The following is a 72089-nucleotide window of genomic DNA, read 5'->3' as shown; positions in this document are numbered from 1 at the left end:
TGTGGGCTCTTACTGAGCTGTTAAGGTATCCTGTGATACCCTAGTAAACTGGTATTGTCTGCCTTCCCATGTGACTGCAGTCATGGGTTGGCTTTCCTCACCAATTAGAATAGCAAAGAACATGTCAGATAAATCTATCACCAGGTAATCAGTTCCAGATCCAGTGGTGATATTTATGATAGCATCTATATATGAGAGTGCTCCCTCGATTTGGGAAGAGTGTTTGTTTAAATTCCTATAATCTACTATAAATCTGTATGATATGTCTGGCTTTTTAATGGGCCATATTGGGTTAATATATGGCAAAAAAGTAGGCACAGTAATTTATTTATGAGTTCCTAAATGTTTACCTTGATTTTTGTATGTCCTATCATCCATTCCAAGAATGTTTTTTTAATTTATTTTTTAACTTACATCCAAGTTAGCATATAACAGTATAATGATTTCAAGAGTAGATTCCAGTGATTCATCCCCTATGTATAGGGCCCAGTGCTCATACCAACAAGTGTCCTCCCGTAAGCCCCTCACCCATTTAGCCCATCCCCCACCCACAATCCCTCAGCAACCCTCAGTTTGTTCTCTATATTTAAGAGTCTCTTATGTTTTGTCCCCCTCTGTTTTTATTTTTGCTTCCCTTCCCTTATGTTCATCTGGTTTGTATCTTAAATTCTCCATATGCGTGAAATCATGATATTTGTCTTTCTCTAATTTCGCTAAGCATGATACCCTCTAGTTCCATCCATGTAGTCGAAAATGGCAAGATTTCATCCAAGAATGTTTTCTAAACTGCAGCCTATACGGCATTTAGCTGTAATGAGGTGGCCTATATCTTCCATTGCTAGGAATGTAGATAGATACCCATGTCCCTGGGGTTAATTTTCCTCCTAATTCTTTAATAGTCCCTTTTTATTGTGAAAGAGTTTTCTAAATTAGTAGGATATCCTTGTACCAATGTTACTTGGGAAACTTTAAGAACATAATGGCATACTGTAGTTATTTTTATTTACAAAAGGCTTGACAATGGCCAGTGTAGCTTATGGGCAATTGCTTCTGGCTTAGGCCTAGAGACAGAGACTGCTGATAGGGTTTTGCTCTCTTTGGCAATCCCTGGCTTGCTTATTAATGGGATTAGGTTTCATAAAGGAGCTAGTGTTTACAATAAATAGGTTAGTGACTCCAAATGTGGGTTTATATTCTGTAAGTCTATTAAAGGTTTGGTTGTTTCCATTTCTCTAAGACTGTTTGTAGTTTTTGAGGTTTCTATTTGGATTTCTATTTGTATAACTTGTTCTAAAGGGTGGTGGTCTAAATGGTTTCAGAGGCTAATAGGACCTTATAACTGTAGATCTATATGGTCTATTTTGATTTGATATATTGTATCAGCCTGTTTTGTCTGTGTGTGTGTGTGTGTGTAAGCCATAGTCTTTATCTTGACTTAGTTCCTCAGTTGTTCCTATCAAGCCAATCAGTCCTGTGTTTCTGGCACCTGCAAAGACTGTGAATAATCCTGCTCTGTCCTGCAGGGTGCAGCTTTTAGACTGACCTTTTAAATTTGTTCTGTTGCTTCCATAAGTAATGGTGAGGGTATCTGCCCCCTATCATTAATCATAGTTAATAGCCATCATTTTATTATTAATAGTTTTCCCTGTTTTCCATAGAGATGTTTTAGGGAACGTATATTAGGTATAGGCCATTTTAATCTCTAGGTTGCTGCTCCCTAAGTTTCTTTGTAAATTAGTATTATTTTCTCCAAATGCTCTAAGGTGTTGTTTCAATTTAGCGTCAGTGGTAATGAGTCCAAGTTGCACAATCTCTGTTCCAATAAGGACCATGTTTTGTTTTTCTTTGGACCATAAATCTAATAGCTGCTGAGCTTGTGTCCATTTCAATTTGTTAGAATTCCATTCTAATGTTTGTCATTTCTTGTCTAAGCTCGCTCTTCAGTGTCTCTGATTGGTTCCATATTCTCATTTGTTGTAGTTTTGTCTGTTTTCACAGGCTTGGCTTTTTAGTTAAATTTATGAGGGTCAAAGGGGTTAAAATAATCCTTTTCCTGGGGTGTGGATTAGTGTCCTTAAGAGAAAAGGGACTAGTTTCTTCCTGCTCTGGGGATTACCTTCTATGCCAACACTTTCCTCTCTACATCTGTTACTCAATGCTCCTAATAAGAGCACTGGAATGTTTTCCTCAGTTCTTTTCAATATAGGCTAGAACTCGCTGAAATGGGTGATCAGGTCAACACCTGGAGTTTAAGTTTTATAGGTCTCCAGGGATCTTTGCAGTTAAATATCACTCAAATCATCTCGAGCAATTTTGTAGGGTGAATGAGTGAGGCATAGTTACCATTGTCTTTTTTGTTGCCTGATGGGGTCCCATGCTTCTCTAGGAACCAGGACCCCAAGGTGTCTCCAAATGGAGGATACCCTGTCATGTGCTTTTAGCTCCTCCCCTGCAAGTCAGTTGAAAAATCCACAGCTCTGTCTTTAAGCAGAATGTGCCACTGTGGATAATTAGGCCTTTATGCATTAGGGTTGATGTCTTATACCCCCCCCCATGACCCTCCTCCTATGACCTAGCCTCATCCAACATTGCCCTGTTTTATGTGTCTGGCTACCCTGACCTGTGCGGCCTGTGCCTGTACAACCCACACTCTGTCACCTGGCCTTCAGGCCCAGGGAGCTCTGAGTGGCCCCCAACCCCTTTAATGGCCTCAGAGTGCAGCAAGCCCACCCCTTGAACATTAAATGGTAGATTTAAACTGGCAACAGTCTGTCGCAATTTGGACTGGTTGTCTGATCGGGTCCTGGGCTTTTCCAACAATGAGGGCTCCCACAGAAGCCCCTGGTTTAAGCTGGAAGCTAAAAGGTTGGCTTTAAGAGATACCCGGGAGTCTTGATTACAGGTAAACCTGGGACCTGTTTATGGGGATTGAATGTTGCCAGTTTAAATTTGTCACCTCAGATTCATGAAGGGTGGTGGCATGGATTTATTTCTCCCTGGAGGCTATGCAGGTGGCTGTTGACAGGCCCCAGCTCCAACCACCTGGAGGGATCCTGGTGTCTCAGGCCAGCTGACGGAAATGAACTGCACATGACTGTGTTGCACAGTTTAGGGTAGCCGGGGACCTAAAACATAGCCATGGTCTTGACAGGCTGGGTCACAAGAGAATCTCTTGAAGAAAAGACATATGTATAAATGCAAACCTAACCTAATTCACTCCCTGAAGGCAGAGCTTGAATTAATGGCCTGCATTGGTGGGGCAGGTCTGGGAGTGCTGGCCATGGTATCATCTAATAAGAGGTTCCTTCAGTCTAAGGTTGCAGAAGTCCCAAACCTCTCAGACATCAAGCCCAAATGGGGACTGTTGCCAGTCACCGGCTGCTGCTTCCAGGTGATTTTCATGGTGGGCCCACAACATAGCAGAAACTGTGCCATTATTTGGGAAAGGTCCAAGCTCCATGGGTCTAAAGGAACTGAATCCCTCAAGGAATCTGAAGGGGATAAACTGCGAATACCCAGGCCACGCAGGTCAGGTAAGCTGGGAACCTGGAAATGGGCACGAACGGGAGAGGCTGTGGCACAGGAACAGGATCGTGGAGACCTAAGGCATCTGCTTCATTCCAAGCCCTAACCTACACAAACGTGCATATTCCCCCAGATGACATCACTGAAAGAAACCGGACTGCCTTGCCAGGGTGGGGCTGGGCAAACTAGATGAGGTACCCTTCAGTAAGAGACACCTGGGAGCCTTGATTGTTGGAGAGGCCCAGGATCCCATCAAGCAGCCAGTCAAATATGTACTGACTGTCACCAGTTTAAAGGTGTTGCCACAGAAGATTTTTGAGGGTGGGATCCCTTTGCCCTGGAGGTTATGTAGGTGGTTGGGAACTGGCCTGAGTTCCACAGGCCTGGAGGGCCACAGCTACCCTCAGTGGGCTAATGGGCTGCATACTAAGCAAACACCAGCTATGCAGGTCAGGGGACCCAGGGACCTGGAACTGGATAACGTTGGGAGAGTTCAGATCTCAAGAGTGGGCTTTTGAGGATCCATGGCATCTGCCTAATTCTAAGCCCTAACCTACACAAATGTGCATATTCCCCCTTAAAGGCATCGCTGGAAGAAACAAGACTGACTTTCCAGAACAAATCCAGTAATCAAGACTCCCAGATGTCTCTTGTTGGAGGATACGCCATCAGTCAGCCCGTCTACACCTTGGCAAGGCAGTTCAGTTTCCTCCAGCTCTGTCTTCAGGGGGGAATACGCACATTCATGTAGGTTAGTGTTTGCAATTAGGCAGATGCCTGGTACCCCCTACAGCCCATTCCTGTGACCCAGCCTCCTGACACTTGCCTTTTAACAGGTCCCTGGCTTCCCTGGCCTGTGCTTGTGCAGTTCCAGCCTTGGGCAGCCTAGAACCTTCAGGAATGTGTAGTACCGGTTGTCCCAAACTACCTACATGGCCTCCAGGGCAGAGGGAACCCTCCTCCTGAAAATTTTTCTGAGACAGCAGCATTAAACTGGCAAGTCTCCATTCGGTCTGGCTGCCTGATGAGGTCCCAGGTTTACCAGTGGAGGGGCCCAGAGAAGGCCACCCAAAAATTTCCACAGTGAGATATTATTTTGAATTAAAGTTACTTTAAAACTGGCCAGTGACCTTCCTTTGTCTCCTGAAAGCAATGAATACATCTCCTGTGTGAAAGGTACCCTCCCTGCACCAGAAGGAGGAGAGATATTCTTCTCATCAGAAAAAAGGTAATTCAAGGCTGAAAAACCCTCTATAAACAAACTGTGTCACTTTTACTAATTTATTACCTCAGCCCAAATCTTGTTTAGAATTCTTTACTAATTGAAGCTCTTGAACATAAGTTTTGTTTGTCCTGTCCATTCCTCACAGATTTATATTTCTTTGTCTAAAACATGTAAAACCTACATGCCTTCGTCATTGATTTCTTAGGGCCTCTATGCACACATAATTTGACTTTTTTTTCTTTTTTTCTCATGTGAATCTTCTCATGTCAACTAAAGGTAGAGAAAAAATTGTCTACCCCATCAGTTGGCGTAGGGGCGGGATAAATTTCCCAGACTGGATACTGTTTGCTTTGAGGCTGCTGCAGCTGAGAGATGCCAACACACTGATCAACAGCTGGCAGAAGGTAAGAATCTTTACCACAATAGCTTTCTGGTTCTCTGCCTTCAGTGTCCGACAGAGCAAGAGTGGGGAGAGGCCTTTTTCTCTAAATTTAGATTAGCAGAAGAAAATATTTGTGTAACCAGTTCCTTGGGCTTAGCAACTCTTGTAAATTCGATGGACTACTCTTGGTTTGAATAATTCAACTCCTCCTAGAGATGGAATTGCTTTTTTGCTTCATAAAAAAGAATTACTATAGGGAAAGAATGCAGGTATAGGTCCTTACAGGTATAGGTCCTGCTGTCTGAACCAGCATCTGTTCAGACAAACTTTGCTGTGGGTCCTCTATGGAAAAAAAAAAAAATCCACAAGGCTTTTCCTTTTGTCCGTCTTGATATACTTGAGAGCTTGGCTTTGTGACTGGCGAGAATATTCCCTCTGGTCTCCATCATCCAGAGGATGCACTATCTGAGTGCACCTTGGTGGCCAAATAGGCTGTTTAAAGGTACGCAGTTGTAAGCAACATTCTTTTTCTGGCCATTCCAGCTCTCAGGGGAGTTTCTCATAAGGGGTCCCAGCCCCTAAAACACATTTTTCATCTCAGCCTTTGTTGCTTGTTATGTTAGTGCTGGAATGTACCATTCCAGTAGTGCCTGTTCAGTGTCATGGACTAGCATGTCTGTGACTGGAGAGGTGTCATATTTTCACAGGAGACCAGAGAAACTATCTTGATTACACCATTCTTACTTCCGGTACAATGAAGGCCTTTGTTTTCTTATACTATTTTCGGGCAAAAACTTTTCAATAATGAGGGCCAAGGGCACCTCTGTGTCCATAATCTCAGACTGGAAAGTTGCCTCAGGGTCTTTCCATTAAAAAAATGTTTATTGGTCTGGGTCATCATTAAGATTAAGAAGATCCTATTCATCAATGGCCAGATGATGGATCCTTTAAAGAAAGAAAAAAAGCTTTATAGAATGGCTGGTCTTACGGACTCCTTTAATAAGTCTAATTTCTGATTTTTCATTTTAATATCTACATTCAACGTAAAGTTTCCTTCTCAAAATCTCTGGCCTCCAACTGCTTCTTCCTCCAGGATTTACAGAGAGCACTCTGGCCTAATCTTTAGGCCAAATTATACAGGTTACTCATGTAAATCCTGAAAACCAGAAAGTAAATTTAGCAGAAGGTGGTCCTTGTAATTCCTTCTACTTTTTAGGGCTCTGCAATCAGGCTCTCCTGGCTTCAGGCATTCTCATGCATTGTCCTTTGCACATATATCCTAAACTCCCCACTAAAAAGAAATTCGTGTCCCCTGGACAGCAAATCTTTTAGAAGATCCTACCAAATTTAGAGAAAAATTAGAAAGATTCATGACGATTCACAGCACCCCATCACAGAGAAAACAGATGATGAAAATTTCTCCTAGGCCCTCCTACAAATCATCAGCTAAAGGCCAATATTCAAAGCCAAGGAAGAACTGTGTATTCAAAATGCTGTACACAGACTTTACAGAGGCATAAATCTTTTCAATCTCCCTGACAGAAAGAAGTCAGAAAGGTGGTGGTCAGAAAGGTCCCTTGATATTCAGGTTGTAATTACAGTTCTTGCCTTGCAAATCCCTACAAAACCAGAACTGCAAATCTAGAAAAAAGGTCAAAACCCAACTATTTTACCAATCCCCAAAGTGACCTATTCCTCTCAAAATGCTTGGAGATATTATAAAAGATCAGGACATTGGAACAAAATTGAGCTGTCCTTAAAGCACTCACAAACTTAGATTTCTTCTCTGTCCCTTAAAGTTATAGATTTCATTGTGTCTTTGAAGTGTAAACACAGCCCACAATCTCTTGAAAATGAAAAAGAAAAAAATGGAAGGAAAGAGGCCTTGTTAAAAATAGAAAGTGCAATTAGTACTCTTGCCCAAACTATAGATCACAGCTTCTAGAAGATTACTTCCAGGGACAAATACCAGTCCTAAAAGACCTCTCCAAAAATAGCAAATTAGTTGAATCATCTGAGTAAATTAATATTCCCCCTACGATTCAAAAACTGGTAAGTTTTATATTGTTTTAAAACAAAGCTCTGAGATGTATTTGTCTATATGCGTATGTGTGTATGTCATTTAGAGGTAGGATATTTTTTTGTTCCTGGATGTTACTACCAAAATTTGTAAAACATCTCTATTTAACAAGCATTTGTATAAATTTAGTATTCATAAACTCTCCAAAATAAGATACAAACTTAATCCAAATAAATTTCAGGTTCATATGACCTGGTAAATATTTGGCATTACAAATAATTTAAGGTTTTTGAGTTAATTAAAATAGACCTGTAAGTGAAAACGTCTACTCTGCTCAGTTACTAAAAGTTAAATAATTTCATATTATATAGGCTGCAAAATTTTTCAACAACAAAATAGCTTGGGAGAATGGTTAATTTTGTCTGAAATCTCATGAAGTTTTTGTGGATGATTAAACATAACTGTTAAAAATAAGTAAATTGAATACCTGTAAAGTTAAAAAGCTTTTAGGTAAACTTTTCAATGGTTGCCCAATGTTTTTGATAACCTGAAACTTTAAAATTTTGTTACAGGATGAGTTAAGTTAAATTCATTGAATATCTAGATCATTTCCAAATAAGATAAAATTAAATATTAATTACTGAATATAGGTTTACTTAGTTTTGGCTTCCTTAATACAGAGAAACTAAAGATATATTTGGATCGGTTACTAAATATTTTTGTGCTTCATTGAAAGATTGTATTATAAAGAAGCACATGTTTCTAGAAATGTATTCATAAATTTACCAATCTAAAAAATGCTGGCGTAACAGATTCACACTACCTAGATTTTACTAGAAATTACATTTCTAAGAGTTAAGTCTAATACACATGAGTATATATAAAAAATAAGGGAAACATCTCTAGTAAAATGTGTGCTTTTAGTAGAAGAAGGTATGAGGAATGGAAATGCATTTTTGGTTGGAGAAAGAAAGTAATCTCATCCTAACATGAGGCTGGTTATTTAAAAAGGAAAAACTTAGGACAAAAATCTGAATATAAAAGAGGAAAGTTATAAAAGGTTTGTGAAAAGGGAATCTTTAAAAGAATTGTAGATTAAGATTAAAATGAATTTATTTAGGGGCACCTGGGTGTCTCAGTCAGTTAAGCGTCCAACTTTGGTTCAGGTCATGATCTCAAGGTTCATGGGTTTGAGCCCTGTGTTGGCTTTGTGCTGACAGCTCAGAGCCTGGAGCCTGCTTCACATTCTGTGTCTCTCCTTTTCTCTCTCCCTGCTCTTCCCCTACTTGTGCTTGCTCACTCTCTAAAAAATAAACATTAAAAAAATTTTTTTAGTGAATTTACAGGCTCTGGTTTAAGATTGTGATGTAAGATCCTGAACTCACCTCCTCCGCAGACACACCAAATATACACCTATTTCTAGAGTAATTCCCTCTGAAGAACTGAGGGCTGAGAAGCTCCTGCACAAAGACTGAGAGAAGGGCAGGAAAGATGGAGACACTGGAAGAAAGGAATTTTAATTTTGATGCTATAGATTGCAGCAAGGAGGAATAGTACCCAAGGGATTATGAACATATCTGTTTGCCTGGGGCACAGAAAAAACAAAAACAAACAAACAAACAAAAAAACCTACAGTTCCAAAGATCAACTAGAATATAAAGGAACTAGCCCTAGAAACCTGCCCTGTGGTGAGGGGTGTTCTGGAACTCTGTGGGTCCAACAGGCTGCTGAGCACCTTGGTTTACATTCCCCAGCCACCCTGATAACGCAGATGGAAGCAGCGTCCAGAGCCATAGCTGTCCTTCTGTGTCCTCAGTGAACCCTGGGCCCCTACCACACACCAGCCCCAGGTCCCCTGGGTACTGACAGAAAGCTGTGGTTTCAAGAGCAGCTAGAATATAGAAGATCCAGCCCTAGAACTCTGCCAGATGGAAAGAGAGTGGTTGGAACTCTGGGTCAGAGGGGCTGGCGAGTACCACCATTTATGTTCCTTCTCCACCTTGGTAGAAAGGATGGAAGCAGCGTCCAGGTGTCTCGGCTGGCCTACCACCTCTTGGGCCTGGAGCCCCTAGCCCACACCTGTCCCAGTCATCTCAGTAAAGTGTCCCTAGTGCAGTGCACACCAGCCTAGCCCTGGGCAGTGTTTACTACAGCTCCAGCCATGTCACCAAGGTGACAGAGAGGTAAAGCATGCCAGAACACTCCAGAACCATACCACTTTGGCTCCAGATGACTTGTAGGGCACCTCTGGTGCAGAGCACTCTGGGACCTCCCAGCTTAGGCCTGCCTCTGCTTCCGCTGCCCCACCAGGGCCCCCCTTTTGCTGAGCACCCCAGGACACCCCAGCTTGCACCCATTTCAACTTTATCCATCCTTCCAGGGCACCCTCTGCACAGAGAACCCTAGGACCACCAATCTCATGCCCACATCAGCTGTGGCCATCCCACCAGGACAGGCCCAGGATGGTATACCCCAGGACCCCTATACCAGCCACAGTTCCAGCCAACCAGCCAAAGTCACCAGGCACACATAATCTACATAGGGGTTGACCATACACAAGACCACTTTCTCAAGTTTAAGAGAAGTAGCTGTTCCATCTAATTCAAAGAAGCAAACACAGAAAGTCCAGCAAAATGAAGGGATAGAAGAATGTGCTCCAAATGAAAGAACAAGACAAAGCCTCAGAAATAAAACTAAATGAAATGGAGATAAGCAACATGCCCGAGAAGACATTTAAAGTAATGATTATAAAGATGCTCACTGGACTGGAGAAAAGAATGGAAGAACTGAGTAAGAGCTTCAACAAAAAGATGGAAAACATAAAGGAACTAATCAGAGTTGAAGACCACGATAACGGAAATAAAAGTACTCTAGAGGGAATCAACAGTACATTAGCAGATGCAGAATAATGGACCAGTGATCTGAAGTCAGAGTAATGAAAACTCCTAAGCTGAACAGTAAAAAGGAAAAAAAAAATTTTTTAATGAGGATAAAGGATCTCTTGGACAACATCAAGTAAACAAACATTTGCATTATAGGGGTCCCAGACAGAGAAAAAGAGGCAGAAAGTGTATTTGAAGAAATAATAGCTGAAAACTTCCCAAATTTGAGGAAGAAAACACATCCAGATTCAGGAAGAACAGAGTTCTAAACGAGATGAATTCAAGAGCCTCCACACCAACATACATAATAATTAAAATGTCAAAAGTTAGGCCATCTTGTGTCCCTGTGTGTACCTGATGCCAACTGGTCCACCCAAGACCCCTGAGTGCCAACCCCGGGTCCTATTTCCACTCCAGCAAGATGAAAGAAACTATCATGAACCAGGAGAAAGTTGCCAAACTGCAAGCAAAGTGTGCATTGGTGGAAAGGGAGCTGCTCACTGAAAGAAGAAGGTGGTTCATAGAATGGCTACAGCAGATGATACAAAAAAAAACAAAAAACAAAAAAAAAACTTCAGTTTTCCTTAAAGAAGTTAGGGGTAAACAATATCTCTGGAATTGAATGTGTTCACAAACCAAGGAGCAGTGATCTACTTTAACAACCCAAAGTTCAGGCAACCCTGGCACTTTCACAATTACAGGCCACGCTGAGACAGAGCAGCTGACCGAAATGCTACCCAGTATCTTAAACCAACTTGGCGTGGACAGTCTGACTAGTCTAAGAAGACTGGCTGAAGTGCTGTGCAAACAATGTGTAGCTAGAAAAGGGCCACTTGCTACAGGAGAGGATGATGATGATGAAGTTCCAGATCTTATGGAGAATTTTGATGAATCTTCCAAGAATGAAGCAAACTGAATTGAGTCAACTTCTAAAGAAGATAAAACTTGGAGTGACTGGGAGCTGCTATTTTGTATTGTGACTGCTTTTTAAAATTTTGTTTATGGCTCTGATAAAATTAATATAGATAGCTAATATTTTTAAACCCAAGCCCCTTGGACATTGCAGCTCTGTTCGGTTTTGACTTACACACAATTCATTCTTTGCAGCTAATTAAGCTGAAGAAGCCTGGAAATAAAGTTTGAAACAAGGTTAATAAAGTTCTTTGCCCAATTAAAAAAAAAAAAGGTCAAAGGTTAAAGATAGAGAATTTTAAAAGCAGTGAGAAGCAAAAAGTTATGTTCAAGGGAAACCCAATAAGGCTGTCCAGCTGATTGTTTTCAGAAGAAACTTTGCAGGCCAGAAGGGGGTGGCATGATATATTCAAAGAGCTGGAAAAACAAATCTACAACCAAGAACACCCACCGAAGTTACCATTCAGAAGTGAAGGAGAGGTAGAGTTTCCCAGACAAGCAAAAGCCAAAAGAGTTCTTTAAGGAAAAAAGAAAAGGCCATAATTAGAAGAAAATGAGTAAAATTATGTAAAATATGACAACAGACACATAAAACATGGAAGGGTAGTAAAAATGTTCTTTTAGAATGTGTTCAAACTTAAGTGACCATCAATTTAATATAGACTGCTATAAAGTTAGAATGTTATATATAAATCTCACAGTAACCACAAACTCCAAACTTCTAATGGATACACAAAAAAATGAGAAAGAAAACCAAACAGGACACTACAGAAATTAATCAATCACAAGGAAAGAGCAATAAAAGAAAGGAATACAGATCTACACACACACACACACACACACACACAAAAGAAGCCAGAAAACAACACGATAGCAGTAAGTACATATCTATCAATAATGACTTTAAATGTTAATAGTCTAAATGCTCAAATCAAAAGACATAGGGTGATGGAAGGGGGAGTAACAATCAAGTCTCACCTATCTGATGCCTACAAGAGACTCCATCAGACCTAAGACACCTACACAGTGAAACTAAAAGGATGCAAAAAGATATTTCATGCAAATGAAAGGGAAAAAAAAACAAAAAACCAAGGTAGCAATACTTATACCAGACAAAATACACTTTAAAACAAAGACTGAAACAAGAGACAAAGAAGGGCATTACATAATAAGTGATCAATCCAACAAGAAAATATAATAATTGTAAATATGCACTCAACATTGGAGTACCTAAATAGAGTAAATATTAAGAGACATAAAGGGAGAAATTGGTAGTAATACAAAATACTAGGGGATGTTATCATCCCAATTACATCAATGGATATACTGTCCAGGCAGAAATCAATGAGAAACAGTGTCTTTGAGTGACACATTAGACCAGATTGACTTTAAGAGATAGACAAAACATTTTATCCTAAAGCAGTAGAATACACATTATTTTCCAGTACACATGGAACATCCTCCAGGAGAGATCACATATTAGACCACAAAACAAATCTCAATACATTTAAGAAGATTGAAATTATATCACGCATCTTTTCTGACCACAAGAGTATGAAACTTGAAATCAATCACAAGGAAAAAAAATGGAAAAAACACAAATATGTGGAAACAATATGCTACTAAATGACCAAGGGGTCAATGAAAACATTAAAAGAGGAAATAAATACATGGAAATAAATGAAAATGAAAACAACAGTTCAAAATCTTTGGAACACTGCAAAAGCAATTTTAAGAGCAAAGTATACTTATAAAAGGATACAGTCCCACCTCAAGAAACAAGAAAAATCCCAAATAAACCATGTAACCTTATACCTAAAGGAACTAGAAAAAGAACAAATCCTAAGGTTAGTAGAAGGAAGGAGATAATACAGATCAGAGCAAAATAAATGAAATAGACTAGAAAAACAATTTTTAAAAGATCAATGAAAACAGCTGATTCTTTGAAAAGATAGAATTAATAAACCTTTAGCCAGACTCATCAAAAAAAAAGGTGAAAAAAATAAAATCAGAAATGAAGTAGTAATAACCAACACCACAGAAATACAAAGGATTATAAGAGATTGCTATAAAAATTACATGCCAACAAATTGGACAACATAGAAGAACTGAATATTCCTGGAAACATACAATCTACTAAAATTGAATCAGAAAGAAACAAAAAATCTGAATAGATCAATTACTAGTAATGAAATTGAATCAGTAATTGAAAAACTATCACCAAAGTCCATTACCAGGTGGCTTCAAGTGAATTCTACCAAACACTTAAAGAAGATTTAATAACTATTCTTCTCAAAGTATTCAAAAACACATAAAAGGAAAGAAAATCTTCCAAATTCATTCTATAAGACCAGCATTACCCTGATACCAAAACCAGACAAAGACACTACAAAAAAAGAAAACTACAGACCAATATCCCTGATGAACAGACACAAAAATACTCAACAAAATATTAACAAACCACATTCAACAATACATTAAAAGGATCATTAAATACAAACATTTTTTTCACAGAACTAGAATAATCCTAAAATTTGTATGAAGCCACAAAAAACCTTGAATAGCCAAAATAATATTGAAAAAGAAGAAAAAAATGGATATCACAATCCCAGATGTCAAGACCTACTACAAAGCTGTAGTAGTCAAAACAGTATGTTACTGGCACAAAAATAGACACATATATCAATGAAACAGAACAGAGAGCCAAGAAATAAACCCACATTTATATGGTCAATTTATGACAAAGGAGATAAGAATATAAAATGGGGAAAAAACAGTCTCTTCAATAAATGGTGCTGGAAAACAGGACAGCAACATGCAAAATAATTAAACTGGACTGCTTTCTTACACCATGCCTAAAAATAAACTGAAAATGAATTAAAGACCTAACTGTGAGACCTGAAACCATAAAATCCTAGAAATGAACACAGGCACTAATCTGTTTGACATCAGTCTTGGCAACATTTTTGTAGATATGTCTTCTCAGGTAAGGGAAACAAAAGCAAAAAAAAAAAAAAAAAAAAAAAAAAGAAAGAAAAAAAAAACAACAAATTATTGGGACTACACAAAAATGAAAAGCTTTTTCACAGTGAAAGAAACCATCAACAAATGAAAAGGCAATATACTAAATAGGAGAAGACATTTGCACGTTATATATCCAATAAAGGGTTAATATCAAAAATATATAAAGAATTCATACAACTCAACACTAAAAAAAAATCTGATTTAAAAATGGGCAGAGGACCTGAATAGACATTTTTGCCAAAAAAGACATACAGATGGCCAACAGATACATGAAAAATGCTAAACGTGTCTAATCATCAGTAAAATGCAAATCAAAACCACAATGAGATATCACCTTATACCTATCAGAATGGTAGAATCAAAAAGAAATGTTAGGATGTGGAGAAAAAGGAACTCTCATGCACTGTTGGTGGGAACAAAATTGGTGCAGCCACTGTGGGAACCATATGGAGATTCCTTAAAATATTAAAGATAAAAAGACCATATGATCCAGTATTTACCCAAAGAGAATAAAAACACTAATTGGAAAAGATATATGCACTCCTATATTTAATGCAGCATTTTTTACACTAGTCAAGATACGGAAGAAACCCAAGTGTCTGTTGGTAGATGCATGAATAAAGAACATGTAGTATATTATTACTCAGCCATAAAAAAAGAATGAAATCTTGCTATTTGTGACAACATGGATGGACCCAGAAGATGTTATACTAAGTGAAATAAGTCAGAGAAATACAAATACCGTATGATTTCACTTATATGTGGAATGTAGAAAGAAAACACATGACTAAGTGAACAAAAAGCAGAAACAGAAGCATAAATGCAGCATACAAAATGATGGTTGCCAGAAAGGGCGGTGGGGAATGGGCAAAAAGAGGAAAGGGGAGTGGGAGACCCAGGCTTCCAGTTATGGAATAAATAAGTCATGGGGATAAAAGGCACAGCATAGGAAGTACAGTCAGTGGCATTGTAATAGCACTGTATGATGACAGATGGTGGCCACACGTGTGGGGAGCATAGCACGACATAGTTGTCAAAACACTCTTGTACACCTGAAACGAATGTAACACTATGTGTCAATTTAGAAAGTAAGCTGGTACAAAACTAAAATTTGTGGGTTTTGTTGTTGTCTTGCTGTTAAAAGACCAAAGTGTTCTTAGATTACTGGTCTGATTACAATAAGAAATTGTAAGCAGAGATTTTTCTTTAACAGTGTCATCTACCTAGAAAGCAAATGTTCTATGCTTTATCTTTATCAAATGTTTGGTTACTTTTAAAAATCTGAGTCTATTTAATATCAAAAGAGCTAAGAATTTTTATAACAATTTAACTTTCTGTATTTACTTGTGAAGTCTTTGGGTCATAGTGATCTGTGATCCTATCAAATTTCCACACCTTTTGGTATTTTTGACAAACTTCTCAAAACTAAGTTCAACAGTGAAGTCTTCTGGGTGGCTCGGTCGGTTAAGCGTCCAAATTTGGCTCAGGTCATGATCTCCTGGTCTGTGGGTTCAAACCCTGCGTCAGGCTCCGTGAGGACAGCTCAGAGCCTGGAGCCTGCTTCGGATCCTTTGTCTCCCTCTATCTCCCTGCCCCTCCTCTGCTCACGCTCTTGCTCTCGTTTGCTCGCTCTCAAAAATAAACATTAAGAAAAATTTTAGATGAAGTCTTTTGACCACAAGCTATCTTTGAAATTTTTCAGCAAGTCCCTGGAACGATTCACAATACTTACTCTCCTCATAAAAGAGAGATTAAATAAATTAGGTATGTGAAATCACATGGGAAGCAATGTCAAATAAGAGTTGCTAAACCTTCTTAAATTGTATTTGTGTAAATATGGGTTACTAAAATAAGTATTCTATAAATTGAATGAAACTCCTGGAAATCTGATATTATCCATGTTATCACTTATAATTCTAGTTACTATCTTGAAATGCTGTATATCGCAGAAATAACCAAATTTCCTTATTTGTTGCATTATAATGAACTTAAATCAGATCTTTGACCATTGCCATTTGTTGAGACTCTTTGTAATTTAGAGAATTCTTCTTTTATTTTGATAAAGAATTATTTTTACAAAAGTGCTTCATTTTGAAAGAGATTCAAAGGAAAGATTCTGAGAGGTACTATAGAATACAGGTCTCTAATAACCTTAAGAGCATACCATTGAATTGTGTAAGGATTTATAGAACTCTAATGAAGAAACTGACGGCTTCACACAACTGCTAACAAAAAAATCAAAATCAGTTACACAGTACTGAACAAACTGAGGAGGATAATTGTACTTTTTTATGATGTTTTGCTTGAAATATTACTGGATCTTTCGTCTTTTCCAAATATACGAAAACCTCTCCTCTTAAGTAATTATTACTTCTACTAATTTGGTAATTATACCTTTGTAAGCAGGATTGAAACATTTATCTTTTTCTCCCTACCTGATCCCTCTAGAATCAGAAACTTCCAGGGCGTATTTTTATATTTTCAGGGCAATATATTTATTTGCATGTGTTCAATAAGAATCTAGTCTCTGTGACAGGACACAATTGGTAAGATTGGTTATGTTATCAAGGCTTTGACTTGAATGTCCTATTTGAGAGAGACATGCGTAGACTGAGATATGACCAGACAGCTTTAAGTCAGGTTGACTTTCTGAAGCCAATAAAACTCCTTGGAAATATTGGCCTGATACCTTGCTTACAGGGATCCCAGCGGCTTTACCAGATGAATGAAGGTCACTTCCTAGCAGGTGTAGGAAACTCAGGATATTTTGAGAGAACTCAAGAAGACAGGAATTAACCCAAACATCAAGTACTGCAGGTGGAGGATGATGGCAAGTAGTTGACTTGGCCTCTTCGTCTCAAGAGGCTTTTAGAACGTCAGTCTGGGATTCCTTATGAAAAGTCCCAGCCAAGCAGATTTTTAAAGTGCATATATGATCGATTGCTATTCTTGTTGCACTTGTATAAATAAGCAAGCTAGATTTATTGAAACTGGAGTTAATTTGCAAACAAATTAGTCTTCCTATTATTGGTAGAAATGAGAGTAATTATAGAGAGAAAAATTACATTTCAATTGAAACTATAATACATACTTTTGGATATCAGATTCTAATTCTGCTCACTATTATTAAGGTTTTGATTTCTACCTGTAAGCTAGACTTGATCCTGAATTACTCTAGTTTCTTCTAAAGTCTAGATACAACTCTTCAAATTAATTTTTCCAATTTTCTCCTATCCTTTTGACTTGAAATCATTGAAAACTAAAACTTCCCTTTTTCTTGAAGCCTTCCAAACTGAATATGAATGACTTTATATAAACTTTAGAGAAATAACCACAACAGCTTCATGTATGAATACTCTTGGTGCTGGCAGCCATTTTGTGGCCACTAACAAAAATCACCAGACATTCAAACACCAAAAAAAAAAAAAAAAAAAAAAAAAAAAAAAATCTACCAGCATGCCATTGCCTGCCTTCACTCCCTATAAAAATACTTTGATCCTGACATCTGGAAATCATCTCAACTGGCTACCCTCATAATTTAGAAATTGACTTATAATGTGTTCCAGTCTTTAGCCAGCGTTTTATTTTGTTTCCATTGAAATGACTCTTATTTAATCAGATTACGTATTACTGATTCCTTGAACCACAGGCCTAACTTTGAGAAAACATCTGCACACTGCCTCCTGAAATGAGTTTAACTGAACTGACCTATTGTCAGGACAAAGAGACGGGTTCAACGAGAGGAACAGTCTACCAATTTTAGTATGCAAAACCTTAGATTTTAGTTTGCAAAACTTCCAGGGAAGTTTCAGAGGAGGAAACCATAGCTAAAGGCCAGCTGCCCACCATCCCCCCACAAATGTGCCCCTTTGACATACTGATTATTTTGATTTAAAGTTACTAAAAACTGGCTACTGTATGAAGAACACTCTGGCACTCCTTTATCTCCAAACAGCGGGAAATATATCTCCCATGTGAGAGACACTCTCCCCATACCAGATAAAAGAGACATCCTAACCATCAGAGCTAGGGAATTCAGAACCAAGAAGGCTGTGTAATCAAAATACTTTACTTCTTCAGCCCAAATCCTGTTTAGAATTCTTCACTAAGCTCCAGAATATAAATTTTGTTTGTCCTGTCAATTACAGATTTATGTTTCTTTGAATAAAACATAAGCATGACGTGGTCATGTTTTGGGTCTTAATTTCATCATCAGGCCTCTGTATACACATAAAACTTCAGAGGTTTTTTTCTCCTATTAATCTTTCTTAGATCAGTTAGAAGACTATTGAAGGGTAAAGAAAAAAATTTCCTCCCAAAAACCGATAATCAACGCTCCCAAGTATCTCTTAATGAAAGGTACCCTGACCAGCCTGCCTGGCGGTGCCCTGGCGAGGCAGTTCAGATTCCTCCAGATCTGCCTTTAGGAGGAATATGTACTCCTGACACTTATACTCTTCCAGCTCCCCAGCTATCATGGCCTGCACAGACCATGCGTGCATAGTATGTATCTGTCAGCCAGCCTTGGGAATCCCAGGCCCCCCAGGCCTATGGAGAACCATCTGGTCCCCAACTACCTATATCCCCTCCTGGGCAGAGGAGGCATCGCCTTTAAACTGGTGACATTCAGTCTCTATTTGGACTGGCTTCCTGATGAATTCTGGAGTTCAGGAATGACAGCTCCCAGGTGTCCCTTATTAGAGGCTACACCTGCCAGTCTGCCTGTCAGGACCCTGGCAAGGCAGTCCAGTTTCCTCCAGCTCTTCCCCAGATGGACTACACACACATTAGGGCTTGAAGTTAAGCAGATGACTTGTACCCCCAAAAGTCTGCTCCTGTGACCAGGCTTCTGCCGAAACTTTCTACAGTAGGTGCGTGGCTACCCTGACCTACATTGCCCACACATACCCTGTTTGTACCCCAACAGCAGGTTTCTACAATAAAACCTATTTAAAACACAGGTGTGAGCAACAGGAGGCCAATAATTAATATGCCTCACTCACTAGCTTTACCAAAATCACCTAAGAGGTGGTTTAGGGGTCGAATTGTTTATATATTAATTTCTGAGGATCCCTGGAGAACTATTGAAGACAGTCCAGACAAAACTTAAAATTAAGGAAATTCCAGATATTGGCCTGATCACCCAACCCAGGGAGTTATATTCTATATTAAAAAGAGCAACTCAGGAAGACATCCCAGTACCCTTTTTAGGAACATTAAGTAACATAGATGCCAATAGGCAGAAAGAAAACGTGCCTGCACAAAAAGTGATCTCCAGAGTAGAAAGAAACCCAGATCCTTTTCCTCCTAAGGAAAAAGGCACCTCCTAATCCTAAAGGCACCAATCTACCTGAGGATGAGGATTATTTTAACCCTTTTGACCCCAGTAACTTTAAATAACTAGAAGCCAGGCCCATAAAGGCAGACAAAACTACAACAAATGAGAAAATGGAACCAATCAGATGCACTGAAGAGCAAGCTTATACCAGAGAAGAAATGACAAAAGTTAGAATTCCAACAAATTTAAATGGACACAGAAACCCACTGGCTATTAGATTTTTGACCTGAAGAAAAAACATGGTCCTTACAGGAGCAGAGATGTACAACTTGGAGCTGTCACCACTGATGCTAAACTGAATCGACACCTTAGAGCATTTGGACAAAATAATACTATTTTTAAAAGATCTTGGGTAGCAGAAATCTGGAAATTAAGATGGCCTATACCTAATATATTATCCCTTAAAACATTTTTCATGGAAAACAGCAGGGAAAACTACTAACACAACAATGAAATTAGGACTATTAAATATGATTTAAGATAGAGGACAGACATCCTCACTGCTATATGTGGAAACAACAGAAAAATTTTAAAGGTCAGTCTAAAATCTGTGTCCCCACACAATAGAACAGCATCATTTACAGTATTTGCAGGTGCCAGAGACACAAGAGAACTAATTGGCTTGATAAGATCAGCTGAGGAACTGAGTCAAGATACAGGTTATGGCTTTAACACTCGTGTATATAGACAAAAAGGCCAACACCTAACATAAATAGACCAAATCAGAATAGAAAACATAGACCTAAATCTACAAGGCACTTTTGGCAACCTAAACCATTTAGACTACCACCATTTAATACAACTATAAAAATAGAAACCATTAGAAACCTCAAAACTATATACAGTGGCAAAGAAATGGAAACAAACCTTTTAGAGTAAAATTAACTTATAGAAAATAAACCCAAATATAGGCTTGCTAACTCATTTATTATACACACTAACTCCCATAGAAAACCTAATTCCATTAATAAGCAAACCACTGATAGCCAAAGAAGAGCAAACCCCATGAGTCTCCCAGAGAGACTCAGCAGTCTCTGTCTCTTGGCCCAAGCCAAGAGCCAATGTATGTTACATTGACCGTAACAATAAAAACCCTTTTTGTAAATAAAAGTTCTGTATATACTAGCATGTTGTTAGATACTGCATCTCAAGTAACAATGACACAAGGATATCCTACAAATTTAGAAAACTCTTTAACAATAAAAAGGGACTAGTTGAAGGATTAAGAGGAAAATTAACCCCCAGGACATGGGTACATAGATTCTTAAGAATTGATGACAGGCCACCCATTAAGGCTAAATACCTTATAGATCCCAATTAAGAAAATGTTCTTGGAATGGAGGTAATAGGACATACAAAAAAAAAAAAAAAAATCAAGGAAAACATCCAGTAACTCCTAAATAAACTATTGCACCTACTATTTCACCATATACTAATCCAATCTGGCCTGTTAAAAAGCCAGGTGGATCATATAGATTTACAGAAAATTTTAGGAATTTAAACCAACCCTCTCCCCAGATTGAGGGAATACTCCTGAATATAGGTGCTAACATAAATATTATCAACACTGGATCTGGAACTGATTACTTAATGATAGACTTATCTAACATGTTCTTTGCTATTCCAACTGATGAGGAGAGCCAATTCATGACTGCATTCACATAGGAAGGCAGAAAATATTAGTTCACTAGGGTACCACAATAGCCCAGTAATGGTCCCCAACCATCTAACACAAGACATCCTGGCCTTTCATGAAAAACACCACATATATACAGATTAGCATTTCTTATATTGAGGACATATTTATGGTGATAACTTGCAAGAATAGACTAGTGTCACAATAGAGTTAAATAAACTCCTTACACTCAGAGGATGGACAATTGACCCAAGTAATGGCCAAGCACCCCACACTACTATAAAATTTCTAGGCTTAAGTTGGTCCTCTACAGGGAGAAAAATACCAAATCCAATCATAAATAAGACAGATTGCAAACCAACTCCTACCACAAAAGAAGCAGCTCAGAACCTGACAGAACTATTTGAATACAGGAAACAGCACGTACTGCCTATAGGGATTAGATTAAGACACATTTATGAAATAACAAGAGTAGGGAATTTAGATGGACAGGCTCAAGAGGCAGCCTTATTTGAAAAATGCTGTCAAAACTTCTTAACATACTGGCACAAATTAATGAGGACTCTAAATATAGAGTGCCTATACTCATAAGAGTTTACAGAATAGTCACTGTGGACTGAAACAATGCAGGACCTAAAATCTTACCAAACTTCATTTTGGAGTAAGAGGTTTCCATGGTCCAAGAACATATACCAACCAACTGAAATGCTCACTCTCTAAGGCCACAAAATACAGAGCCACTACTCAGTCGGTTAGCTGTCTGACTTCAGCTTAGGTCATGATTTCGTGGTCCATGGGTTTGAGCCCCACATCAGGTTTTGTGCTGACATCTCAGAGCCTGGAGCCTGCTTTGAATTCTGTGTCTCTCTCTCTCTCTCTGCCCCTCCCCACTCACATTCTGTCTCTCTCTGTATCTCAAAAATGAATAAATGTTAAAAATTTTTAATTTTTGTAATGTTTATTCACTTCGGAGAGAGAGAGATAGAGTGTAAGTGGGGAGGGGCAGACAGAGAGGGAGACACAGAATCCACAGCAGACTCCAGGCTCCAAGCTGTCAGCACAGAGCGTGACACAGAGCTTGAACTCACGAACTGTGAGATCATGACCTGAGCCAAAGTCAGATGCTTAACAAACTGAGCCACCCAGGTGCCCCCAAATTTTTTAAAAACTACGTAGCCACTAACAGATAACACACTAGTTAACTTAAATTTCAACAGCCTATTCTGGAATGGATAAAGCGGACCCCTGACAAAGAGGGTAAAATACTCCTGACCATCAACTGTTAATGTGGAAATGGTATATTTCTGAGCAGGAAATTTATGGATGAAGGGTCAACCCTTGGTGTGAACTGAGGAAATTTCAGCAAAACCAATAATGGTGCCATAATTTTCAAGGGGTGAGACTATCCAAGATCAAGCAATTGGGCAATGGAGAGCACCCTGGTCTATGGAACTCAACAATGCATGATTTATAAATGGATCACCTTCATGACACCATCTGAATTATGTGGGCAGCCTGTGGCCTTCAGGACTAATGATGGTCTAACCTGACACAATCAGGCTCAGGAGAATCAACACAATATATTCAATAGTCATAAAATAGGTGATTGAATAATCTGATAATGAAAATCAGAATGAGGTATATCTTTCCTCAGACTCATGGGCAGTAGCTAATGGAACAGCTCTTTGGTCAGGAACATGTTGGGGAAATGACAGGAAAATGGGAAATAAGAACATATGGGGTAAGCACATATGGCAGAACATAGCACTGGCTGACATCTCCATATTTTCCACACATGTCTCTGCACATCACAAGGACAATGCTGAAGTACCCAAATTTAATAACCAAGCAGACAAACTCACTTGGACAGCTAAAGAGGCAAAGATTCCAAAAATCTAAAAGGAGAAGGATTCATTGCTAAGGAAGAAACCAACTCAAAGCATAACCACACACATACAAGAAGGGCAGTGCAACATATAACTGAACATTACCAGTTGATAGGATCATTGCATGGGCAGACCACCAACCAGGTCATGCTGCACACACAGCTGTAGAACATGGTTAGAGAAAGACACATGTATATACCCACCAAAAAAACTCCAAATTCAAATTAAATGTGAGGATTGCAAAGTATAAAGCTTGTAGGTTATGAAGGATCCAGATAAAGTCAAAGCTGACAGACCCTCCCAAATTATACAAATTGATTATACAGGACACTTGCCTATATCCGAGTATAATTACATGCATGCCCCACTGTAGGGACATGGGCAAGAATAGGAGAACCCTATCCTTGCAGGAAAAAAATGATTTTAAAAGATCCACTCTTGGAGTATTAGAAACCTAGATGCTAGCTAGGTTAGCAACCATCGTAAAATCAGATCAGGGCATAGACTTCACAGGAAAGCAGAGACAAGAATGTGCTAAGGAACAAGGAAGAATATGGAACTTCTACTTACCCTATAACCCAACTGCCTCTGGAAATGTAAAATGGCTTGCTCAAGCTAAGGCTTAGGTAGCTTACTAACAATCTAAATATGAAAGCTTGGGCTAAAACTATCAGGAAGCTGTAAGATATCTAAACCATAACTATAGAAAGGATGGAAAACCTCCTATTGAATTGATGTTGCAGACACCCACAAAGACAAGCATTAGCACTGTCAACCTAGAATTTAAATTAAAAGGAAAATTGATTTTATATATATAATATATATATAAAATATTTAAATATATATATTTATATTAAATATATTAAATATATATTAACAATTATTAAATTATTAAATAATATATATTAAATATATATTTAATATATATTATTTGTGTATATAAATAAAATCTATAAAATAAAATCTATGTATATAAATAAAATATGTATATATACATATATTTATGTATATAAATAAAATAAAATAGCACCTGACACTAATAAAACCTACTGGGTGACTGAAGGAAAATGCATATTACCTCAAATTAAAGAAAATACCATCATGCCTCTAGAAAAATTTCAGACGTGAAAAACACCATCTTTTATTGTATCAACACCAGATGCCAAATGTTTAGCCAAGCATGATGCAGGGTGATCATGCTTGGAGAAATATTAGCAATAATAGCCGTTATAACTATAGATTTCCTTGAATGGCAAGAACAATATGAAAGAATTAAAAATGTATAGGACACTATCTTTATTTTGCAGACATGAATCCAGGATGCATCTTTAATCCTATCAAAATTATTAAGTGGGTTAGTGCAGCATGCTACCTCTGACCATAATGTTTTGCCCATTGCTTACTATTGGATACAACTCTCATTGCAGCTATGGATACCCCTTCAACAGCTCCAGTAATAGCATTTGCACAAAGTTAGTTCCAGGTTAGATTGCTGCTTTCTGGTCCGATACAATGGCATTGTCTGTGACATCCTCTACTCCCTGCATGGATCACCATTCTGGTCACCTTCTTGCAACTGAGGACTCATAAGTATCACCAACATCACCAGCATCACTAACCCCAATCTCTCCACCCCACTCTCTCCTATCAGCATCATCTAATCCCTGGGAAATCTTCAATCAGTGGAGAAACCAAATACTTAGAGAAGCTGAAGAAGTAGAAACCTCCACTTCAATCTCCACAAGAGTCAAGGAGGATCCTGAACAATACCCTCGTTAGACACTGACTTAGAGGATAAAGATTGGGCTGAACTACTAACTGGCTGTTGGTATTGTAACATCGCATATCGTATCATCTCTTACTGAGTTGAATGAAACATTGGATATGTAGTAGAAACTGTTGAAATAACTCCAACTTAATTCCTGATTTTCTTTGTGATTTAGTATTTCATAAAAGAGGAGATACTGACTACACAGAAAGGGCAATTATATCTTTGAATATAAATAGGGAAAAATAGATGATTTACTATAATCCCAATTTACACTATTTAATCAATATTGACCTATTGGAAAATGAATAGATCCATGGACTCTACGTTCAGACTTTAAAAGAGCATGGACACATTGTAAGGTATATAGAGGACACATAGGAAACTTAGCATATAACACTTATTATCCTTCATGGTATATGCAAGGCTTCTATCTCACACCACAGATTTATACCCCAAGTATATGGAAACCTAGGTTCATAATAAAATCAAAAATAAACTATTGGGACTACACCAAAATAAAAAGCTTTTGTGAAGGACACCATCAACAAAATGAAAGCCATCAACTGAATGGGAGAAAGTATTTGCAAATTATATATCCAATAGCAGGTTAATATCAAAAATATATAAAGAACTTATATAAGTCAACACCAAGAGAAAAACCCAATGAGATTAAAAATGGGCAGAAGATATGAAGACAGTTCTCTGAAGAAGACGTACAGGTGGTCAACAGACACATGAAAAGTTGCTCAACATCACTTATCATCAGGGAAATGCAAATCAAAACTACAATGAGATATCACACCTGTCAGAATGACTAAAATGAAAAACACAAGAAACGAGTGTTGACAAGGATGTGGAGAAAAAGGAACCCTCATGCACTATTGGTGGGAATGCACACTGGTGAAGCCACTGTGGAAAAGCATGGAGGTTCCTCAAAAAATTAAAAATATAATTATCTTAGTAATTCCATTATGGGTATTTACCCAAAGAATATGAAAACACTAATTCTAAAAGATACATGCACGATGTTTACTGCAGCATCATATACATTAGCCAAATTATGGAAGCAACCCAAGTATCCATCAATGGATGAATGGATAAAGAAGGTATGGACTTTTTTTTTTTTTTCCAACGTTTTTTATTTATTTTTGGGACAGAGAGAGACAGAGCATGAACGGGGGAGGGGCAGAGAGAGAGGGAGACACAGAATCGGAAACAGGCTCCAGGCTCCGCGCCATCAGCCCAGAGCCTGACGCGGGGCTCGAACTCACAGACCGCGAGATCGTGACCTGGCTGAAGTCGGACGCTTAACCGACTGCGCCACCCAGGCACCCCTGGACTTCTTTATGGACTATTACTCGATGGACTATTACTCAGCCATTAAGAAGAATGAACTCTTGCCATTTGCGACAATATGGATGGATCTAGAGAGTATAATGCTAAGTGAAATAAATCAGAGAAAGACAAATGTCATGTGATTTCACTCATCTGTGGAATTTAAGAAACAAAACAGAGAAGAAAGGAGACAAACCAAAAACAGACCCTTAACTATGGAGACAGGAGGTGGGTGGGAGGATGGGTGAAACAGGTAAAGAATATTAAGAGGGCATTTATGATGAGCACTAAGTAATGTATAGAACTGTTGTACACCTGAAACACTAAATTGTACACCTGGAACACTGTTATGTGTCTGACGTAACACAATCCAACCAGAAATGGCTGGACTTCTGGGCAACTAATGGCAAATCCTAATGGCTGTGATTTCTGGGCAACTGTGAAATTAGACTCTTGGCACTTAAAGGAGGGAACATGACATTGGATTATGACACTTTTACAGATCCCCAATATCAAAAGGGAGATTGGAGCCTAGAGAACATAGAAAGCCCCCTTATGATAGAAGGAAAACACATTCCTAGGGATATTTGTTGGAATGAAACAAAAATACCTTTATTATTACTAGACTTTGGATATACCTATGGTACAAGTACCTGTGGCTATGGCCTTGACACTTCCTCTACCAGTTATATATAATATGGGAAACTGGACCAGGATAATACACTCTAAGGCAAACCTCACCCTAACTTACTGGACTTAAGGGGGAAATAAGGAACATGAAACATGCTGAGATGTGTAAAATGAGAACAGGTAATGAATGTAAAAACAGAAGGAAAAAGATGTAACTATAGTCAATAGAAGATAAGAGAACTAGGGATGCCTGGGTGGCTCGGTTGGTTAAGTGTCCGACCTTGGCTCAGGTCATGATCTCACGTGGGTTGGTGGGTTCAAGCCCTGCATCAGACTCTGTGCTGATAGCTTGGAGCCTGGAGCCTGCTGTGGATTCTGTGTCTCCCTCTCTCTCTGCCCCTGCCCCTGCCCCACTCACACACACACACACACACACACACACACACACACACTCTCTCTCTCTCTCTCTCTCTCTCTCTCTCTCTCTCTCTCAAAAATAAACAAACATTAATTTTTTTAAAAAAAAGAAGAGAACTATTAAAATAACCAGGGAAATATTTCACACTAAATTACTAAGTATATTACTAAAATAAATAAATGGAAATCATACGTTAGAAAACTTAAAACAAATATGGCACATTTGGAAGATGAGACTACTAAAGTCAAAATAACTTTGCAGGAATTGAAAAGAACAAAAATGTGCATCCCTAAAATAATGACAGGCTTGAATTCTGATGTTATAGCAATTGACAGTACTATGCAAGCTTGTGCCCCCTGGAGCTTTATAAAAATAATCTCTACTTGGAAATGTGCTTGTCAAGGAAGTTGAGAGGTTTAAGAAAGTTTTGTACTCATTTGGCAGTTGGATATGGTACCATGGTAGAGAGTTCTTTACGTTTCTATTGATAATATTAGGAATATGGTTGCTTAAACTGGTCATTAAACTATGGTGTACAAGAATGTGCACTGAGTAAAAATAACCCCAAAAGATGAATGAGTGTGATTAAGTTCATATGTGAATCACAGAGTGGACTGATATTTTTGTGAGCTTAGATTTGTACTGGGCATTAGGCCCTTAGTATTAGTGTGGAAGTGATTTGAAATCACCGGGTAGAGGTTGTGTATTGGCTTGATACTATTTCAAATCCACTTGTCATAAACAAAGACCAAGAAAAAGTTGGTTAGAAAGTTGTTTTGATATAAGAATGAAGTAAGTGGTGTCAAGATGTTAGTTCATCTGTCCTCACTCATATGAACTCGAGAGCTCAGCTCATGAGGGGCCTTGCTGGAGGCTTATTAATAAAAATGTATGAAGAAGGAACTGTGGCAAGGGGCCACGAGACTGCAAATACAGAGCATTTCTGAGGAAGAGAAGAGAGTGCTCGGTCTGCACAAGGCTACGCTTTTCTGATGTAAAATAGCTCTCTGAGGACCATGGGGCAATTAGCTCCTGCCTGGTAAAGACAACACTTCTACCTGCGGCGGCCAGAGCTGTGCAGTCACCCCTCGAGGATGATCATCTTGCCCATCGATACCAGGACTGTCACTGCTAGCAACGTGCTCTAGCGACATGAGACTTGCACTTTTGCACTGGCAGCTGGACATCAGCTCTCAGTTGGCTAAGCCATAATCCCAAGTAGCAACTCATATAAATATACACATCAACTAAATTTACACCATTCCTTTCACCTCCCCTTGCCTGGAGCGATCGTGTGATTAACAATGTTTTGGGGTATGTCATTTCTTTAATTACTAATTAACAGAAATTGTTCTGTGTGCTGTTGGCTTGCAAAATTCACACAGTGAACCAACCCAACTACATTGCTGGCAAAGACAAAATCATGGGGTGCCTGAGTGTCCCGGTTGGTGCAGCATGCAACTCTTGATCTCAGGGCTGTGGGTTCGAGCCCCACGTTGGGTATACAGATTACTTAAAAACTTTTTAAATCTTAAAAAAAAAATAAGAAAAAGACAAAAGCAGTCCCTAAGCATTATTTGCCTCCCCAAACAAAACAGCCTACAGGGTGACTATGTGCATTTGCTTAGACTAGGGTTTGGAATCAGCAGATGCCAGGTACTAACAATAACCTGTCCCTGGGACCTGGTCTTGCCTGCCGTTGCCCTATTGCAAGTCTTTGGCTACCCAGATCTGTACACCCATATGAGCCATCCTCACTCTGTCAGCCACCTTGGCCAGCTGGGACCCTCCAGGCCTGTGGAGTTAAAGCCTATCTTCAACCAAACGCATTGCATCAAAGGTAGAGAGAGCCCACTCTGAGGGAACCACTAAAATAAGGGATAGTCAGTCCCCATATTTACTTACTGTCTGCTGAGGTCCCAGGCTTCTGCAGCAATCAAGACTCCCACATGTTTCTTATTAGCATACACCTCAGCCAGCTTCTGGACCCAGCCATAGTAAGGCAATACAGAGTCTTCCAGATCTGCCTTAGGGGGGAACATGGGCATTTATATGTGGCATTTATATAGGTTAGGGTTTATAGTTAGGTAGATGCCTGGTACCCCCAATAGGCCCCCCATGACCTGGCTGCAGTAGACACTGACCTGTTCCAGGTCCCTGATACCCTTGCCCTGTGCCTCCCACGTATGCACAGCCCATACCTAGTCAGCCAGTCTTTGGTTGAGGGGGTCCTTCAGGTCTGCAGAGCTCAGGCTTTTCCCAACCACATGCTTACCTTCTGGGATAGAGAGAGCTCACCCCAAAAATCTTTCTGAAGCTAAAACTTTTAACTGATGACGGTCAGTCCCCATTTGGACCTGCTGCTTGATTGGGTCCAGACTTCCCCAGCAATGGAGGCACCCAGGTGCCTATCCCCGGATACCCCGGCCGAACCTGCTGGTCCCACCCTGGAAAGGCAGCCCAGACTCCTCCAGCTCTACCCTCAGGTGAATATGTTCATTAGTGTAGGTTAGGATTTGGAATGAGTCTGATGCCATGGACTCCAACAATCTGCTCTTAAAATCTGGATTCTCCTGACTTTGCCCAGTTCCAGGATACTGGGTACCCTGAAGTATGCAGCCTGTGCATGAGCACCCCAGCTGTCCTTGGCCTGCCTGGTACTCCAGTCCTGTAGAAGTCAGACAGGTCTCCAACTGCATAGCCTCCAGTGTGAAGGCTGCCCAACCCCCCACCCCCAACTGTTCTGAGGTGGCAGTTTTAAACTGGTGACACTTAGTCCCCATATTGACTTGCTGCCTGAGTGGTCCCAGGCTTCTCTAGGAACCAGAACTTCCAGGTTTCTACAAATGGAGGGATGGCCTGTCCTGCCAGGCACCCTCTATCTGGAAGAGCCATTGAAACACTCCAGCACTGCCTTCGGAGAGAGTATTCCACAATAGGTAGGTGGGCCATGCACATTAGGACTTTGTACTGTATCCCCAATAGCATCCTCCTGTGACATCGTCTTATTCCAGGTCACTGGATACCTGATCTGCATGGCCCACACATGTGCCGTCCACAACCTGCCACCCAGCATGGGCGAAGGAGGTGTTCCATTCCTATGAAGCTCCAGCCAAACACCCACCACCTTGAGCCCACACCCCCCTCCTGAAAATCTCTGATACTCCAACCTAAGCTGGCAACTCTCAGTCCCCATTTAGACCGGCTGCCTAATGGTGTCCTGGGCTTCTCCAAACATCCGGGCACCCAGGTGTCTCTTACTGAGGGTGCCCCAGCCATCCCACTTACCCCTGCCCTGGCAAGGCAGTACAGATTCTTCCAGCTCTGCCTTCAGGGAAAATACATGCCTTTGTGGAGGTTAAGCCCTGGAATTAGGCACATAATAGCCACTCCCAGTAGCTCCCTCCTGTGACCTGACCTTGCCCCTAATTGCCCTGTTTAAGGTCCCTGTCAACTTTGACCTACACGGCTCACAAATGTATAATCCTTACCCTGACGCCTGGCTTTGGTGCTACAGGACCAAAAGCTCTGGACCCCAACCATCTGTATGGCCTCAGCGGGGGAGGGTCCCCACTTTCATACATCTTTCTGTGGCATCAGCTTTAATGTGAACATAGCTGTCTCCATTTGTACTGGCTGCCTGATGAGGCCAGGGATCTCCAGGAATAGGGGTTCCAGGTGTCTCTTTTTAAAAGATATACTGGCAAGCCTTCCTGGCCCCTCACTGGCAAGGCAATCCAGATTCCTTCACCTCTGCCTCCAGGGGAATATGTACATTTATGTAAGTTAATCTTTATAATTAGGCAGATGCCAGGTGTCCCCAAAAGCCTGCTCTTGTGACCCGGACTCTCCTGACACGCCTGTTCCAGGTGCCTGGCTACCCTGACCAACTCGTCCCATGGATGGGTAATACTTCAAAAGCTGTCCAAAAGTATGGTCCCCCAAGTCTGTGGATCTATAGCCCACTCCCAACCACCTACATAGCCTCAAGGGTGGAGGGAGCCACCCCCCCCCCCAAATTATTCTGAAGCAGCCACCTCAATGGGCCATAGACAGTCCCCATGTAAACTTACTGTCTGCTATTGTCTCAGGCTTTAGCAGCCATCAAGTTTCCCGGATGTCTCTTATTGGAAGATACGCAGGCCAGCCTTCCTGATCCAGCCCCTGAAAGGCAGTTCAGATGACTCCAGTTCTGCCTTCAGTGAAAATATGCTCATTTGTGTAGGTTAGGGCTTGAAATTAGGCAGATGCCTTGTAACCCAAAGGTCCGCCTCCTGTGACCCACTGGCATTGCCGAGTGCAGGGACAGCTGGCTAATCTTGACTTGAAAGCCTGTGCGTGCATACTTCATACCCATCAGAGGGCTTCCGACTATAGAGAGATCTCTAGGTCTATGGAACTCTGCCTGGAATCCAACCACCTCAATGGCCTCAGAGTGGAAGGAGCTCACCCTTCGAAAAGTTTTGAGGTGGCAGCTTTAACGTGGTGACAGTCTGTCCCCACTGGCTGCATGATGGGATGTCAGCCATCTCCAGCAATTAAGACTCCTGGTGTCTCTTATTAGAGGAGACATCCCTCCCAGTCCTGCCCAGCAGTCCAGATTCCTCCAGCCCTGTCTCCAGGGAGAATATGCTTGTTTCTGTGGGTTAAGCCTAGGCATTAAATGCCAGGATACCCAAAGCCCCCTGCTGTGACCTGGCCCTACCCATTTCAGGTCCCTGGACACTGACCTTTGCAGCCTGCATGTGTGTGTGCAGTCCAAATGCTGTCAGCCAGTCCCAGTCCTTGTCTGTCAGGGCCTTGTGGAGCTCAAACAGGTCCCCAAACCCCTCCTAGCCTCCAGCGTAGAGAGAGCCTACTACCTGAAAATCTTTCTGAGGCTTTCAGCTTAAACTGATGATAGTCCCTATTTGGTCTAACTACTGATTAGGGCCTCAGGCTTCTCCATTAATGAATGTTCCCAGGTGTCTGTGCTGGAGGGAACTCCGGCCATCTGACCCAAGCTTGCCCAAGCAAGATTCCTCCAACCCTGCCTTCAGTGGGAAGGGAAGTGAAAACTGACATACACCAGGCCCCTCCAAGAGCACCTTCCTGCGACCTGGCCTTGCCCAACTCACCCTGTTCCAGGTCCCTTGTTACCCTGACCTGTGAAGACTGTATCAGCACCCTATTACCCACCCTTAGCTGTTGGGGCCCTCATGGCTGTGGAGCTTAAGCTGGTCCCCAAATACCTGTAGCCTACAGGATAGAGAGAGCTCACCCACCCGCTAAAAATACTTGAGGCTCTATCTTAAACTGTCAGCCCCTTCTTGGTCTGGCTGCCTAATGGGATCCTGGGATTCCCCAGTAATCAAGGCTCCCAGGTGTGTCTTATGAGAGAGCCCCCGGCCATCCCAGCCAGCCTGCCCTGATAAAGCATTCCAGCTTTCTCTAGACCTGCCTTTAGGGAAAGTACCAGCCTTTGAATAGGTTAAGGCCTGGAATTAGGCAGATGCCAGGTACTTCCAGTGGTCTGCTCTTGTGACCTGGCTTCACAGGACCCTTGGTATGTACCAAATCCCTGGCTACTCTGATCTGACCGGCGCTTGCATACCAAGTACACACACTCCATTTGGAGCTGGGGCCCTCGAGACCGGTAGAGTTAGGGTCCCTGCTCAACAATCTAGCCTCAAGGGTGGAGAGAGCCAACCACCCTAAAATCGCTCTGAGACGTCCACTGAACTGGGCAACAATTAGCCCCCATGTAAGACCTAATGCCTGCTGAGGTCCTGGGCTTCTTGCAGCCCAGGGGAAAAAAGAGAGAGCGTGGGAAACCAAGAAACAGACTCTTCACTATAGAGAACAAACTGAGGGTTACCAGAGGGGAGGTGGGGGGGAGGACGGGTGAAATAGGTTGACGGGGGCCAAGGAGTGCACTTGTTGTGATGAGCACCACGTGTTGTATGGAAGTGTTGAATCGTTATATAGTACACCTGAAACTCCTATCACGTTGCATGTGAACTGGAATTTAAATAAAAATATTTTGAAATCCTTACAAAAAAAAAAAACCATCTCTTGAAAAAGATTATTGCCTTTCCTAGTGTCTTTGCTCTTGTAACCAGCTTGGGTTGCTCGTAAATATGGACTATGATCAATATTAAAAAGTAGCACAGGTGTTCCACAGTTAATTGTATAAATATAATCAACACTCACCAAAATCTTAGAAATTGACATCGTGAATCTATTAATACTGTGCTATGAACAAAATTAAGAGTGAGCCCTTTAGTAATTGATTATTTTTTAATGTATGTGATTCTAAAGAAAAAAAGCATTAAATAGCCAATCCTTCTACATGTGAAAGTAAGATTTTTCAAAGGAAATTGTTTTAGGAGATTGAATGTATTTTTTTTATATTATCACAGTTGTTTTAAATTCAGTTAATGTAAAATTAAATGTCCAAAGGAAATATTTAAAATATTATTATGATTTATATAAAGCTTTTGGTTTGGAACAATTTTGGATTTATGGAAAAGCCACAAAGATAATGAAGATAAAGTCTTTGTTAATTCGAAAGTAAATGAAGGAATTATGATTAGATTTACTACATGAACATCAAAAAAACAACTTTTATAAAATAAGTGTATTTGCAACAAATTTTTAGTTTCTCTGTGGTGGTTAGATGAGACTTAAATGTATTAAGTAGGAAATATATGGCTGTCATTTACATAGGTTTTTAAAGTAGGTTATGATTACACAGTGATTCATGTGTTAATTCTTAAAAGTTAAGAATGCAACTAGATTTGATGCAATGCAAAGTTACAAGATATCACCTTAAAATGTTTTTATCTTAATTATGTATATCTTTATTTTTATCTTAAAGTTGTATTTTGGAGAAATTTAAAATGTTCAGTCAACTGATTTTAACTAAGTATTGTTTGAAATGAACATAAAAATCATAGTTTAAATTTTTTTTAATTTTTTTTAACATTTATTTATTTTTGAGATACAGAGAGAGACAGAGCATGAGCTGGGGAGGGGCAGAGAGAGAGGGAGACACAGAATCTGAAGCAGGCTCCAGGCTGTGAGCTGTCAGCACAGAGCCTGATGCCGAGCTCGAACTCACAGAGCAGACTGCGAGATCATGACCTAAGCCAAAGTTAGATGTTTAACCGACTGAGCCACCCAGGCAGCCCTAAAAATCATAGTTTAGACTCTTATTGTTGAATGTTTCCAAAGCCGCCTATTACAGCAAAATCATGAAAATGTTTTTCGATCTGAAGATCATCACCGAAGAGGTCTTTATGGTTCTCAATGTGTATTGTCTTACTTTCTACATATCTTTATTTTAAAATAGCATATCTTATGGTTCAAAGGTAATATATGTTAAAGATAGAAAAATTGGAGAATAAATCTTCTAAATTGGAGAATTTAGAGATAATCTGAATTTAATTATAGTTATTATAAATATTGTTATACTTCCTGCCAACCTTTGTTCTATAAACATTTATTCAGTGTTCAAAGCATAGTGTGTGTGTGTGTGTGTGTGTGCGCGTGTGTGTGTCTATACTTGTTATTGGACTTTTAAAATCTCTGTTAATGTCATGTTATAATAGTTATGTACCTAATTAGATTCAAATTCCTCTTTATGATTTGAATTATTACATTTGCTAGAGAGACATCTTGTAGGAGACATGCATTTCATCATTTTTTGGCATATTTATCGATAAGCAAAAGTAAGTGATAACTACTTACATCTTATTACTAACATAGATACGACATAGGCTTCTATAGGTTTGTGAAGTAATATTATTTTGAAGATGGGTGCATTTTTCCCCATTGCCTCTGAAATGGAGAACCTCAGGCATTCTCAAGAGTTGTGGAGAAATCTTTGAGAAAGTTAGGAGAAAGATGGATAGAAGCAGGCACTGAAGTGATCTCATCTAATTTCTTGCCACAGATATTTCATGAATAGGACACAGCATTTTGGTTCACCAAATTATAATGTAGTGCTTTTAAGAAATGATTCACTTGACTCTCAGATTATAGCAACCACATATTATTTAACACAAATTCTGATTTATGAATAAAAATTGGTTAAGCAATAGTTGAAACAATAACTGAGAAGAAGTGGATTCATAATGAAAAATTCAGAATAAATGTACATATTTTAATTTTAGGACTGCATTTTAGCCATTGTTTTTTACACAAGTGGGATATTCCAGTTTCCCTTCCTGACAGGTTATTCGAAATGTGTGATGTGGTGTCTTTTTATGATATCCACTTTTACATACAAATTCAATAATATCTCCTGTTTTAGAATAAAATTTTTTTTCATGTCTCCATCGTAACTGTATGTTATGTTTATCCATGACTTCTTCTGATATCACACATGCATCTGAAAGTATAAAAAAATGAACATAAAACATTAATTAGCATACAAATATTTTCCACAGAATCTCAGACTTTCAAGTAGAATATTCTACATTCGTCTAGGGCTTCATTCTCAAACCTTTCCAAGCCAACTCACTGAAAATCCATCATGTAGATTTAAATCATTTTAAACAATTCAGGATATAAAAATGAGGTGTTGTGTTTAATGTGTAATAATTAAATATTATAATCTAAGATACAAAATGTCAGTTATCACAGGAAGAGCTTTGATTAAAGATCTTTTGTTGCTGTTATTGCTTGAACAAGAATTTTTCCAACTTTATTTTCTCACATGTTAATATTTGGTAGTCGGTCATTCAATGGAACGGTTGCTTGTTAATCCATGAAAATTGTACAAATACAAATTCTACAAATACATCATATTCATTACCCAGGATCTATGAGGATGTTAAAATATTTACCCAAGCACTTTGGTGGTTCTGACCACTGTCCATGACTACATATTATATTCTTGTTTCCCTGAAGTTCATAGAAGGACTGGCATTGGTATTCAACTAATGATCCTGGAGCATACGTTGATAATGGGAATGAGGTAATGTCTCCATTGTCGATAGGTGGAGGAGGCCCACATTTTCTTTTAGGGTCTAAAAAAACGTTGTTTGATTTATTGAAAGACCAAAGGAAAACACAGGTTAAAACAAAGCAATAAAAATATAGCTCAGTACATAATATCAACACTTGTGATTTCTGATGACATAAATGATTCATTAAAGAAATTTTAATCATTTAAATGACGGTTCCACTTTTAAGCCCTTCCTTTCACCCCACATGAAAGCATGCATAAAACATTAACAAATATGTCTCCTTTGCATTATTTCAGTATTAAAAAATGCTTTTTTTAGAGAATGTATGCTAAAAAGCTAGGTAACTTAGATGAAGAAATGTCCTTTTTTAAAAATATATACAACATATTGTAATGTCTATTGGATCTCTAGTCATTTTTTATTGATTTTTTCCATTTTTATTACAAAATAAATATCTAATCCTTTGATAAAATTCAAAGAATTACAAATTTGTATAATGTGAAAGGGAACAGCTGGCTTCCTAGTCTGGACATGATGAGGGAAAAACATTTCTGTGTATTCCTTCTGCTAAGTATGACTAAAAATCCTGAACATATTGTAAAAACCAACATAAGACATTGCCTAGGCCTAGCAAGACAGACACATTTCTTACAATACCTGAATTATTTCCGAGAAACACCACAGAAGAAACCTAAAACCACCCCTTTCTCCCTCTTGATCAGCGAAGGCCAAGTAAGGAGCCTAGACTTCTACCCACACTCCTAGGGAATAGGATACCCCTCCCCCTTCCCATGGTGTCAGTGGAGGCCAAGTGGGAAGCCTGAACTTGTACCCTGCATGATGGTAGAGAGGACCTAATAAATAAAATATTTCAATAAAATGCAGAATTTTGAAACATAATACCCCAAATGTCCAGAATACAATTGAAAATCATTCGTCAAAGCAAGGACCAGGAGAATCTCAAAAGAGAAAAGAAAATCAACAGAAAACCATACTGATATGACACAGATATTGGAATTGACAATGGTTTTTAAAAATTCAATAAAGCAATAAAAATACAGAGGAATTACAGAACTAAAAATATAACAAACAGAATTCTTTTTTAAACTCACTGGATGGGGGCGCCTGAGTGGCTCCATCGGTTAAGTGTCTGACTTTGGCTCATATCATGACCTCACGGTTCTCGTGAGCTCCAGTCTCACATCTGGCTCTGTGCTGACAGCTCAGAGCCTGGAGCCTGCTTTGGATCTTGTGTCTCCCTCTCTCTCTTCCCCTCCCCCACTCACATTCTGTCTATCTCTCTCTCTCTCCCTCTTTCTCTCTCTCTCTCTCTCAAAAATAAACAATAAACATTAAAATATTTTTTCAATCCAAGCTGTGGTCACCTCCTTTTTATTTTGTACCTCATTTATAGCATTTTTTAGCTCCTCCTGACTGTTTCTTAGTCCCTTGATCTCTGTAGCAATAGATTCTCTGCTGTCCTCTATACTTTTTTCAAGCCCAGTGATTAATTTTATAACTATTATTTTAAATTCATTTTCTGTTATATTGCTTAAATCGTTTTTGATCTGTTCATTAGCTGTCGCTACTTCCTGGAGTTTCTGAGAAACTTAACAGAAGTCCATGGGGGAGGGGAAGAAAAAAAAAAGAGGTTAGAGTGGGAGAGAGCCAAAGCATAAGAGACTGTTAAAAACTGAGAACAAACTGAGGGTTGATGGGGGGTGGGAGGGAGGGCAGGGTGGGTGATGGGTATTGAGGAGGGCACCTTTTGGGATGAGCACTGGGTGTTGTATGGAAACCAATTTGACAATAAATTTCATATTTAAAAAAAATAAAAAAAATCCAAACTCAAAAAAAATATTTTTTAAAATAAAATAAAAAGTAAAAAATAAACTCACTGGATGGGCTCAGTAATAGATTGCAGATGCAAGAAGGATAAATAAACTTGAATATACAGCAATACAAATTATTCATTTTGGAAGTAGACTGAAAAGAAGCAAACAAAAAAAATGGACAGAGTTTCAGGGACCTACGAGAAGATAGCAAAGAGTAGATACTGAGAAAAAGAAAGAGGAAGGGATTGGAGATTAAAAAATATTTCAAAAAATAATGGCTGAAAATTTCCCAAATTGGTCATAAGACATAAACGTATATACCAAAAAAGTTGAGAAATCTCCAAATACGTTGAACCCAAAGAAATTTATGCCAAGATACATCATAATCAAACTGCTGAAAACTATTAAGAAAAGGGGAAAAAAATACCAAAAGCAGCTAGATAGAATTTATGCAAACCTTTGGGAGAGAAAGGACTCAAATATCAGTGGGGTTCTCATCTGTGACCATGGACCCAGGAAGAACTGTCAACCCTAAATTCTATACCCAGTGATACTATTCTGTAGGATTTAAGGGAGAAATGAAGACATTCTGAGATAAAGGAAAACAGAGAATTTGTCTTCAGCAGGCTTGTCCTTGGAAGACTTTGAAATGAAGGGAAGAAGAATTAAGAATTAAGAATTCTTTGGAATTAAAACTTTGGAATGAAGGGAAAACAATGGAATTAGTAAAAATGGGGGAAATATAACAGACTATCTTTCTCCTAATTAGTTGGTTAAACTATGTTTGGTGTTTGTACAAAATTACATCATTTGATATTATTTGATATTTGAGAAAAATTATATCACATGTATGCATTGGAAATACTTAAGAACTTTAATGTGGGGAGAGTAAGTAGACCTATATGGAAGCAAGGTTTCTACATTTCACTTGATGTGATAAGATGTCAATACCAGGCAGAATGATAAGCTATATATGTGCATCTTAATATCTACAGCAACACTCATAAAACTATACAAAGAGATATGCTCAAAAACAATATAGATATATCAAAATAAAATGAATTAAAATGTTCCAAAAAATCCACAGGGAAGGCAAGAAAACAGGAATTAGAGACACAGGAAACACACACAAAACAAACAAGAAAATGGCTTACATGGTGCCCCATCGCTCAATAATGACTTTAAGTATAAATGGTTTAAATACTTCAGTTAAAAGACTGAAAATGGTAAAGTGGACATAGAAACAAGACCCAACTGTATGGCATCTAAAAGAAACTCACTTCAAACATGGTAACATAGGTGGGCTCAAAGTAAAAGACTGGAAAATATATGTGGCAGGCAAAGGTTGATTTGAAAAACTACAAGTGGCTAATATCTCCTTAGTTGGCTCCCTTTATTTCCTGAACTCTAAATATTAGTGTGTCCTAAGACCAAGTTCTCAGACTTCTTTTTAGGTATACAGTAACTCCCTGGATAAACTCAGCTAGTAACCTATCTTGAAATATAATCCACATGTTGAAGAAGCCCAAATTTATATCACATTCTATGATCACACACCAGCTGCCTATTTCATGTCTCAAAGTGGAATTTCTTGGGCTGTCCAATGTACTTAAAGTATCTTTAATACACTTATTCCTCAGGAAATAACTCTCTTAATACTTATGATAGGAGAATTTTCCATGATTCCAACTGTTCTTTTAATCTGGACATTTTATAAAACAAATATACTATATTACTTAGTTCAGTCTGGAAAAAAAACTGGATTTTAAGTACCATCATTTTATTTGTATTTTAAAGATATTCCATAAGAACTACTACACTACATATTTATAGCATCATATTTTATCTTTAATATGTTCTCTAAACTTTGGAGATGAAATAATAAATAATAAATATGGAATGATATACTCTTCTCTTTGAGTTTAGTAAAATAAATATTATAAATTATATAAACCTTAAATGAATTTATAAACCACAAGAAAATTATTTTAAAAAGATTATTTGACATCAGAGTTTGGTTTATAGTCATCCTGTTGTTGAATTGTAATTTTGGCCCTTAGTAAAATAGATAAAAGTAGTCAATTCCTTAAAGACTAAATCAAGAATTTATTTACTTTAATTAAGACTTGGACATATTTCATTTGAGGCAACATGTATGGACCTAAAGGGTATTACGCTATGTGAAATAAATCAGACTAAGAAAGACAATTACAATACTATTACACTCATAACCAGAATCTAAAAAAAAAAAAAAAAAAAAAAAAAAAGATTAACAAACAAAAAGCAGAATCAGAACTATAAACAAAGAGGACAAACTGATGGTTGCCAGAGGGGAGAGGAGTGGGAGGTTGGGTAAAAAGGATAAAAGAGAGAGGGAAATACATACATGCCTCCAGTTATGGAATAAGTAAGTCACGGGAATAAAAGGCAAAGCATAAGGAATACAGTCAATGACACTGTGAAAATAATGTAATGTGACAGATGATAGCTATACTTGTGAACATAGCATAATGTATAATCTTATTAAATCACTTAGTTGTACTCCTAAAACTAATGTAACATTGTGTGTCAAGTATACATACATACATATATATAAAGTAGACTTTCTGTAGAAACTGACAAGGTGATGTTAAAACTCAAAGAAAATGGAAAACAGCTAGAAAAGCAAAAACAGTTTTAAAAATTAATGTTAGTTTTCTACTGCTGCTACAAAAGAAACCCATATATTCAGAGGATTAAACAATACTAACTTATTGGGCACCGCTGGGGAGGCCATTATTCTGCCTTCCACATTAAGAACAAATTGGAGGACTCGCACCACAGTAATCAAGGGAGGGCATAAAGATATGAGGATAAATATAAATATTAGTGCAAAAGACTAAAAGTACAGAGATTGACACAAACACACTTCTCCTATATTCAGTGGACTTTTGACAAATATGACAAGATATTCAGTGAGTAAAATGATACCACTCCCAGCAAAGTGAGTAAAACAACTGAAAATCTGTATGAGAAAAAAAGAAAAAAAATGAACCCTATTCCATACACAAAATACCTGGAAATCAATCACAGACATGAATGTAAAAGTACATAAGTAAACTTTCTGGAAAAAAAAAAAAGTATGATAAATCTTTGCAACTTTGAAGTTGGAAAAAATGTCCTATGTAGATCACAAAATAAAAAAATTAAAAAATTGATCAACTTGTATTTCATTGAAAGTTAAGGCATATGTTCCTGTAAATAAACTATTTTAAACTCAAAAGATAAGACATAAAATGTGAAAAAAATGTTTCCAAATTACATACTTGATTAAACTAGTCAGGAAGAAATTAAAAAATGCTATAACCAAGATGCTAAACTGACGGAATGTAATGAACACAAGGATGGAAGAAACAGAAACAAATAAGTGATATAGAAGATAAAACTGTAGAAAATAATGAAACTGAAAAGAGGGGAAGAAAAATATTAGATCATGAATGTAGACTTAGGGAACTCAGCAATTCCATAAAGCATAATAATATTCATATCATAAGAGTCCTGAAGGAAGAGAGGATAAAAGGGACAGAAAGTTAATTTGCACAAATTATAGCTGAAAAGTTCCCTATTCTGAGGAAGGAAAAAGAGATCCAAATCCAGGAGGCACAGAACTCCCATCAAAATCAACAAAAGCAGGATAACATCAAGACATATTGTAGTAAAATTTGCAAAATACAGAGATAAGGAAAGAAATCTGAAATCAGCAAGGGAAAAGAAATTCCTAACCTACAAGGGAAGACAAATAAAGTCAACAGCAGATCTCTCCAAAGAAATTTGGCAGGCCACAAAGGAATGTCATGATATATTCAACATGCTGAATGGGAAAAATGCACAGCCAAGAACACTTTGTCCAGAAAAGCTGTTATTCAGAATAGAAAGAGAGATAAAGAGTTTCCCAGACAAACAAAAACTAAAGAAATTCATGACCACTAAACCAGCCCTGCAAGAAATATTAAAGGAGACTCTTTGAGTGGGAAAGAAAGACCACAAGCAACAAAGATAGAAAGGAACAGACAAAATCTCCGGAAACATCAACTTCATAGGTAACACAATGACACTCATATCTCATATGAATGACACATTCATATCTATCGATAATCACTCTGAAGGTAAATGCACTAAATGCTCCAACCAAAAGAAATAGGGTACCAGAATGGATAAAAAACAAGACCCATCAATATGCTGCCTACAAGAGACTCATTTTAGACCTAAACACACCTGCAGATAGAACAATCTATCATGCTAATGGAAGAAAGCCAGAGAAGAAAGCCAGAGAAGCCTTACTTATATCAGACAAACTAGATTTTGAACCAAAGACTGTAACAAGAGATGAAGAAGGGCACTAATCATAACAAAAATCATAACAAATAATCATAACATCTATCCAAAAAGATGATCTAACAATTGTAATTGTTTATACCCTCAACTTGAAAGCACCCAAGTATATAAATCAATTCATCACAAACATAAAGAAACTCATTGATAATAATACAATAATAGTAGGGGACTTTAACACCCTACTAATAGAAATGGACAGATCATTTAAGCAGAAAATCAATGAGGAAACAATGACTTTGAATGACACACTGGTCCAGATGGACTTAACAGATTTATTCAAAACATTTCATCCTAAAGCAGCAGAATACACATTCTGCTCAAGTGTACATAGAACATTCTCCAGAATAGGTTACATATTGGGTCACAAATCAGCCCTCAACAAGTACAAAAAGATTGAGATCATTCTATACATATCTTCAGAACACAACACTATGAAACTTGAAATCAACCACAAGAAAAAAATTGGAAAGACCACAAATACATGGAGGTTAATGAACATCCTACTAAACATGAATGGGTTAACCAGGAAATTAAAGAAGAAATTAAAAAATACATGAAGCAAATGAAAATGAAACCACGATAGTCCAGAACCTTTGGGATACACCAAAAGTGGTCATCAGAAGGAAGCAAGAAATAAGAAAAGTCTCAAATACAAAACCTAACCTTACACCTAAAGGAGCTAGAAAAAGAACAGCAAATAAAGAGTAAAGGAGCAGAAAAAGGGAAATAATAAAGATTAGAGCAGAAATAAATGATCATAGGAACAAACAAACAAACAAAAAAACAGTAGAACGGATCAATGAAACTAGGAGCTCGTTCTTTGAAATAATTAGTAAAACTGATAAACCCATAGCCAGGCTTATCAAGAAGAAAAGAGAAAGGACCCAAATAAATAAAATCATGAATGAAGGAGGAGAGATGACAACCAACACCACATAAATATTAATAGTTAGAATAGTATGAAAACTTATGTTTCAACAAATTGAGCAATCTGGAAGAAATGGATAAATCGTTAGAAACATATAAATTACCAAAACTGAAACAGGAAGAAATACAAAATTTGAAAGACCCATAACCAGCAAAGAAATTGAATCAGTAATCAACAATCTCCAAACAAACATAAAGTCCAGATGACTTCACAGGATAATTCTACCAGACATTCAAAGAGTTAATACCTATTCTTCTCAAATTGTTCAAAAAAATAGAAATAGAAAGACAACTTCCAAACTCATTCTACAAGGCCAGCATTATCTTGATTCCAAAACCAGACAAAGACCCCACTAAAAAGGAGAATTACAGGCCAATATCCCTGATGAGCATGGATGCAAATATTCTCAACAAGATACCAGCAAATAGAATGCAACAGAACATTAAAATAATAACTCACCATGATCATGTGGGATTTATTCCTGGACTGCAGCGCTGGTTCAATATTCACAAATCAATCAGTGTGATATACCACATTAATAAAAGAAAGGATAATAACCATATGATCCTCTCAATGGATGCAGAAAAAGCATTTGACAAAATACAGCAAGATGGAGGAAAATATAGCATTCATTCTTGATAAAAACCCTCAACAAAACAGCGATAGAGGGAATGTACCTCAACATCATAAAGGCTGTATATGAAAGCTAATATCATCATCAATAGGGAAAAACTTAGAGCTTTTCCTCTAAGGTCAAGAACAAGACAGGGCTGTCTACTCTCACCATTGTCATTTAACATACTACTGGGAGTCTTAGCTTCATCAATCAGACAACGAAAAGAAATAAAAGGCAACCAAATTAGCAAGGAACAAGTCAAACTTTTACTATTTGCAGGTGACATGATATTCTATATATAAAACCTGCAAGACTCCAACAAAAAATTTCTAGAACTGATACACAAACTCAGCAACATCCCAGGATACAAAATCAACATACAGAAATCTGTCGTATAATAAAGCAGCAGAAAGGGAAATCAAGGAATTGATCACATTTACAATTGCACCAAACACCATAAGGTACCTAGGAATAAACCTAACCAAAGAGGTAATAAAAGTTCTATACTCTGAAAACTATAGAACATTTATGAAAGAAATTGAAAAGGACACAAATAAATGGAAAAGCATTCCATGCTCATAGATTGGAAGAACAAACATTGTTAAAATGTCCAAACTACCCAAAGCAACTACACACTTAATGCAATCCCTATCAAAATACCAGAGGATTTTTCACAGAACTACAGCAAACAACCCTAAAATTTGTATGGAACCACAAAAGACCCTGAATACCAAAGCAATCTCGAAAAAAAAAAAAAAGAAAAGCTGGAGACATCACCTTTCTGGATTTCAAGCTATAGTCATCAAGCTGTATCATCAAGACAGTGTGGTACTAGAACAAAAACAACACATAGATCAATGGAATAGAATAGAAAACCCAGAAATGGACCCACAATTCTATGGTCAAATAATCTTCAACAAAGCGAGAAGTAATATCTAATGGAAAAAAGATAGTCTTTTCAACACATGTTGTTGGGAAAACTGGACAGCAACATGCAGAAGAATGAAACTGGACCACTTTCTTACACTGTACACAAAAATAAATTCAAAATGGATGAAAGACCTAAATGGGAGACAGGAAATCATCAAAATGTTAGAGGAGAACACAGGCAGCAACCTTTTAACTTTCCATGTCTGGAAACTAAAGCAAAAATGAACTATTGGGACTTCAAGATAACGTTTCTATATAGCAAAGGAAATAATCAACAAAACTAAAAGGCAACCGACAAAATGGGAGAAGATATTTGCAAATGACATATCAGATAAGGATTAGTACCCAAAATCTATAAAGAACTTATCAAACTCAACACCCAAAAAAACAAATAATCCAGTTAAGAAATAGGCAGAAGACACGAATAGACATTTTTCCAAAGAAGACATCCAGATGGCCCACAGACACATGAAAAGATGCTCAACACCGCTCATCATTGGGGAAACACAAATCAAAACCTCAATGAGATATCACTCCATATCTGTCAAAATGGCTAAAATTAACAACACAGGAAACAACAGATGTTGGCAGCAGATGTGAAGAAAGAGGAACCCTCTTACGCTGTTGGTGGGAATACAAACAGTATGGAGGTTCCTCAAAACATTAAAAATAGAACTACCCTACAACCTAGCAATTGCACTATGAGTTATTTACCCAAAGGATACAAAATACTGATTCAAAGAGGCACATGTATCCCAATATTTATAGCAGCATTATCAACAATAGCTGAATTATGAAAAGAGCCCAAACATCCATCAACTGATGAATAAAGAGGAGGTTTTATATATATATATATATATATATATATATATATATATATATATACACACACACACACACACACACACACACAATGTATATACACAATGTGTGTGTGTGTGTATATATATATATATATATATATATATATATATATACATACACAATGCAATATTACTCAGTCATCAAAAATAATGAAATCTTGCCATTTGCAAGGATGTGGATAGAGCTAGACAGTATTATGCTATGCAAAATAAGTCAATCAGAAAAAACAAATATCATATGATTTCATTCATATGTGGAATTTGAAAAACAATACAGATGAACATAGGGCAAGGAAAAAAAGAGAGAAGGAGGCAAATCATAAGAGACTCTTAACAATAGAGAACAAACTGAGGGTTGCTAGAGGGGAGACAGGTAGAAATTGGGCTAAATGAGTGATGGGTACGAAGGAGGGCATTTGTGATGAGCACTGGGTGTTATACGTAATTGATGAATCACTAAATTCTACTCCTGAAACCAATATTACACTCTATGTTAACTAACTAGAATTTAAATAAAGACTTCAAAAAAAATGGCCAGTCTGGATTTCATCAAAGGCTAAAAATCTGTTCCTGAAAATAAACTGTTAGAAACACAAAAGATAAGCCACAGAATGCGAGAAGATATTTGCAAATTACATATCTGATAAAGGAATTATATCCCAACTATTTAAAGAACTATTACAAGTGAATTATAGGATAAACTATCCAATTAAAATTGGGGGGAAATTCAACATTTCACAAAAGAATATATACCAATGGCCAGCAGGAGTGCCTGGATGGCTCAGTCGGTTAGGTGTCCAACTCTTGGCTTCGGCTCAGGTCATAATCTCACAGTTTGTGGGTTCAAGCCTGGCATCGGGCTCTATGCTGACAGCTCAGAGCCTGGAGCCTGCTTCAGATTCTGTCTCCCCCTCTCTCTGCCCCTCCCCTCCCCCCCCCCAAAAACAAAATAAATAAATACATAAATAAACATTTAAAAACTTTTTAAAAAAATAGGTCAACCATAATTGCCAAAACCTAAAGTGTTTCGTGGAAACATTCCAAAATTGTCTCTAGCTTGATTGGGATTGTGGCTATATACATGTAAACATTTGTCAAATCATTAGCCTGCACACACATATGTGTCAATCATATTGTATATAATTCATACCTGAAGAAAGATGATTTTTAAAATGAGCATGTGGAAACTAAACATATAGTTGTCAAAAAATGTTTAAGTGATGTAATGACTAGAAGAAAAAAGCCAAAGCAATCTGTCTAAATAAAAAGTGAACATATATGGAATTATGAGAAAAATCAAGCCAAATAACAAGAAGCTCCAGACAGAACAGAAAGAAACTAAGACATAAAAACGAAAATAGCATAAGGAATGAGTGACATCAGCAAGATGGACGAAAAGAGATTCCTCATAAATCCCTCTTCCCAGTAATTACAATATGGCATCTATCTACAGGCAAAGTGTCTTTTTTGGGAGATATGGGATCCAGGTAGGAGACTGTGAAACCCTGGTGCAGTCTAAGAACAAGGAGAGCTGTTTGAAAAGATAGCCTTCACCCAGGCAGCCAACTTACCAACCATCACCCCAGCTGGAATTGCAGAAACAGCTCCGTAACCCTGAGAACTGGGCTACAGACCCATTTGACTTTGACCCTGTAACCAGCACCACCTGCCAAGGGACTTGGGAGGAGTCTCACCCACTCATGTGTAGAGTAATAGGTACACAGACTTTGGCCCTGGCTCTGGACCCTGAAGCAGCCTGAAGCAGCCAGCTCCTCTCAGTCAGTCTAGGACCCCCTAGAGAATGCCAATTTCAACAATTACCCCTAGATAAGAGAGCCTTTGTAGAAGTCCAGGAGTCAGGCAGAGAAGTTCCAGCACATCGTTGCAGCAAAAGATCCAAGATTGGTTGTTTTGAAGTGGGTCAGTTTGGCTTTGCCATGATAAAGGAGTAAGTGTAAAGGGAGAGCCTCAGAACTTTATGCATTCAAATATAATTTCCCTGCTCTCATCACATAATAGTAAACAATAACCCTGCCACAATTCAATTCAGTATCCCCAGCCTGTGTACATAATCCACTTCTATGCCTGTTAGTTCAATGACATGAGACGCCCGAGATAACAGATTTACCATCAACTTCCAGTAAAAGGAAATATTGATTTGTCCCTGGTGAAGGCATTGTATCTTATGACCTACCTTCTAAACCAGCAGAGTACAAACTTGCAAGCCCAGAGAAAGAATGTTAGTGATTAAACATCTTAACGGATGCAGATAAGGTGATAATCGAATACAATACAACAAATATTTGGTCAAAAAAGAAAATATAATAAACGAAATTCTTATAAACACAAATAGAAGAAAATTTCTTTAAGCAAACAAAAAAGAGCTGTGAGATATTATGCTACCAATATGCACAATTCCAATTTATTTGCCACATGTTAATAGTTGTGATATGATTTATAACAAATATATAGTCTTTGACCCCACATCTGGCATAGAGCTCCTAATGTTAAGCCAATTCCTAAATGATTGGAATTTCCTAAGTGATGAGTGTGATAAAGGTATCTTTAGTTATGTAAATGAGGTGTCTTTTGTAAATACCAAGAATGGGGGCTGGTTGCCCAAGGAGTCAGCCCTGTCTTTAGAGAGTTGGAACTAGCAGTCCTATCATCCTGACCCCCAGGGAGGGGAAAGGGGCTGCAGGTTGAATCAATTGCCAATAGCCAATGATTTAATCAACCCTGCCTATGTAATGAAGCCTCCATAATAATCCCAATGGACAGGGTTTTGAGAGCTTCTGGGATGGAGAGCACATGGAGGTGCCAGGAGGGTGGTGAACTCAGAGAGGGCGTGGGAGCTCCACACCCCTTACCACATATCTCGCCCTGTGCATCTCTCCTCTGGCTATTCCTGTAATAGCTTTTTGTAATAAACTAGTAACCTGGTAAACAAAATGGGTTTTGTTCTGTTGTTTTTTTTTTTAATTCTGTGAGCTGTTCTAGTAAATTAATTGAATCAGAGAAGGTCATAGGAACCTCTGATTTATAGCTATTTGGTTAGAAGTGAGAGACTAAGAGAAAAATTACCAGGTGTACTCACAACTGCAAAGAAAAGACCTCCCCCCACCCCCCCACCCCCATTCCCAGAACCAGCCAGGGCGTGCCCAGTTGTGGTCTGACCTAAAGGCGGGAACCAATCAAGTTCTGCTGAGTGGTTTGAAAAAAAGGCGGGAACCAATCAAGTTCTGCTGAATGTTCAAATTTAAATGTCAACCAATAACAGCTCTGTAACCTCGAAAAATCCCTAACTTGTTTGTGCCTGTCTATAAAAGAAGCTGTAAGATCCTCGCTCGGGGCCTCTTAGCGTCACCGGCAACGAGTGCACGGAGGACCGGGTTCAAACCTGCAATAAACGACCCTTGCCGCTTGGCTTTGACTCTGGACTCTGGTGGTTTGTTTTCGGGGGGGTCTCTCGAATCGGGGCATATCAGAAGCACAGCAGACACACTGAACTAGCAATTGGCTTGTGAAGGGAATGGGGGCAGTCTTGTAGGACTGAGCCCTTAATCTGTGGGATTTTATGCTATCTCCAGGTAGGTAGTGTCAGAATTGAGTTGAATAGTAGGACACCTTCCTGGTGTCAGATAATTGCTTGGTGGTGTGGAAAAAAACATACACATCATAATAGGAAAGATTATCATACCAGTTGAATAGCAAATTTGAGTTAGGATTACAATAAGACTTATCTTCAGTGGACGTAAGGTAAAAGGCATATATGATAACTGAAAATACCAGCTTTACAATTTACTTTTGCACAGTTAAAATAAAGCTAGTTTTCTCGTCTCCCTTTGTTTCCTTTCTATATACCATCCACTCCTGACTGATGAGGGAGCATAACGCAAGCTGAGGGCAAAGTACAAGCTACCACCACCACTGCCACCCCCACCCCACCCCCACCCCACCCCCAGCCAAGTAGAATATGAGTGATATTCCTCGGACACTCCTGGCTACCCGAGAACAAAGGAAAGGGGGTTAAGTGCTTGCCGTGTGACGTGGGAAACTAAGGCAAATGAAAAATTAAATTCCTTTTCTGCCTACAGCCTATTCACAAGCCCTTGAAACAGGCAGAGTGACCTCGCTCTGGGAGCCCAGCTGCCTTGACGATGACACTTTGCTAGGGGCAAAAGGGAATCTTGGCTTAACATTATCCTGACCCCCCAGGAACCTATAAGTCTACTTTAAAATATAAAAATTCCTTTGGAAACTTCCTTTATCTCAACTCCCCCAAGGTATATTCTGGCAACCATACTCCAAGCTTATGGCCTCCTGATATACATCTGAAGGGTCTCATGACTGAGGTTTTACTAAAAGGTAATAAAAAGCATTTTCCTGACAACACCTAGCCCCTCAAGGTCTTGGAAACCTTGCTTCCAAAATAACTTAGAGACTTACTCTATCCCTAACCCCCTCCCAACCTGACGGTATATAATCAATTACCCATCACAACCCCAGTGCAGCTCTTTCTGCCCAAGGGTCCTGTCCTGGTGCTTTCATAAAATCACCTTTTTGCACCAAAGATGTCTTCAAGAATTCTTTCTTGGCCGTCAGCTCCAAACCCTAGCATCACGCCAAAACCCCATCACTGACAACTGACCTTGTCAGAGTACTCAAACTGTGCCTCCTTTGAAAAGTATTATCATAAACCATACTTTGATTTGCTTCTTTTAATATATTGCTATATTATGTGAAATTACTAGGGATTATATACAAAATATCCTATATATCTAAGAAGCAGCACAATATGTAATATCAACACTTGTGTGATTCTGAGGAAGGAAAGAATTCATTGGTGAAATTTTAATCGTATCCTTCGAGACTGAAGGAGAAATGAAGACATTCTCCAATAAACAAAAGCTAAGGGAATTTGTTACAAGTAGACATGACCTCCAAGAAATGCTGAGGGCTGAAGTATAAGGACATCGGACAGTAACCTGAAGCTAAATGAAGACATAGAGGACAATGGTAAAGGTCACTATTGGGCAACTATAGGTAATAAAAATAAACATAAAAGCCATTTTTATTATATTTATGCTTTTAAATTCTTTTTCTTGGGGCACCTAGCTGGCTCAGTTGGCTGAGTGTCCAAGTCTTGATTTTTGCCTCCGGTCATGATCTCACAGTTGTGGGATCAAGCCCCACATCAGGCTCTGTGCTGAGCCTAGAGTCACCATGCTATCCATTAGATCTCCAGAACCGATTCATCTCCTAACTGGAAGTTTGTACACCTTGACCAACATCTCCCCATGTCCCTCAACCCTCCGTCCCTGGCAGCCACCATTCTTTCTGTCTCTATGAGTTTGGCTTTTTTAGATTCTACCTATGCACGAGATCATAGAGTATTTGTGTTTCTCTATTTAACTTAGTTCACATAGCACAATGCCCTCAAGGTCCATGCATATTGTTGCAAATGGCAGGATTTCCTTCTTTTTTGTGGATGAATAATGCTCCATTATATGTCACATTTTCTTTATTCATTCATCCATGAGTGGAAATTTACATAACTCCTACCTCTTGAAAATTATATATACTGTTGGTATGAACGTGGGGGTGCAGACATCTCTTCAAGATCATAACTTCATTTCCTTCAGATATATACCCAGTAGTGGAATTACTGGATCATATGGTATTTCTACATTTAATTTTTTGAGGAAACTCCATACTCTTTTCCATAGCAGCTATACTAATTTACATTCCCAACAGTACATAAGTTTCCCTTTCTCCACATCTTCGCCAACATTTGTTATCTCTTGTGTTTTTGATAATTATCATTCCACCAAGAATGAGATTTCATTGTGGTTTTATTTGAAGATTTTTTCTGTGTGTGAACAAATTGTCAGACCCACCTTGTATACATATTGTTTATTTCCATAAAAAGATATATATTTTTTTCTCCCCTGGAGTTTAAGATTCTTCTCATTTTTTTTGTTTTCCATTTATTTAAAAGTATAGTTGACATATTGTAATAGTCAGCCTGTATCAGACAGTCCAATTCTCTCTTTTTCTACATTGCAAATAACATAAACTAAAGCCCCAGAAAAATACTTCTTTTCTCCATTTTATCGTACCCCAGAACATGCCACATCTAGATTCTCCTAACTGGCCCTCCTCCTTTCTCTTCTTAATCACTCCAGATTCATTTTCAAATTAGCAATCATAATGATCTTGTTTTAAACTCATTTTGTGTCATTTGCCTGCTTAAAATCTCCAAGAGGCTTCTAATTGCACACAGACTAAAATCTGCAATATATATTATAGCCTATAACTTCTAAATTAACTAATCCAATACTTTGCCTCATCATGGGCCAGCCACATTGGCCTCCTTGCTTTGCTTCAATGAGTCCAAATCTTTTGATGCCTTAATGCTATTTAACCTCTCCAGATGCCATCCTGAAGGTTGGAAAAGATTCGAAAACTATCATACATAAAATGTGCCCTTCCTCAAGTCACTATTAATATTATATTTTATAATGTACATGACTTTTAATCTTTAACTTTCTATTTTTTTCTTTTTAAAATTATTATTATTATTACTCTTGGCTTTCCACTTGACATAATAGTCTATGAATAAAGAGATACTGACTCTTGTAGAGTATTGATCTCCAACAGTTTTGGTAGTGCTTGGCATATAAATGTTCACAATAAATATTGATTAGATGAATTAATGATGAATGGGAAAATAAGTAAGGCTATAATAGACACTGTTCCCTTAGAGTCTTTGACAATGCTTTAGGAATCTTATTATTTCTGAGACCCTTATTCACATTCAGCAACTGTTTTGTTTCCATTAAAAGTATGAGAAACTCCAACTCAACTTCAGCTCCAATATATTCCTATTTTTGACATGTTTTTTTATGAAGGAGATTTCTATGTTGTACCCTGGAAACCTAAATTTCAGAAGTACAAAGTTCTAACAATGTGGAAAGTATCAGTACATTGGTGCTTCTCTTTAAATGATGTAAATTTAGCATTTGCCAAAAAAGGTAAATGCCAACTAGCATTTAACAGTAAGATTTCCTAGCAATAAGATTTTGCAAATGTGGAATTCTAACTATTACACCTTGCAAAATCGATCATTCTCATGTTATGTCAACTGATTTTGCATAATTTCATTATAAACATTAAATTTGTGTCACTAAAACATTAAAGTATCTTTTGAAAATTTTCATTATGCTCTTGACCCGTGTTACCTAATATTGCCTACATTGAATTCATGTAAAGACAAAATGATTTTCTAGGATTATCCAGAGACTTTCATATCTACTCAGACACAACAGAAACCCTAAAACTAAAAAGGCAAAAATAGCAACAACAGCAACACTGCATATGTTTCATGATGTTACTTCTTTCTAAAATAAAAAAGAATACAGGATCCCAGAAGACCTACCTGTCGAACTGCATTTAGGAGGGATGGACCAGCCACTCTCTGTACATGTGATGTTGTTCTGATTATTTAAAAGGCGATAACCTGTATCACAGACAATTTCTGCAGTGTCACCTTCCTGGTGTGTTTGTCCTGAAGAGGCAGAATGACCATTTTCCACCCAAGGGAAAAAGCACTGTCCTAAAGACCCAAAAGATAACTAATATAAATCTTGCAATGAAGGAATATTATATTTTGCAAGCTTCAAAAGAGAAACCACACACAAAAATTCGTTTCTTAAAAATGAGGTCACGCAAGTTAAAAATATTAATATATAACGTCATCAATCATCATGTGTATATATAAAACACTCTACACTTGTAAAATTCCTTTAGATATCAGAAAAGTTAGTTTTGGTTTCTCATTTGATTGTCTAAATTGCTTCCTGAAGGAGGAGATGACTTTTATCTCCTGTGCCTTTTTTGCTTTTCTCTTTGATGACTCTGTCTTCTTCATGACTCTGCTTTTCTCTGTACTCATTGAGAGAGGAAGGCAGATGTAATTTTAAAAAACAAAGATGTGAGGGGTGCCTGGGTGGCTCAGTCCAACTTCAGTTCAGGTCATGATCTTGTGGTTTGTTAATAGGCCCTGTGTGGGGCTCTGTGTGGACAGCTCAGAGCCTGGAGCCTGCCTCAGATTCTGTGTCTCCCTCTGTCTCTGTGCCTCTCCCGCTTACATTCTGTCTCTGTCTCTCTCTCAAAAATAAGTAAATGTTAAATAATTTTTTTAAAAAGATGTGATTAACAAAAAGCACAGAATTAAGGGTAATAGTAAACAAAATTCTTCTTGGATATTCAAAGAAACAGCACATTTTGAATCTGATATTACACATAAAAAGAAACTCTCTTGAGAAAACCTACAGTCATACAATTACCAATGAGTGTGTTTAAATACTAGCAGTTAACAGTATTGACCACCAGTATATAAAATGAAAAGATTTATAAATGGCTTTTATGATGTTTAAGTATGTTCCTTCTATCCCGACTTTCTCGAGGGTTTTTATTAAGAAAGGATGCTGAATTTTGTCAAATGCTTTTTCTGCATCGATTGACAAGATCATATGGTTCTTATCTTTTCTTTTATTAATGTGATGTATCACATTGATTGATTTGCGAATGTTGAACCAGCCCTGAGAAACTTAACAGAAGACCATGGGGGAGAGCAAGGAAAAAAAAAGAGGTTAGAGAGGGAGGGAGCCAAAACATAAGAGTCTTAAAAACAGAACAAACTGAGGGTTGATGGGGGGTGGGAGGGAGGGGAGGGTGGGTGATGGGTATTGAGGAGGACACCTGTTGGGATGAGCACCGGGTGTTGTATGGAAACCAATTTGACAATAAATTTCATATTTAAAAAAAATTAAATTAAATTAAATTAAATTAAATTAAATTAAATTAAATTAAATTAAAATGAAATGAAAAGGTTTAGACAAAAGTTTGTATCTTGTTTTTTTTCTGATTTGATTTCCACAAACAGTTTCTTATAAAAGGAGGAAAGACTACCTTGTCTTTGCTGATTGGTTCCTCCAGCCCCTGATTCTGTGATTGTCTAATTGTTCTGTGATTCTGTGATCTACCCCTGGCATCCACTTCTCCACTCACTGAACACACTAAATAATTCATCCAGATAATAACCAGGGTATTTACTCACTGATACACTTTGGTGTTGGTGACCATCCTTCCTCTGTGCAGGTTATTTTAGTCCAGAGTGATTGTGAAGGAGACGCAAAGCTGTGATCACACGAGTAGTAGAAATACTTTCCCAGAGCAACTGGGAAGTTGTGTTTATATCTGTCTTCATCATATATGTTTCCATGTTTTATTTCTGGAAAACCACAAATTCTTCCTTAAGAAAAAAAAAATAGTATCATACATGAATGAGTAATTCTATTTTAATAATCACATTGATGACTTTATGATTCTATTTAAGTTAATCGTTCCACTTGTATTTGTGATTCAAGAGCTGGGGCAATCTATAACTAAGAATACAAAGGTATTTGAGGTGCTTGTGTTGTTTGAGTTCTTCAGAAGTATTTCCAAGATTAAGATCACACGAAAAAGTAAACACTGAGAAAAAGAATAAAAGTAGGTCTATCCACTAAGCTTCCCAGGTCTAAGAACTTTGCTTCTGGTGGGATGCTCAAACTCTTTGCAGTTCTCCACTCATTTCCGGTGTCTCTTCTTCCTGTGTCTCATGCATACCTCCCCTCAGAAACCTTAGCCATTTCCACCTCTCTTCTTCTACTCTAGGCAACACATTATACATAGGATATATAAACATGTATGCATATAAAACTATAATTATAAACTGGGTGTCCTAAATAACAGAAATTTATTTTCTTGTAATTCTAGAAGCTAGAAGTCCGAGATCTAGGATCAGCAGGAATGGTTTCTTCTGTGGCATCTCTCCCTGGTTTGTAGATGGTCTCCTTTCCCTGTGTCTTCACATCTTCTTCTCTTTGTGTCCTAATTTCCTAATTTGCTCCTGTTATATGAACACCAGTTTTATTGGGTGAGGGCCCACCCTAATGACCTTGATTTAACTTAACTTCCCCTTTAAAGACCCTGTCTCTGTATACTGTCACTCTTAAGTCCTGGGAGTTAGGATTTCAGCATCGGAATCTTGCAGAAACACAACGCTACCCATGCCACTAAACACACAAAGATGTATTCTATGAAACAGTCTGCTTCCACTAAACAGGTTCATGTCTCCTTTGAGAAACATTGGTACAACCCAAATTTACAGGGCATTCATCTTAAAGGTACTTTCAGAAAAGAGTTACTGAGTGAGGATAGTTTTAAACTGGACAGGACCCTTTGTTGTATTATTCTTATTTCTGTTGCTAGGAAAGGAAGTTGCCCGAATATAGTCTTAAATAGCATCTAAAACTCAGTGTGGGGCAAATTACAAAAATAAATTCTAGTAAATTCAGGAGTAAAACATAGTGATTTATGTCCTACTCACAAATGCTGTAATGAAGTACCCTAAAGCACATTAGAGATTTCATTTACAATAATCTGGAAATAAGAGGCTTTGCTTTTAAAAGAAATCAGAGACTTTAAAAAGATATCATAATGAAAAATTTATAAAGATGTTAAGGAAGGAGAAAAATGTAGTTATACAAATAAAAATCTTAAAGATTTTATACATGCAAGAGAAAGCTATTAGAACTAATACACAAAAAGAAATTGCTCTCTAAAGACAAGCTTAAAAAGCTACCAATTATATTTGTTATGTCATAAGATATAATTTTTAATACATAAGGATTGCATTCAGAGATATAATCTAGAAAATATATTACTCCAAAGGTGAAAACAAATCAGTGCTACAGTTAATGCTCTGAAAATTTTTATTTATTTACTCAATACTTACCAGTGGACTCAGAAATGTAAATTAAAATTTATTGTCTTAATGCTAATTTTGTTGAAATATTAAATTGATTATAATTGCTTACCACAGCTTTATTAAGGTATAATTGAAATATGGTAAACTGCATATATTTGAAATGTCTGATTTAATCAGTTCTTTCGCATGAGTGAATTGGGATAACGGTTTTCTCCAAATAAAACATCAATTACTTTATTTTACTAAACTACTAGCTTAGGACAAATACTTATTCTGTTCTGTAAAGACAGATATTTTTAGGTTTTAAGTAATTTTTAAAAATTAAATATCCACATATTGTGAATAATAGCACAGGCTTTCCTACTTGTTCAAATCCAAAATATTTTAGAATGACTTTATCCCAAACAAAAAGTGTCGTTTTGTATTGAGAGAAATTACTATTAAGTGTTGATTATTACTGATTAATTCATATTTTAAGTGAACCTCAATAGTTGAAAAATATGACAAATATTTTACTTCCCCTAAATTTAAGCAGTTTTGACATATGAATTCATAAAACTATCATCAAATACAAGATTATGAAGATATCCATTGCTCCCAAAGGTTTTCTTGCATTAAAACAAGAAACCTTGGGCTGTCTGTGTGGCTCAGTCAGTTAAGTGTCTGACTCTTGATTTTAGCTCAGATCATGATCCCACGGTTTGTGAGTTCAAGTCCTGCATAGGGCTCTGCACTGACAGTGTGGAGTTTGCTTGGGATTGTCTATCTCCCTCTCTCTCTGCCCCTCTCCTGCTTGTGGCCTCTCTTTCTCAAAATAAATAAACTAAAATAAATAAATAAATAAATAAATAAATAAATAAATAAATAAATAAAATAAAATAAAATAAAATAAAAAAAGAAACCTCCATATATTTATTTTGAAGTCAGCACCTCACTTTTCTTGTGACATATTGCCTAAAGTTGTGTGAGCATACTCACATATCTCCACATTGAGAGTCCTTTTTCTGACAAACTTAGGAAAAAGAAAACAGAATTTATTTTATTTTCCCCTTAGATAAACACTAGGTAATTTTCCTATAAAGTTATATCCCATTATGGTGTCATAATACAGACTATTTTAACTAGTAAATTCATTAAAAAATACAGACACATGAAACTAGATATGATATGAAGTCACATTTAAGAAGGAAATCGAGTGTTCAGATGTCTTTTCAACTTACCTTGTCCATGAGCACAGGAAACCCACAAGGTGAGAATGATACTGATTAGTAACAGCATGTTAGTTATTCCCAATGGTGTATCAATACAAATATTCCAGTTGTGCTCTTTGTGGTTTTAAATCTGTTCTGTTAGCAGTTACCAAGTGTGACCCTGAATTTAAGTGCACTACCATGAAGCTCGTCAGTTGAGGTTACTTAGTAAATATCAAAGTTCAACGAAGTTTGCAAAGTCTCTCAATTCCTATTAGTGGTTTCACAATAATTTCTTGAATTCATTTCCTGATATGTACTTGTACGACTTTATTTAGGGACAGTAACAGGTTGGACCCAAAAGTGAGAAAACACTAAACTTTAAATAAACACCTATTGAAAATTGGTAAGGCTCTTTCTCAACCAGATGAATCATATGTAAATAACTGAGTCTCTGTCATTGTATTTTTCTCTTGTCCTTTACTTACCCTCATTATGTAATTAATTAGGTGTCTATGAAAACCAGTGTGCATTTGGACCCTATTCCATTATCTATATTTTCTTATGCTTAAGGGAATATAATATTCCATTATCTATATTTTCTTATGCTAAGGGAACACTGCTTGACTTTTTTCAACGTTTTTTATTTATTTTTGGGACAGAGAGAGGCAGAGCATGAATGGGGGAGGGGCAGAGAGAGAGGGAGACACAGAATCGGAAGCAGGCTCCAGGCTCCGAGCCATCAGCCCAGAGCCTGACGCGGGGCTCGAACTCACGGACCGCGAGATCGTGACCTGGCTGAAGTCGGACGCTCAACCGACTGCGCCACCCAGGTGCCCCGACTTTTAAAGTCACATTAGATTACACTACTGGGTACAAGAGTATCAGCATCTTCTTGGCATTTAAATATCCTTTAACCAACATGCTTTGAGGCACCTTTTATTTTAGGGTACAATATATTCAGAGGCATGCAGTGATATCCCTTTTGTTTTAGGAACATAACTCAAATGCCCTCACAGCTGTCCTTTCATTGATTTATTAATTGCATTTGTTCTGATTTTTTAGATATACATACATATTTACATATACATAGCTAATTATATTTGCCATCTTCAAAGATACAATTACTTAATATAAGAGCATTGTTTTCAAGCAGATAATTAATATGGAAAATATAATATTACTATAAAGGAGGAGAAAATAAATCAGTCATCACTGTCATAGAGTTAACGCATTGAAATTTATTTATTTCCTTATTATAACTACATGGTTTTAAATATTAAATAATTTAGTAATATATACAACGAATACTTCCAGAATACAAAAATAGCTTATATTAAAGTGAACCTCGGGGTGTCTGGGTGGCTCAGTCAGTTAAGCGTCCGACTCTTGGTTTCGGCTCAGGTCATGATCTTGCCGTTCGTGAATTTGAGCCCCACATCGGGCTCCATGCTGACACTGTGGAGCCTGCTTGGAATTTTGCCTCCCTCTCTCTTTCTGCCCCTCCCCTGCTCACTCTCTGTCTCTCTCTCAAAAATAAACAAATAAACTTAAAAAATAATAAAGTGAACCTCCTACAAATAACAGATATAAACTCAACACAAATTACAAAAATGAACTGCTTGAGTGAGTTAATGCAAGCAGAAAATGAAAAGTGTTCAATCTTTGAAAAAATGGAATTAAACTGTGAGATCCATCTTTATGTATTTTATGAATTTACAACACACCTACATCCACATGGTGCGTGGATGACAGAACTCAGGCAGAAAGCAGGAGTCTTACCCATGGGACAATTTAGGGATCTGCGTATGGGACAATTTAGGGATCTGCGTATGGGCCTGGAAGAACCTCTGCCAGGTGAGAAGAGAAATGTATGGAGCTTCATCAGGGAAACCCCCCAATAATCTCCATATGTCCCCTTAAATTATTCCCTAATCAAGGGGCGCCTGGGTGGCGCAGTCGGTTAAGCGTCCGACTTCAGCCAGGTCACGATCTCGCGGTCCGTGAGTTCGAGCCCCGCGTCAGGCTCTGGGCTGATGGCTCGGAGCCTGGAGCCTGTTTCCGATTCTGTGTCTCCCTCTCTCTCTGCCCCTCCCCCGTTCATGCTCTGTCTCTCTCTGTCCCAAAAATAAATAAAAAAGGTTGAAAAAAAAATTAAAAAAAAAAAAAAATTATTCCCTAATCAATATGAGCCTGCATGGGGCAAAACCCCAAGCAGCCCAGTGGGAAGAAACTACCGACTGCAAGGCTGAAAACTTTGAACACTTCAGGTAGTAATCAGTGTAGAAGAGAACGGGTTTGGAGTTCAAGGCCAGCATAGCTTATTAAAGTTGTCACATTTTACTTGAACCAGACAGATATGTCTTAGGAGTAAATACCATGTCCCAGGAGTTGACTAAGGGCTATATTCTTGTATTAAGGCAACACTGAAATAGATCAACTCTAAAAAAACCCTTAAAACTAAGACCTTACAGGATTACAGTATTCTACCAGGAACATAACTTCTGTCTTGTATTCCTTTATAAGACAGTCAGCCAGATATGATGGCCATAAGAAGAGACAGAGGATAGATTTAGGAAAAAATAAAGTTTATTATACTCACAAGTCCTAGAGGCAGAGTCAGAAGATAGGGATGAGGGGAAGGTTTGGGGGCCAGAAGAGGTATGGCTCTGGATTGGTTAGTTTGTAGATCAAAGACAGTCTCCTGTCTGGGCTCTTTGATATCTCTAAGATTTAGTAGTCTCTCTTCAGTCAGAGGTTTTGTAAGATATCAAACCATCATAATATACAGAAGACGAAAAAATTTACAATAGAACTTCTACTAGAAGAAAAATCTATATTATTCAGAGGTAAACACCAGAATCCATAAATCTCTACAATGTTTTCTGGTGATGTTCATTGTGCAATAAAAACTTACTGGACATGCAGAGAAGCAGAAATATGAACCATAGTCAGAGGAAAAGAGCTACCAAAAGAAACAGACCTAAACACAAACAGTATGCTAGAATAAATAAGATAAACACAACTTTTCAATGACTATGAAATAGAAGTTAAAGAATTTACAGGAAAAGTTATATATAATTGTTTAAGAGATGTTGACTTTCAGAATAGAGGCAGACAGTGTCTAAATACCAAATATGAATCCTAGCATTAATGCTAGATATAATCTTCATAAAAACTGTAGAAAAATTATAACAATGAGAAATGTAAAAGAAGAAATAAACGGACTTGAAAGTAGGTTAATAAAAGTTACCTGAAATAAATATCTTAAAAATAAAAATGAGAATGAAAAATTAAAGACTCAGTGATCTGTGGGGCAGTATCATGTGATCAAACAAGAAGAGAGAAAGTTCAGGGCAGAAGACCAATTTGAAAAATTATGGATAGCATTCTTCCAAATGTTATTAAAGACATGAAGCCATGGAACCAAGAAGCTCAGCTAACATCAAGAACGACAAATACACAGAAAACCATAATTAAAAAAACAACAAAACTGTTAAAAATCAACATTAAAAAGAAAGCTTTGAAAGCACCTAGAAAAAAAAATGGAGAAAGAACATACATCATACATAGACAATGCCAATCCAGAGGTGAGCTAATACTGTCAGCAGACTTCTCATCAAAAACTAAGGGCCAGAAAACTAAAGAATTACATCTTTAAAGTATTAAACACACAAAATAATAAGGCGTTAAACATACCACGTACATGCACGCACACACACTGTCAAGTAAGAATACAATACCCATCAAAAAGATTCTTCAAAACCAAAAGTGAAATAAATACATTTTCAGATTATTTCAGAGAATTTGTTACAAATGATCCACGCTACAAGTAAGATGAAAAGAAATTGTTCCAGAGAAATAAAACTGATACTAGCTGGATATGTGGATCCCAGAAAAGAGCCTAGACCCTGAAAGTGATCATGCTAAGGATGCCACCTGATTTGATGCAATATGAAGTAACAAGATATCACCTTAAAATATTTTTACCTTAATTATTTATATCCTTATTTTCATCTTAAAGTTTTCATATTTTTAGATACTTAAAATGTTTATAGTCAACTGATTTTAACTAATTATATTGTTTGAAATGCATGAACATAAAAATCACATTGCAGACCCTTGTCTTTGAAGGTTTCCAAAACCCTCTATACCAGCAGAATCGTGAAAATGTTTTTAGATTTTAAGATCATTACCAAAAAGGTCTTCATCGTTTTCAACATGTGTTATCTTAGTTTTTAATATATCTTTATTCTAAAATAATAAATTCTTGTGATCCAAAGGTGATATATGCTAAAGGCAGAAAAAATGGAGAATACTGTTAAGTATTAAGCAGTTAAATACCAGCTCTGACCATTAGTATTTCTAACTATAGTTATTGTAAATATTCAATCATACTTCTGACCTTTGTCTTATAAACATTTATCCAATGTTCAAAGCATAGCGTATGTATGTGTGTAAGTTTATACTTGATATTGGATTTTTTGTCACTTTTCATGTCCTGTAATGATAGTTATGTACCCAATTATGATTGGTTTTAATCTTTATGTGTGCTAGATTGTCATCTTGTAAGAGATTATTCATTTCATTTTTTGTGTATAGATATCTATAGACAAATAAGCAAAAGCTAGGTGATAGCTACTTACATCTTATTGCTAACACAGGAATGACATAATTAGGTTTTTATGTGTTTTTGAAGTGATATTATTTTGCAAAGGGAGAAAAGCATTTTCTCCCATTTTCTCTGAAACAAGAGTCTCAGGAAGCCTCAGAAGTTATGGAGGGAGCTTTGAGAAAGTTAGGAGAAAGATGGATAGAAGCAGGCACTGAAGTGATTGAACCTAATTTCTCACCGTAGATATTTTATGAATAGGACACATAGTATTTTGGTTTGCCAAGTTTTAATGTGGTGCTTTTAAGAAGTGATTCATTTGTCTCTTAGATTATAATTATACTATCTATATATTTGAAACACATATTCTGATTTATGAATAAAAATGAGTTAATACTTGAAAAAATAAACTGAGAATTGATTAATCATGAAAAATGCTGAATAAATGTACCTATTTTAATTTTAGGACTGCATTTTAACCACTGTTTTAAAAAAAAATTTTTTTTTTACGTTTATTCATTCTTGAGACAGAGCATGAACAGGGGAGGGGCAGAGAGAGAGGGAGACACAGAATCGGAAGCAGGCTCCAGGCTCTGAGCCGTCAGCCCAGACCCCGATGCAGGGCTCGAACTCACAGACCGCGAGATCGTGACCTGAGCCGAAGTCCGACGCTCAACCAATTGAGCCACCCAGGCGCCCTTAACCACTGTTTTATACACAAACACGATACATCAGTCTCCCTTCTCAACAGGTTGCTCGGAATGTATGAAGTGGTGTGTGTCTACAATAGCCAGTTTTACATGCAAATTCAACAGAATCCCCTGGTTTATCATAAATTTGTTTCTTAAAACTCCATCGTAACTGTATGCTATGTTTTTTCAAGATTTATTCTGCTCATACACCTGAAAGTGCAAAAAATGAACATGAAACATTAAGTAGTAAATAAGTATTTTCCACAGAATTTCAGACTTTCAGGTGCAATCTTCCATGCTGGCTCAGGGCTTCACTCTCAAAGTCTTTTCTAAACCAACTGATTGAAAATCCATCATGTAGACTTAAATTATTTTAAGCAATTAATGAATGAATGATGTAAAAATGAGGTACCATGTTTAATGTGTGATAATTAAATGTTCTAGCCAAAGATTCACGGTGTCAATTATCACACGAAGAGCTTTCATTAAAGAATATGTTGTTGCTGGGAGCCTGGGTGGCTCAGTCGGTTAAGCATCTAACTTCGGCTCAGGTCACGATCCCACAGTTTGTGAGTTCAAGTCCTAAACTGGGTGAGCTTGAGCCCCATTTCAGGTGAGTCCGCTTCTCTCTCTCTCTCTCTCTGCTCTCGCTCACTTGCTCCCTCTCTCTCTCTCTCTCTCTCAAAAAAAAAAATTTTTTGTTGTTGTTGCTTGAACAGGAATTTTCCAGACTTTATTTACTCACATATTAATACTTAGTAGTCAAGCGTTCAACAGAATGATTGCTAGTTAACCCATGAAAATTCTATTATAAATAGATATTCTACAAGAATATTAAAATACTTACCTAAGCATTTTGGTGGTTCTGACCACTGTCCATAAGTACATATTATGTTCCTGTTTCCTTGAAGTTCATAGAAGGACCGGCATCGGTACTCAACTGATGATCCTGGAGCGTATGCTGGTAATGTGAATGAGGTAATGTCTACATCGTCAACGGGTGGAGGGGGTCCACAGTTTCCTTTAGAGTTTTAAAAAAAATTATTTCATTTCTTGAAAGACTAAAGAAAACCAGGTTACGATAAAGCAATAAAAATATAGCGCCACACTTGATATCAAGACTTGTGATTTCTGCTGACATAAATGATTCCTTGAAGAAATTTTAATCACTTAAACTGAGAATCACACTTTTAAGCCCTTCTTTTTATCCCACGTGAAAGCGCACAGAAAGCGTCAACAAACATATCTGTTTTGCAATATTGTGATATTGATATCACAGTTTTTCTTGGTGAATAGTTGCTGGACAGATGGCTAGCTAATATAAACAAAGAAGTTTTCTTGTTAGACACAACAGACTACAGTGTCCACTGGATCTCTAGTCATTTTTTTCATTGAGTTTCATTTTTATTACAAAGGAAACACCACCTTTGATAAAACTCAAGGAATTACACATTTGTACAATGCGGAAGGGCATTGCTAGCTTCCCGTTCTGGACAAGATGAAGTAGAAGCATTTCTGCTTATTCCTTCTGCTAAGTAAAAATCCTGAATATATTTCAAAATCCAACATAAGAGACTGTGAAAGATGTAGACAAGAAATCAATCTTTCAAGGACTTCAGAATTCAAGGGATCACACTGCAGTGAGTTGTTTGGTTTTTCATTTTGCCTTCTATGTATCCTAGGCTGGGCACTGAAGACGAGTGTAACCCAGAAATGATATCAAGTTCAGGCATAAAAAAGGTTCCAAGAATTTCCTTCGTCCCTTTAGACAATGGCTCAGGAAAGGAGCGACCCAGCAAGGGAAGCATTTTTTACAAGACTTAAATTACTTCAGAAAAACTTCATAGAAGAAACCTAAGACCACCCCTCTCCCCACCTTGCTCCAAAGACCAAGTGAAGAGCGCGGACTTGCACCCTGCCTGGTGGCGATGGGAACCTGATAAACAAAAGATTTCAATAAAATCCAAAGTCTTAAAACATAATACCCAAAATGTCCTGTATATATTTGAAAATCATTCATCATACCAAGGAGCAGAAAAATCTCAAAAGGGAAAAGGAAATCAACACAAAACCACAATGAGTTGATAAGGATATTGGAATTATTTGACAATGGTTTTAAAAAATCCAATGTGAACATAGAACTGAATAATGTAATAATAAAATTTCTTAAAAACTTATTGGATGGGCTCAATTATAGATATCAGATGACTGTAGGATGCACAAACTTAAATAAAGAACACAGATTACTCACTTTGAAAATATACTGAAAACAACAACATAAAGTGAACAGAGCTTTAGGGACCTGTGGGAAGATAGCAAAAGACTGGATACCCAGAAAGAGAAAAGAGGTTGGAGATGAAAGAAAACAACTTCCAAAAATAATGACTGAAAAGTTCCCAAATTGGACATAAGGCACAAACCTACACATTAAAAAAGCTGGACAAGATAAACAAAGAAATTCATGCCAAGATACATCATAATCAAACTGCTAAATACTGGTAAGAAAAGGAAAAAAAATCAAAAGCAGTGAAATACCACCTCATATCTGTCAGAATGGCTAAAATCAACAACACAAGAAACAACAGGTTTTGGCAAGGATGCAGAGAAAGGGGAACACTCTTGCACCGTTGGTGGGAATGCAAACTGGCGCAGCCACTCTGAAGAACAGTATGGAGGTTCCTCAAGAAACTAAAAAAAGAACTACCTTCGATCTAGCAATTGCACTATTAGGTATTTACTCAAAGGATGCAAAAATTCAAATTCAAAGGGGTACATGCACCCCAGTGTTTATATAGCAGCATTATCAACAATAGCCAAACTATGAAGAGAGCCCAAATGTCCATTGACGAATAGACAAAGAAGATATAGTATGTACACACACACACACACACACACACACACACACACACTCTGGAATATCACTCAGCCACCAAAAAGAATATTATTTGCAATGATGTGGATGGAGCTAGAATGTATTACGCTAAGCAAAATAAGTCAATCAGAAAAAAAAATAAGTCAATCACAGAAAGATAGGATTTCACTCATATGTGGAATTTAAGAAGCAAAACAGATGAACATATGGGAAGGGGGGAAGAGAGAGAGGGAAACAAACCACAAGAGATTCTTAATGATAGAGAACAAACTGTGTTGCCAGAGGGGGGTGGGGGGGATGGGCTAGATGGGGGATGGGTACTAAGGAGGGCACTTGTTGGGAAGAGCACTGGGTGTTGTATGTAAGTGATGAATCACTGACTTTACTCCTGAAACCAATATTGCACTATATGTTAACTAACTAAAATTAAGAGAGAGAAAAAGGAGAACAGCAAATAGAAAAAAGAGGTAAATAAAAAGAAATGATTACATAGGAGGAACTACCATCATATCACAGAGAAAGTGCACAAATGCTTCCTAAAACCACCATTCTGATGTGTATCCAGCTGCCAACCTGAGCAAGAACATGAAATTTAAAACGTCTATTTATTTATGAAAGAGTTCTTCAATGATTCTCAAACCAATAATGAATAATAAAAGGAAAAGCATTGAGAATTAACCATTAAGAAAAGTACCATAAAGTGTATATCAGAAGGGGCATTATAGGAAAACAAGAAATGTTTTTTTAAAAACCTCCTGGAAAAGCAAGCATGAAAACTTACATAAATAGATAAGAATGTGAATAGGTAAACTTATATGAATAAGTAGGTTTAGTCTCACTACACATCTAGTTTTAATTTTTTAAATGCCAGAATTAAAAGTGATTCTATTATGAACCAATCAAATTAACAAAAGTAGGATTGAGTTCATCATGCAAAAATTGTTTGCTAAAATACATAAATATATAAATGATTTTAAATATTTAGGTATAAATTATTTTATATATTTAGAAATCTATAGGATTTTGTCTCATGACTTTGATGCCAATTTATTATGTTTAATGAATCGTATTGAAAATAGATTTTAGTTTGTGTACTGCCCTCACCTACACACTGAGGTGGAGAACTCCATTTTCCCATGTGACAAGTTATCTCGTCTTCTGCAGATATCCTGTAACCATCTTCACAAATATAACTTAATTTAGTGCCATGTGCATAAAGCCTGGGTTTAAATGTTTCTTTAATGAGTCCATTTTCTACATGAGGTGGTTGAGAACATGGAATTTTTTCTATGTGAAGAATAGAGATCAAAGAGTCAAGCACAAATATAATGTTTTACATTGAAAAATACAAACACTGCCTGGGGATTTTAAAATATGGATAATTTGAACAAATTAAATTATTTAAAACTGAAACTCTTTGAAACTTGCAAGGATATATGTCTCCCTAATATCTATGCTACTATCCTCCTGTTCAATATGCCCCTTCATTCTTGTCTTGTTCATCATAAGGAGTGAAACAGGCAAAAACAGAAATCTTATCCCAGATTTACAGAAGGTTTTTGTAAGGTTTTGTCTGTGTTCATTTCACAGAGTGAAAGAACGGGGATTGATTTGTATACTTAGATTGTAATTTACTGTATCAAGATAAAGTTTAACATAGAGAAAGGCATAGAGAAAGGTTTAACATAGAGAATGAACATATTCAGGGCACCTGGGTGGCTCAGTCGGTTAAGCGTCTGACTTCAGCTCAGGTCATGATCTCGCGGTCCGTGAGTTCGAGCCCCGCGATGGGCTCTGGGCTGATGGCTCAGAGCCTGGAGCCTGCTTCCGATTCTGTGTCTCCCTCTCTCTCTGCCCCTCCCCCGTTCATGCTCTGTCTCTCTGTCTCAAAAATAAATAAACGTTAAAAAAAAAAGAGAATGAACATATTCTTGTTCATTTATACAAAGCACAGGGGAGTGTTAACCTCATTCAAAGAACATCATAAAGCAAGTTATGTGCTACTGACCAACACAGCGTGGTGTTGACTGCCATCTTCCATCTTTACACACAATTTCTGCTGCATTGTGAATTACAGAATTTTCTTGACACAGAACAGATATTTTTTCTCCATCACGGTACTTCACTGTAGTTGTCATATCTCGAGCATTGGGAATCTGAGGTGGAGGTGGGCATGACTGCATTTGTAGCTCTAAAAATATTAAAATTAGATTTCTTGATTAAAAATCATAACGTAAATGTATCAAGAGGTTAATTTAGCAGAGAACTCAAAATGATGTATCATAAATGGTCAAATAATAATGGCATGTTCTGGGTTTAAATATGGTATACTCTTTGATACTTCAGTGTATCACATTTGGCTTATTCTCATGGTTTTCTTTGTTGTTTCTTTTATTCTTTCTGTGATCATAATTTATATAAAACCTCTTCTAATTATTTCTAACCATTAAGATGTTCTGAGTTACTCAGTATCAGGCACTAAATAAAGGTTTTCTGAGTATACCCCAGGAAGTCTTCTAAATCCTTTCAATTGTCCACATTTTACATTTAATTCAGGGAAACATTTGAGTAAACTTTATTTGTGCTACTAATGTCAGATTTTCTATTTCTAAGCTGACATGAGTAGTGTATATTTCATCACAATTTTTTTTTCTTATATTTAAGTATTTGGCATATTTTTTTTCAGTGTATTCTCTTCTATGTCTGATATTTAGTCACTTTTAGTCCTAATGATTCAAACTTGTACTTCCTCTTGATAAGTCTTGCCATAGGTTGAATTTAGCTGAATTTTAGCATGATACTCATCTAATTGTATACATTACATATGTGTAGTTCTTTATATAACAATCATACCACAATAAAGCTGTTTTAAAAAGAAAAATGATTAGAAAACATAAATATTCGGAAATTAAACAACAAACTTCTGAATAACTGACAGGTCAAAGAAGAAATCAGAAGAATATTAGAAAGAAAATATTTTATATAGAATTTAATGAAAATACAATGTATACAAAAATTTTTGAGACACAGCTAAAGTAGTGCTTAGAAAGAAAAATGCAGTTTTAAAGTTTATATTTTAAAAGTACGATGGTTTAAGTCCATATTTTAATTTTCTACTTTAAGAAATAATATGTGTAATAATATTACACATGTACCTTCAGAACAATAGAGGATTACAGAACACTTCTTAACTTGATTTCTCAGTCTATAGTATCCCTAACAACAAAACCTGGCAGAGACATTACAAGCAAAAGTAACTGTAGGTTAATATCCCCCATGAACATAGATGTAAAAAAAAAAACCTTAAAACTATATCAGTAAATTTAGTACATGAAAATACATCACTACCGAGTTGACTTAAGAAATGAAAGATTGGGGCGCCTGGGTGGCTCAGTCGGTTGAGCGCCGACTTGGGCTCAGGTCACGATCTCGCGGTCGGTGAGTTCGAGCCCCGCATCGGGCTCTGTGCTGACAGCTCAGAGCCCGGAGCCTGTTTCAGATTCTGTGTCTCCCTCTCTCTGACCCTCCCCCATTCATGCTCTGTCTCTCTCTGTCTCAAAAATAAATAAGCATTAAAAAAAAAAAAAAAAAAGAAATGAAAGATTTAGGGGGCACCTGGGTGGCTCAGTTGGTTAAGTGTCTGACTTCGACTCAGGTCATGATATCACAGTTTGTGAGTTTGAGCCCTATGTTGAACTCTGTGCTGACAGCTCAGAGCCTGGAGGCTGCTTTGGATTCTGTCTCCCTCTCTCTCTGCCTCTCCCCTGCCCACTCTATCCCTCTCTCTCTCAAAAATAAACAAACATTAAAATGAATAAATAAATAAATAAATAAATTATTCAACATTAAAAAACTTATACATGTAATTCACTGTAATAACAGCATTAAGAAAGCCATATTATCACATCTATAGTACATCAAAAGCACTTGAAACATCAGTGGTTGATGATAAAATTGACTCAGCCAAGTAGGAATAGAAAAAAATTCCTTTGATCCTATAAAGGATATCTATAAAAATCCTAAACTGACATTATAATTATGGTAAAATGTTAAATGCCCTCTCCCAGTGGTCAGGAATAAGACAAAGATGTTTCTTCCTTTAAAAAGTTTACTTAAGGGGCGCCCGGGTGGCTCAGTCAGTTGAGTGACCAACTTCAGCTCAGGTCATGATCTCACAGCTCGTGAGTTCGAGCCCCGCATCAGGCTCTGTGCTGACCGTGCGGAGCCTGGAGCCTGCTTCAGATTCTGTGTCTTCCTCTCTCTCTGCCCCTAACCCACTCGCATTCTGTCTCTGTCTCTCTCAAAAATACATAAAACATTTAAAAAGTTTATTTAAGGTCCTAGCCAATGCAACAAGATAAGAAAATAAACAAAAAGTAAAAATAAGAACAGACTCAGACAGATTTAAAATCTTGTATTTGTAATGACATAACTGCTCATAGAAAATTGTAACAGATCTAAATAAAAAAAAAGAAAATTATAACAGATCAACAAAATGATACATAAAATAAGGCAACTTAATATAGTTTCAAACTATAAAATCAATATACAAAAATCAAGTGCATTTCTTTATACTTGCAGTAAAACTGGAAAATATAATTTTGAAAAACTTCATTTATAGCATAAAAATATAAAACAGGAATAATTTTTTTATAGCTGTAAAACTTCTACACTTAAAACATTATTGGGAAAATAGAAGCATAAAAAATAATTGAAGATAGGGGCACCAGGATGGTACCAGTTGGTTGAGTGTCTGACTCTTGATTTCAGCTCAGGTCATGATCTCAGGGGGTTGTGGGATCGAGCCCCGTGTCCGGTTCCACACTGAGCATGGAGCCTGCTTAACATTCTCTTTCTCTCTTTCTCTCTCTTTCTCTATCCCCTCTGCTCCTCTCCCCCACTCATGCTCTTTCTCTCTTTCAAAAAAAAAAAAACACATACAGGTTTTTTTTAACTCATTTTTCCTTTTACAAACTTTATGTTGAGGTAACTGATAACTGCTCTTGAAGACAAAAAGGTTTTTTTTTAAATATGAAATTTATTGTCAAATTGGTTTCCATACAACACCCAGTGCTCATCCCAACAGGTGCCCTCCTCAATGCCCCTCACCCACCCTCCCCTCCCTCCCACCCCCCATCAATCCTCAGTTTATACTCAGTTTTTAAGAGTCTCTCATGGTTCGGCTCCCTCCCTCTCTAACCTTTTTTTTTTTCCTTCCCCTCCCCCATGGTCTTCTGTTAAGTTTCTCAGGATCCACATAGGAGTGAAAACATATGGTATCTTTCTCTGCATTTTTTTAACTGAAGTATAGTTGACAATGTTATATTAGTTTCAGATGCACAACATAGTCGTTCAACAATTACAGACTTTTTTATCCTAAAAAAAAGAGAGAATACCTGAAGTGAAAGTACTTACCATAACATGTAGGTGTATCAGACCAGCCATTGTTACCACATACTATGGAACTGTGTTGCCTCCAAGTCTGCTTTCATATCCATCATAGCACTCAAATTCTAACTCGTCATTGAGCTTAAATGACGTGCCACCACTTTTGAGTCTGGCATTCTCAAATCCTGGCATATCACAAGATTCTAATTCATAACAGAATTGAAGATTTTACTGATAATGTTAGTTAATGAACAACCTAAGTTAATAATCCCATCCCTAGAACAAAAAGCTTTATCAATTAATATGTACTAATGAATTAAACACTAAGTAAAAGTAATCCAAAAAGATCGGTGATGAATTGCCTTAAAATAATTACCAAAAGTGAAAACAGTGTTACTACAAAGCTTTTTCTCATCACTAAAACGCTTTGAAAATTTATTTTAGGAACATTTTTCTCAATTCAATTATATTTATGTATTCATAGCATGCTGGTAATAAAAGAGGCCATTACAGCATATAGTATTTTTTTCTAGGACACCAGAATAGCATCTTAAGAATTAAGATGCCAAACTTCTTAGCAGTTGCAATACATATACCAGAGAAAAATGGATAATTAAATAAAAAGATTGATGTATTTGTATTATGTAAGACATTTTCCCTTCCATAATAAGAAATCTTGTAATGGAAAATTGATTACAATGAAATCAAATCTCTCTCCTAATACCTACATAAAGTTCAAATTTGAGTTCTGGAAGGAGGCAGCAGAGTTGTCAAAATCAGAAACATGTTTATTTGTTAAAACTTAAATGTTTCTTGAAAGAAATACCTATGTGCAATTGTTGCTTGCCTTTTTGCTTTTTCTAGTCTATATGGAAATGCATGGAAAAAAAGAGCAGTTACCTGAGCAATCTGTACTTCAGAAAGCTTAACAAAGGATCAGGAAGATGAACTATGGAAGGGTAGGATTATTTTGCAGGTGGAATGAAACTGTTCTATGGTTATCTCCAGGGATAGCTAGGATTCTAGTGCTAA

At 37.5% G+C, this 72089-nt stretch overlaps 1 protein-coding gene and 1 pseudogene across 1 annotated transcript; one reads left to right on the top strand and one right to left on the bottom strand.

Moving 5' to 3' along the window:
- Positions 1–9123: 9123 nt before the first annotated feature.
- On the top strand, positions 9124–11609 carry LOC132686114 (transcription factor BTF3 pseudogene; annotated as a pseudogene).
- A 23463-nt stretch (positions 11610–35072) lies between these two features.
- On the bottom strand, positions 35073–57658 carry LOC132685790 (complement factor H-related protein 2-like). The gene is made up of 5 exons (XM_078440598.2): positions 57524–57658; positions 54609–54803; positions 52926–53102; positions 35816–35998; positions 35073–35358 (listed from the first exon to the last, which is right to left on the bottom strand). The coding sequence occupies exons 1-5, from the start codon at positions 57579–57581 to the stop codon at positions 35150–35152; spliced, it is 822 nt and encodes a 273-aa protein (XP_078296724.1). The 5' UTR covers positions 57582–57658; the 3' UTR covers positions 35073–35149.
- Between the last annotated feature and the right edge of the window lie 14431 nt (positions 57659–72089).

This window comes from Panthera onca, chromosome F1 (assembly GCF_046562875.1).
Source record: "Panthera onca isolate mPanOnc1 chromosome F1, mPanOnc1 haplotype 2, whole genome shotgun sequence".
Classification (NCBI taxonomy): domain Eukaryota; kingdom Metazoa; phylum Chordata; class Mammalia; order Carnivora; family Felidae; genus Panthera; species Panthera onca.
The sequence above is the reverse complement of the archived record's forward strand: the minus strand, read 5'-3'. Positions and strand labels throughout refer to the sequence as shown.

What these genes read in the sequence shown, in the direction of transcription:
- LOC132685790 (XM_078440598.2), bottom strand. Translation starts at nt 57,581, where the DNA reads ATGCTGTTACTAATCAGTATCATTCTCACCTTGTGGGTTTCCTGTGCT. An exon ending in TTCCTGTGCTCATGGACAAG is followed by an intron (nt 54,804 to 57,523) that starts GTAAGTTGAAAA and finishes TTTTTTCTTAAG; the next exon opens with GAAGAATTTGTGGTTTTCCA. An exon ending in ACCAACACCAAAGTGTATCA is followed by an intron (nt 53,103 to 54,608) that starts GTGAGTAAATAC and finishes TTGGGTCTTTAG; the next exon opens with GACAGTGCTTTTTCCCTTGG.